The sequence below is a fragment of the Elaeis guineensis genome, chromosome 13 (assembly GCF_000442705.2).
Source record: "Elaeis guineensis isolate ETL-2024a chromosome 13, EG11, whole genome shotgun sequence".
Classification (NCBI taxonomy): domain Eukaryota; kingdom Viridiplantae; phylum Streptophyta; class Magnoliopsida; order Arecales; family Arecaceae; genus Elaeis; species Elaeis guineensis.
Genome location: NC_026005.2, coordinates 24,685,705 through 24,757,793, shown reverse-complemented (window position 1 = coordinate 24,757,793; position 72,089 = coordinate 24,685,705). Strand labels below are relative to the sequence as shown.

General features: G+C 39.7%; 1 protein-coding gene and 1 non-coding gene across 2 annotated transcripts; one reads left to right on the top strand and one right to left on the bottom strand.

The window, feature by feature from the left end:
- Positions 1-25,964: 25,964 nt before the first annotated feature.
- Positions 25,965-26,070, top strand: LOC114914752 (small nucleolar RNA R71). Its single transcript, XR_003802421.1, has one exon. It is a non-coding gene; the product is annotated as a small nucleolar RNA R71 (small nucleolar RNA).
- A 23,590-nt stretch (positions 26,071-49,660) lies between these two features.
- Positions 49,661-50,206, bottom strand: LOC105056216 (oleosin H2). Its single transcript, XM_010938327.3, has one exon. It carries the CDS (start codon positions 50,141-50,143, stop codon positions 49,763-49,765), a length of 381 nt encoding a protein of 126 aa, XP_010936629.1. The 5' UTR covers positions 50,144-50,206; the 3' UTR covers positions 49,661-49,762.
- Between the last annotated feature and the right edge of the window lie 21,883 nt (positions 50,207-72,089).

The window sequence follows — 72,089 nt, the reverse complement described above, 5'->3', positions numbered from 1 at the left end:
GTTAAATCCTAGGTCACCTTGAGTATTTGGGTCAAAAAGATAAATTATACGGTAATTATATTCAAGTAGGATCTTGAGTATTGCTTAGCATATATTCGGCCTATCCGAACGTCGGATACCATTACTAGATGGTTACTCCGATTGGTATAGGAATCAGATCCTGTGCTACCGGCTTATGTTTGAACCAATGGGGTCACACACATTAGAAGTTCTTCTCTGATCACTTGGCTAATTTGAAGAGTCCCAGTCAATGGAGACTTTGGTGAAGAGTCCCACTTGACGGAAACTCTACTGTAGAGTTCCATTAGATGGGGACTCTAGAGAAGAGTTCCACTAGACTTGTACTCTATCATTAATGAAAAATTAATTAGTGATCAGATTACTAATTAGCTCAATTTGATTGAGTATTAAAGTCTGGATTAAGTCTGATTAAATTTGATTCAATCAGGTCAAGTCTGATTAGGTTATGAGATGACCTAATCGATAAGGAAGAAATGATCCTGATTTGATCGGATCTATAGCTCAATTAATTTATTGATTTGATCAAATTTAATTGAAGTTATAAGAGCCTAATTAGATTAGGTTCACCATATTTTATTTAGGTCTAATTAGATTGGGTTTAAAAGAAATTCAATTGGTTAAACCTTAGAGTCCCAAATGAGTAGGACTCTATCCCTTACGCCACCTAAATTATCTCACATCTTTTCTCACTGCACAAAATTAGTTTGTACATGAGAAAATCAAAAAATAATCTTTCTTTTATTATTCATGAAGGATAGGAATTGGTTGGTTTTGATTTGAATTCAAATTAGTTTGAATTTCAACTTAAAACCTTATCCATATCCTTCCACACGTTGGCTACTTTTGAAGGGGTCTATTGTGTACGAGCAAAGGAGGTCTTTTCAATTGATTTTCATATCTAATTTTTTTTGATAAGTTTTTCTTTAAGTTAGATAAGGGTGAGAATGAGTTAGAGTCAAATTAAAATTCAAAAGAGTTTGAATTGCAATAAACTCCAGCCCTTATCCTATTTTATCTAGTTTGTGCGACAACCATAAAAAGGCCACAATTTTGTGTGCCAAAAGAAGAGAGCTCTTCACCACGAGATACTAGAAAGAAAGAAGGTCAAAAATACTTCTTTGAGGTATGAGGATTGGGTGGGTTTCCTTCCTCTTTGGCATGAACAAAAGAGGAGACCGTTCTCCTCTTGGGTGAGAGACCTAGAACTGTTCTAGGTTTTTGGGTGAGAAAAAAATCAAAGAGAAGAGAGTCTTCAGCTAAATTTTTTTCACCATCCAGCATCCTTCTTTGATCCATCTTCGACATCAGAAAGGTTCAAGATGATCGAAGAAGGAGATCAAGTCAGATCTGCCATCAGAAAGTCGACTGTGTGAGCTAGCACTTTCGAGGAGGGCTGATTGATCCAAAGGGCTTCGTGTGGACCATCTGTAGAGGTCGGATGCTTGTGCGACTGCTCGACATTAGCGAAAACTTCATACCATGCTTATTAGCAGTGAAGATCATCAATCTATGAAAAGGTGATGAGTTCTGAACTCTATCGATATAATCTAAAGGTTAGATCAAATTCAGAGTATCGATGTGATCGATATAGTTTTTTATTTTATTTCAGATTTTATATATAAATTTTTTATATCATAGGTCCTTAATAGTAATTTAGATCTAATCTAAGGCATATTTAGAAGATTAAAATATTTAATCTTTTATTGTTCCACTGTAAAATTTTAAAAATACATGCTTTGAACTATCCATTTTTTTTTAAAATGGTATCAGAGTCAGGTTTCTTATGACATAATTTTTTTTGCATATAATCTAATTTTAATTATTTAGATTAGATCTAAATAGTTAATTTTAAATCTAAGTAGTATAGTAATCTGATTGGATAGATTCTCGTAGCTGTCCGGTCATAAGAGAAATCAGAATTTCACTATCTTATTTATCCATTCGATGGGATCTCTTATGACGTGTAGGGGTACTGCGCGGTCTTTTTCATGATGATGAATAACGAAAAAAATTTTAAAATTTTATTTTAAATATGAAATAATGTATATTAGATTTAAAATTAAAATTTTGATCATTAGATGATTGATTGTAAAAATATTTTATAAAATTAAAAACTATTTTCAAACACCGAACCCAAACCCATATCAGCCCAAAATTTAATTGAGAATTAAGCAATCTAGATTTGAGAATCAAAGATCTAAGGTATTAATTTCATAACTCATGGGTTAATGGGTTAGCTCGAGTCAAGTCCATTTAACTGGGTTAGATCTAGGTTTAGAAATCATTGATAATGGATCATATTAGTAATTGATCAAATCTAATTAAAAGTTAATTCTGATTGGGTCAATTTTTTTTCTTGATCAATTTCAATAGCTGTAGTTGGTCAAGTCCATATCTTTGATTAGACCAATATGGACTTTGATCATAGCTCCGTAGTCGAATCCAAGTCTATAAGTTGATCAAATTGAAAATGGCTAACCAGTTGGTGTCTAAGATAAGTATGACAGCTTTGATCGATGGTCATTAATTGGGAGCTATTCACATAGATTGAGTCTATATCGAGTTAATGGTATATCCCTCCCATCGATCTTACTTACTTGGCCAACATGGTGAATCATGTTTTGATTAGATCACTTAAAGATTAGGTTTGAGCCATGTTAACTAGAAAATCAGTATGATTGATTTAGTATCCTTAGTTCAACTTGTCTTGAGTCCTCTTTATGACTTGATGAAGCCAGTAGGAGAATTCATGACTGGTTGGCTGGACCAGCTTATGCCCGATCTTCTTAAATTTGACTTGGTGAAGTCAGTGAGAGGATTAAGATTAACTGATCAAGTCTCATCTTATCTCTCAATTCAACTAATTAAATACTCTAAAATTATTAGGTCCCTAAAATAAAATAGTTATGATGATAACTAGATCATAGCCTCCCATTAAGTTAGGTGATAATGAGTCCAATGGTTTAGATGATCATTGGAGGTGCCATACATCTGGTGCTCATCTGGCTATCAGAATTATCATTCATAATATGTTGTTTTAGTTGTATCTTTCTGATGATGGTCAGGTTGGTCGAGCCACACTCGGGTTTGATCACTCGTTTGTTAGATACACTAAATTCTAGCATGTTAATGGTTGGACCTAATCAGAACCTTCAGTGGAGGCGTCACACGTCTGCTAAAGAGGTGTCTAAAGCAAAATTGAATACTAAAAATTATTTGATGAAATAATTAGTTATGAACCTACCCATGGGTACACAAAGGTTGGCTGAGCCACACTCGGGCCCATGTGCAGTCCACATGGATTTTAATACCCACAAAGGAATTAGTGTAATTCTTTGAATTGAAGGTAGAGGCTATCAATTCGAATAAAATAGTGGGAGAACCTTTAGACTAAAATTTATGTCTTTAGGCTTAATCAATTCATATACTAATTAGGTTTTGATTTTTCTTTTATAGTTATGGCCATGACCTTGTCGCTCCGATCACTATTAGATAGTGATAAATTGATGAGACCAAATTTTGATAGCTAGTATCGAAAGCTTAAAATAGTCCTGGAGCACGAATGGATCTGGTATGTATTGACAGATCCGGCATCCGAGGAGCCAGCTCTGAATGCGTGTAGCACGGTCAGAGACACTTATCAGAAATGACTTAACGACCAACTACGATTTGTTATATTATGCTGGTGGCGATGAATGATGAGTTTAGCCATCATTTCGAGAATGCTCAGCTACAGGATATATTGCAAATGTTGAACGAATCCTTTGGCACACCCGATGATGTTGAGAGGCACAAGACTAGTTGTGCCATCTTCAACACTCGAATGAGGATAGGAGCATCAATCACTGATCATGTATTGTACACGATCGAGATGATTGAGCACCTAAGTAAGCTTGACTTTCTCTTGCATTAGCAGTTGGGGATAGATGCTATTTTGAACTCTCTACCCAAATCCTACCTCTCTTTTCTTACTCATTTTTAAATGACAAAGTCTGCAGTTAACTACCATGGTTTGCTGGGGTTATTGCAAAACTTTGAGAAGGATCACTAGCTCCAAAAGGAGTCGGTGAATATTATGGGAGGGTCTTCTTCTGGACGTCAATCCTTTAAGAAAGATAAAAAGAACAAGAAGAACAAGAAAAGAGTGCGAAGTGCTGGGGCACCCAAACCCAGTCAGATCAAGAAACCCAAGTCTGACCAGAGTTAGGCGGAATGCTTCTATTGCAAGAAGCAGGGGCACTTGAAAAGGAACTGTCATCAATATATTACCTCCCTAGATCCGAATAGACTGAGAAAGAAGCAAGTTATTGCTGGATAAGATAATTATATGATTACACCTTATAATTTTTTAATTTATGATTCTACTATTTGGGTATTAGATATCAGAAGTCCTTTTAATATTTGTAATTCATTGCAGGGTCTGCAGGTCAGTAGGAGATTTGAAGAAGACGAAAGGTTCCTTAATGTTAGAGATGGAATATCAGTTCCAGTTTTAGTGTTAGAGACTATTAAGTTTGTATTCAAGTCTAATATAATTGTTCTAAGTGAATGTCACTTTTGTCCTTTCTTTTTATTGAATATTATTTCTGTAAGCTTTTTGGCCATGTACGGTTATAAAATTTTAATAAAAAAAATAATTTTAATATCATTATGAATGGTATTAATGTGATGAATGGACAACTGAATAATGGTATTTGCATATTATCATAACCTATTAGTGTAATGTATACATCCAACAAATGTCCTAGAATTAGCGATGTCTCCGATATCTACCTTTGACATTGTAGGTTAGGCCATGTTAACAAGAATAGAATAAACAGGTTGACATAAAAGGGAATCCTCGAAGTCAGTGATTGTGAATCACTCCCAACCTGAGTCCTGTCTTCTTAGAAAAATGATCAAATCACTTTTTATTGAAAAAGATGAGCGAGCCAGTGAAGTTCTAAGTCTGATACATACTAATGTATGTGGACCTATGAACACTAGTGCCAGAAGTAGATATTATTATTTCATTATATTTACAGATGACCTATCGAGGTATGGGCACGTCTACTTAATGATACATAAGTTAGAATCATTTAAAATATTCAAACAATTCCATAATGAAGTAGAAAAATAAACTGGAAAGAGTATTAAAACTCTTCGATCCGATCGAGAAAAATAATACCTCTTTAGTGAATTTCTAACATACTTAGAAGAGAATGAGATTCTCTCACAATGGACCCCTCCTGAAATACCACAGCATAATGGTGTATCGAAAAGAAAGAATCGAACCCTATTAGACATGGTTTGGTCTATGATGGACTTTGCAAGTGTCGAATTTTTTTTGAAGATACGCATTCGAGTCGACTTATTATATTTTAAATAAAATTTCGAGTAAGTTTGTAAGTAAAACACCACGTGAGATGTGGACAGGACATAAGCCAGCACTCTCTCACCTGAGGGTTTGGGGATGTCTGGCTTATGTCAAACAATTGAAAACTGACAAGCTTAGATCTAGGTCTGACAAATATCTATTTATAAGGTACCCAAAAGAGATCAAGGGATATTACTTCTACCTTACTAATGAACAGAAGGTATTCATCAGTAATAGGGCTATCTTTGTAGAAAATGAGTTTCTTAGTGAAGGAATTAATACCTCAAAGATTGAACTTGATGAAGTTCGATTGGTAGAACAACCGACACAATCTAGTAAACCCATAGAGTCAGACTTGATTAGATCAAATCCAAAAGCTATTGTAGAAATATCTTTAAAGAGATCCGGTAGAGTACCGCATGAACTAGATAGATACTATGGTTTCTTAATCTAGGATGGAGATCCAGTTGAACTTGATGAGAATAATGAGGATCCAATCACCTATATGGATGCGATGTAGAGGTCTAACTCCGATAAGTGACTGGAAGCCATGAAATCAAAAATGGAGTCTGTTGGGTATAAAATACCCCCCAGCCGAAGTTCGTGACAGGAATGACCCTCCGGGGATTCTACCGACTTCTGACCTTCAGCGACATCTCTCCGAACCTCTCTGGCGGCCGAGCCTCCGCAACACTCCCAGGTTCTACCGACGGATAAGCCCCCACCAGCGCCGACCGGATTCTCCACGACGGACGGACTCCACCCAAGTTTCCACGATGATCGACCACCTTCTAGACTCCGTCTGGACTCCTAAGGGAGCCAGACTTCATCCCCGACTTCAAATGCAGGAAGACTTCGTCTGGACTCCTACGGGAGCCGGACTTCATCCCTGACATCAAATGTAGGAAGACTTCGTCCGGACTCCTACGGGAGCCGGACTTCATCCCCGACTTCAACTGCAAGAAGACTTCATCCGGACTCCTACGGGAGCCGGACTCAGCCCCCGACTTTGATTACAGGTAGACTTCGCCCGGACTCCTACGGGAGCCGGACCTCATCCCCGACTCCGGCTGCAGGAGGACTCTGCCCGGACTCCTACGGGAGCCGGACTTCGCCCCTGACTTCAACTACAGGAAGACTCCGTCCGGACTCCTACGGGAGCCGGACTTCGTCCCCGACTCCGGCTGCAGGAGGACTTCGTCTGGGCTCCTACGGGAGCCGGATTCCGCCCCCGACTTTAATTGCAGGTAGACTTCGTCCGGACTCCTACGGGAGCCGGACTTCATCCCCGACTTCAAATAAAGGAAGACTTCGTCCAGACTCCTACGAGAGCCGGACTTCGCCCCCGACTTCAACTGCAAGAAGACTTCGTCCGGACTCCTACGGGAGTCAGACTCCACCCCCGACTTTAATTGCAGGTAGACTTCGCCCGGACTCCTACGGGAGCTGGACTTCATCCCCGACTTCAAATGCAGGAAGACTTCGTCAAGACTCCTACGGGAGCTGGACTTCGTCCCCGACTTCAACTGTAAGAAGACTTCATCCGGACTCCTACGGGAGCCGGACTTCGCCCCCGACTTTAATTGCAGGTAGACTTCGCTCGGACTCCTACGGGAGCCGGACCTCATCCCCGACTCCAGCTATAGGAGGACTCTGCCCGGGCTCCTACGGGAGTCGGACTCCGCCCCCGACTTCAATTGCAGGTAGACTTCACCCGGACTCCTACGGGAGCCGGACTTCGTCCCCGACATCAAATGCAGGAAGACTTCATCCAGACTCCTACGGGAGCCAGACTTCGCCTCCGACTTCAACTGCAAGAAGACTTCGTCCGGACTCCTGCGGGAGCCGGACTCCACCCCCGACTTTAATTACAGGTAGACTTCGCCCGGACTCCTACGGGAGCCGGACTTCGTCCCCGACTTCAAATGCAGGAAGACTTCATCCAGACTCCTATGGAAGCCGGACTTCGTCCCAAACTTCAACTGCAAGAAGACTTCGTCCGGACTCCTACGGGAGCCGGACTTCGCCCCCGACTTTAATTGCAGGTAGACTTCGCCCGAACTCCTACGGGAGCCGGACCTTATCTCCGACTCCGACTGCAGGAGGACTCCGCCCGAGCTCCTACAGGAGCTGGACTCCGCCCCCGACTTTAATTGCAGGTAGACTTCGCCCAGACTCCTACGGGAGCCGGACCTCATCCCCGACTCCGGCTGCAGGAGGACTCCGTCTGGACTCCTACGGGAGCCGGACTTCGCCCCCGACTTCAACTGCAGGAAGACTCCATCCGGACTCCTACGAGAGCCGGACTTCGTCTCCGACTTCGACTGCAAGAAGACTTCATCCGGACTCCTACGGGAGTCGGACTTCGCCTACAGAAAGCCTCTGACTGGGCTCCTACAGTGAATGGCCCTCGCCTATAGTACTAACGCTCAAGGCACCCAACGGTAGACGGCCCGCCAGCAACATCCGAGCTCCTTTCAGATGGATAACCACCTCTCTCCGTCGGGCGCTTCTACCGAACTTCGGTCGATAGGCCTAGACTCCCTGATAGGCCACAATAACGGCCACGACTCTGCTCCACTTCCTGCAACGGATTCCGTGCGGCTCCATCACCCCCTGGCAGACCACAATAATGGCCATGATTCTGCTCCACTTCTTGCGACGAATGCCGCGCGGTTCCTTCACCCTCTGGCAAGTCGCGACAACGGACGCCGCTCCACTCCCCGCAACAGACTCTACGTGGCATGTCCCGGTGATGGCCATGATTTCACTCCATTACTCTTCGCAACAAACTCCTCCTGACCCTGGACAGTCCACTGCCAGACGGTTACAAACATCGCTATCAATCTGTTGCCCCCTTGCCTATAAAAGGGAGACCTTAGATACGTTATTCTCTAAGCTCTCATTTTCTATCTAAAAACTCTGGTAAATTTTTTGTTTGAGCACTCCATTCTTGTTGAGGCAGAGAACTGATTTGAGCGTCGGAGGGTCTTGTCGGAGCAATCCCAACTCCGGTTTAGACTTCTTTTGCAGGTCCCGGCGGTGACCGTGACTCCCTCGACTCCAGCTTCTCCGACACAGGTAGATTTTTGCACCAATAAGATTGATGCTAGAGGAAGGGTCTGTGTCTTCGCAGTACCCTTGTTCTTAAAGGAGCGCTCAACGAGACCGCCTCCGGTCATCTTTTCCGACGTCCTCTCCTTCTTCCCCCGCTAGATCTTCGCCCGATGCCTCCCCGCAGAGCATCCACGCAGCGATCCACGACCTCCGCGGCTAGATCTCAGGCTCCAGCCTCGCCCCCAATTTCCTAGCCTCCTCCTTGTTGCCCAGCTATGCAACCCAAGAGGGGGGTGAATTGGGTTTTAAAAATTTTAGGCTTAACTAATTACTTGTAAAAATTATATATCAAAAGCTTGATGAATGAGGAGAGAGACTTTAGTTTGAGATTAATTACTTAAAACAAGAATGCAAGGATATAATGGAGAATTAAAGAGAAACAATAAAGCATGCCACAAACACAATGATTTATAGTGGTTCGGTGCCAACCTTGCACCTACATCCACTCCCCAAGCTCCTACTTGGGAATTCCAATCCACTATACTTTGTATTCAACCCGAATACAATCGTCGGAAACTCCGACACTAGCTATCCCAAGCTAGTCCACTTATTTCCCGGGTACAAGCCGACCCAATACACTCCGATTTCAGGTTCGGATCAACCTTTCCTTGTTTTGGAAACCCTCCAAAACAAAAATAATTACTCATAAGATAAAATCAGTTTAGAGCACAAATAAGTACAAGAATAGCTCCTTAAGTGAGCGAATATAACAATAAATACGCTTTACTCAAATGAAGAAGCTCCTCTTGGATTTCCTCAAAGTGGATGAGAGATGAAGTAAATGCTTGAGGAGTTGGTGAGCTTGATTGATGGCTTCTTGACGGCTTTTAAATGAGCTCTTGTATGATGTTGAGTAGTTGGCTTGAAAAACCTTCTCTTGAATGCACTTGAATGCCCTCTTGAATGCTCTTGATTTTCTCTTTTCAAATCACTTGAATGCCTCTTGGATATTTGGATCTCTCTCTTTTGTTTTCCACCTTTTGAAACCTTTTATAGCCTTAAGAGACAAAGGAAAACAAACTAGGCAGAAAAAGAGCCGTTAGAGCACAAAAAGCAGCATTAAAAAGCAACCAAATCTGGCCAAAAACTAGCTGTTACAGACAAATCCCGTCATATGAGTCGACTCATGAGTCGACTCATGCCTCAGGGGTCGACTCATGAGTCGACCTCTGTTGCAAAGTCCAGAGATTTGGTTTCTGGATTTTCTTGGCCCAAAACAGCAGAAGTCGACTCATGAGTCGACTCATGCCTTGTGGGTCGACTCATGAGTCGACTCACAGGTCGTGCCAAGCCAGAAAACCAGCGTGCCATGGCTAATCTTTGCGTGCCAATCAGCTCATAGTTTCATGAGTTGACTCATGAGTCGACTCATGAACTTCAAACCTTCATAACTCCAAAAATATAAGTCCAAAAACCATGAAACTTTCACCAATAGATTACATATCATTTGTTCTACACGATGATGCTATCAAATCAGAGTTTTGATGAAATTATGATTTTGCCCCTGTAGAGCATAAGGTCTTTTTCAAATAAAAAATATTTGTATCCCTTCAAACTGTTTTGTAGTCATCAAAATCAATCTAGGAGCAACACTCCTCCTCTGGCAACGGCGGTTGGCGCGGAGTAATTCAACCTATTGGTGTAGCAGGTCAGAGGCCTCACTGAAGCTGTGCAGGCCATGCAACAGTAGCAGCAGCCACAGGCATCAGTGCGACTGGAGAGAGTGTCACCGAAACACCAAAATCCGACAGTGGATGGGCCACTTGGGCCAGCCGCCCCATCTTTCCCAGAAAGATGAATCTGAGGGTGGAGAGCCCTCAGTCGGATTACGATTCCATCCCTAGAAGATTTCTACCCCCATTCTGTCAGAAAACCCTCGAGACCCGTAGTCGAGAGGATTTTCTGGACTGAAGGCTCCAGGAGATGAACCGACGGATCAAAGAACTCCGCCACGCTCCCCCCACTTATGGTGAGGATATTTGTACTGACCCTCCCTTTTCTCAAATGATCATGCAGGAACCAATCCCGCCAAACTTCAAGCTCCCTCAATTTGAAAGCTACGATGGGACTTCGGACCCAGTCGACCACCTGGAGGTCTTCCGACAATGATGCTGCTTCATGGCGCGTCCGACGCCATTCTATGCCGAGCCTTCCCATCCACCTTGAAGAGAGCAGTGAGAAACTGGTACTCGATGCTGAAGCCGGGTACCATCTTTTCCTTTGATCAGATGAGCCACCAGTTTGTGGCTCATTTTGTTAGCAGCCGGCGTCCCCGGAAGGGTTTGGAGTCCCTCATCAACATCAAGCAGAGGGAGGGAGAGTCCATTCGGGCCTACATCAACCGTTTCAATGTCACCGCATTGGAGGTCCGGAACTTGGACCAATCGGTAGCGATGGCCGCTCTGAAAGGCGGCCTTCAGAAGAATGACCTTTTGTTCTTCCTGGAAAAGAAGTACCCCAGGGATTTTGCTGATCTATTGGCTCGGGCCGAAGGGTATGCCCGAGCAGAAGAAGCCTTCAAAATGAAGGATGAGGAGATCGGGAGAGAACGACAGGCGAGAGACCCGAGTAAGCCCGCAATCGAGAAAGGGCCGAGAGAAGCTCGGCCACATTCCCAAACTCCTCCCGGGCACAAGCACGTCCAGTCTCCTCCCCGAGCACGCAGGCAGGGAAGCCCGGAGCGTCGGGCTCGGTGGGGCTCTCCCCCAGGATGATTCCGCAGCTATGCCCCCCTCAACGCATCAAAAACCCAGATGCTGATGGAGGTCAGAGAACAGCTCCCAAAGCCAGAGAGGATGCGCACGCACCCCAAAAAGTGCAATCCTAACAAGTTCTGTCTCTACTATCATGACCACGGCCACGACACGGAGGAATGCATCCAGCTCCGAGACGAGATCGAGGAGCTCATCTGACGAGGTCGACTCGATAGGTTCATTTGACGCCAGTCTGAGGGTAGAGAAGATCGGCCAAGGGCCCTGCCGCAGCCTGAGCCGCCAAGGAGGGAAGAGCAGCCCGAAGATCGGCCTCCAATTGGGATCATCAACTCCGTCTCTGGAGGACCTTGATGGGAAGCAAACCTTCCACAGCCCTGGGATTTGAAAACTTATAAATGTACAACGAACGACCCTACTTTAAATCAAGATTCCTTTCAGATCTGCACATCTTTTCCTTTTTGGCATGGACTTGTAACGACAGGGGATGACCCCGTCGGACAACAAAAACAAACCCCAATGTGGGCAACGTCGAAGGCCCGATTATCTGTAGACCGGATGGGGGGAGAGGCCATACAGCGCCCATTTGTGCCCCCACAGCCATGTTAGGGACAGGAGGAGAACCTCGCCCTAACATGAGCAAGGTCGAAGGTCCGGTTATTTATAGACCAGATGGGGGGAGAGGCCATACAGCGCCCATATGCGCCCCCACAGCCATGTTAGGGACAGGAGGAGAATCTCGTCCTAACATGAGCAAGGTCGAAGGCCCGGTTGTTTGTAGATCGGATGGGGGGAGAGGCCATACAGCGCCCATATGTGCCCCCACAGCCCCATTAGGAACAGAAGGAGAACCTCGTCCTAACCTGAGCTGAAACCGACCACATCAGAAATAGGAGAAGAACCTCATCGCGACATCGACTAAGGTCCGACCATTCGAGACCCGACAAGAAAAAAGAAAGCCTTCTCAGTGACCCCTCTACGCTACCGCGACCCCCTACCCCAACAAAAAATGGAGGCCGAACTATACTAAAAGCACAAAGGACCTCGTCTCTATGAAGAGGGAGAAAGAGAAAGTAAGATCTACGATCACGAACAAAAGGCAAATCGATACGACGATGACTAGGAACCTCCAAGCGGTGTCAACGTCGAACCCATCAAAAGCACAAGAAACTCGGTAATGACGACCTAGTGCAAAGATGAACAAGGAACCTTTGAACAACATCGACATCGCCTGGGACGAAAATGAAAGGAGTCCGGCACACGACAATCCAACACGACGTACGGATAAGGTAACAAAGTCCTTTTCATTTCATTAGCAAAATGTGTGTTACAGAGCCTGGAAGACTGAAAAAAAAAAGGAGAACAACAAAAATAACAATGACCACAACAACGGCGACAACAAATAGACAAGTGGCAAAAGGAGACACTTAGAGGGACGAAGGGCAAAAAGAGCTCTAAGGGGGCTCGGCTTCCTCCGACTTCGAACTTTTGGCTTCGACCCTCATTAGGGAGTCCCTTAAGCTCTCGACTTCTTCCAATTCCTTCTCTCTCATCAGTACTTCCATATATCTCTGATGAAGCCGTTGGCTTTCGTTCTCCACCTCTTGACGCCTTTTTCTCAGGACCTCGAATTCCGCCTTCGCATCCTTGACAGCCTGCTGCTCGCACACCAGCTGGATCTTTAGTTGCTGCAGTTCGGCCTTCCCCTCCCCAAGGGCGACAGATAGCTCTTCTACGGTTCTTCTCAGGGATTGGAGTTCGTCGAAATTCCAAACGGGAGCAAACTGAGCCCCTTCAACTAGCTGCCTTCGAAGGCGGGCAACCTCGTCAGTCACCATCCTGAGCTTCTCTCTGTATTCATCCACCTGCCTGCACCAGCCGGCCCGGTACGCGTCATAGCTCGCCTCGGCATCTTGGAGCTGTTGCTGAAGGTCAGAGAACTTCTTCGACCATTCCCGATCACAGTCGGCCTGGGTCAGAAGCTGGGATGGGCTCCCTTCCAACTGGCTAATCCTCTCCTGTGCAGCCGACAGCTCCACCCTGAGAGAACTGATCTTGGCAGCTTGAGCCCAAGATCGGTCGCTGGCGCACTTCTTGTGTTCCTCGAGCTCCTTCTCGAAGTTTGCTTTCCTCCGGCTGTACTCCATGATCCCCTTCACGTGGAGGTTTCGAAAGCGGGTGGCCTCTGCAGTGGCTTCAGAGTGGCTCTCCCTCAACCTGCAAAGTTCGCCATCCATCTCCTTCGACCTCTTTGTCAAATGATGAACTTTCATTTTCAGACGTTGGATCATGGACTTCAGTGGAATTCCCAGTGGCAGGGGAAGCGCTTCGGCAGGACACTGCCATCGGGAGATAAAAGCGTCAAGGTGCGTCTCATTGCAGAAAAAAAAAGAGGAAAAGAGAAAAGAAGGAGGAAGAAGGGAGGAGAAGCCCTCTATAAGGAGAAACCCAATTTTATTGAATAAATGTTTCTTAAAGACAAGAGAAAACAGAAAAATTACAATAAAAGAAAAATACAAGGTCAGAGGTCTCAAACCTCTGAGGTAGGGGTTGGGGAGCTCGGTGTTCCCGGAAGGGGGGCTGCAATGGCAGTGGGAGAGGGACCAGCTTCATCTTTAGATGCCTCGTCCAAGAAGCTGAGATTGAGCTCGAAAAATTTTTTGACCACCTTCTCCTGGCAGAGCTCGAATCCTTTGACGAATGCCTCTTGGCTGAACTTGACGTTCAGGTCCCTCATCTCTGCAGAGGCCTTGAACTCCTCCACCGTCAGAACCCTGGCCTCCGAGATCAGGATCGGGATCTGCTCTGCCAAATTTGCGACCTCGGCCTCCACCTTCCTCACCGTCTCCTCTGAGGTCTGCTTTTCTTTCTCCAGAGCCTGCTTTTCTTTCTCCAGGACCTCTTGGAGGGTGACTACCTTGGCTGCCTTCTCTTTGAGGCGAGCAGCTTCGGCCCAATGACTCTCCTCCGCCCGGATGGCGTCTCTCCTCACCCGATTCGTCACCTCGATATTGGCAAGGAGCTAGTGCCCGACCTACAGGGACGGCTAAGAGGTCAGAACGAGGGGGCGAGGGGAAAGAGGGAAGTGAATCTGTTTACCTCGAGAAAAGATCCTAGGGAGTCCCAAACCCGCTGTTCGGGATCGACGCGATCAATCCTCTGGATGACCTTGGGCAGGATGCAGCCATCAATCAGCCACTTTATCAAGTCCCTATCGTTGAAGGGATTCTCCCTCGGCTCTTCTTCGGAACCATGGGACTCTTCGATGGCGGCCCGACGACTGCTCGCCCTGCGGGCCACCGACTTCCTTCTCCTCCCCCTCTCGACCCCGGGCGCCTCCGCGAAACGGACCCCCGAAACGGGAACCTCAGTGGGGGGACTCCTTGAAGAGGCTCGGGGAGCTGGAGGTTCGGCGTCCGAAGGAACGTCGATTATGAAGGCCGCCTGGGCGGGCGTGGCCGAGCTCGTCTCCTCCGTTCTAGCCTTCTTTGCCGATCCGGAGGCCGCGGCACCTTTCCTTTTGTGGGCCTTGAGACCCCTGGCGAGCATCCGTGCTGCTTCGACGTCCATTTCTAAAAGAAAAAAAAATATTAGTGATGGGGTGAAAAAGGAAGAAGTGACATGCAAAAAAAAAAAAAGAAAAGAAAAGAAAAAAAAAAAAGAAGAGAAGAGCAGGAGAAAAGAAGAGGAAAGAAAAGATGAGATACTCGCAGGATCTAGAGGACTCAAACCGATGTTGAACAAAAACTGCTCCTTCAGAAGGTTGGGAAGGGAAGGAGCTGAGTAACCAAGAAGCCTCCGGATGGCCTGAAGGTCGTCCTCCCCCAGGCTAGGAGCCCGACGGACGGAGTCCCTTAGGGAGCTCCAAGGGGGCAACCCCAGCCTCAAGGTCGGGCAATGGACGAAGAGGTACTTTCCCTTCCAGTTATGGATCGAAGAGGGAGCACCTTTCAGCAACCCCTTCTTGCCAAACTGGAGGGAGAAATACCACCAGTCTTTTGCCGAAGGGTGACGCTTGAAGGTGTAGAAGTTCCTAAACAAAGAAAGGGATGGCTAAACTTCGACTACGTGGCAAAGGGAGAGGAACCCTATCAAAAACCTAAAGGAATTCGGCACAACTGAAGCTAAAGAAATATCTAAGAAATGGAAAAGGGCGACGATGAATGGCAGAAGCGGAAGCCGGAGTCCGGCACGGAAGGCCTCCTGATACAGGCAGAAACGATCAGGTGGGGGGGGTGCTAGCCCGGTCGGAGGGACTAGGAAGCTCCAGATCATACTCTTGAGGAACTCCATACTGAACCCTTATCAGTAGAAGTTCGTCCGAAGTCAGAGAACAGGCAATGGCACCCGGTGCAAAAATCGGGCGAGGCCCAGCCCTAGATGTGGGTTCGTCTACAGTGTGGGGGTTTCGGGGGGCTGAGGTGGACGAACTTCTGGAACCACTAGAGGCGGAGGCGTCGGAGGACATTTCGAATAAAGACCCTAAAGATCCTGGAGAAATCAGGCGGGATGAGAGATGAAAGGTTTGCGGGGGACCAAACCAGAGGAATGCGGCGGAAGAAAAATGGAGGAGAAAAGGCCCCTAGATGGCAAGAAGAGAAACAAAAGTTTCGAGACTAACGTAGATTACTCCGAAGGGTGCTGAGGGGCGAGGACAGGGATGACTCGAAGAACGCTTAGGGCCAAGGTGGATGCCAAACAGGATCAAAGCTCTCGGAGAGAAGGCAGACGCCAACAGAACTCTCGGGCGGAATGAGACTCCTGAAGGCGGAAAGGCAGGTTTACATAGACCCTGGGATCCGGCGCTATAATGATCGCGGATCTTCCGAGGCCGACCCACGCTCGCAATGTGTCCCACTCGCCACCGCAGGTGGCTAAAAGTGGTTGACAGCTGATAGAGCCATTACTGCACCATACCCGGGCCAACGCACCAGCGAAAATTTCGAAAGGTCCCTTCGGATCACCTCGATTTGAAAAGACTCCAGCACGCGCGCATTGAATGCCGAAATATCTGAGGGCGATCGTGCACAGGATTCAAGGGGACAACTTCGGCTGTGAAGATTTTTCTGTACTTCCTTCATTCGAAACTCGAACTTGGAAGTAGGGGGACTGGTGTTGGGTATAAAATACCCCCCAGTCGAAGTTCATGACAGGAATGACCCTCTGGGATTCTACCGACTTCCTACGTTCGGCAACATCTCTCCGAACCTCTCTGGCGATCGAGTCTCCGCAACACTCCCAAGTTCTGCCGACGGATAAGCCCCCACCAGCGCTGACCAGATTTTCCACGACAGACGGACTCCACCCAAGTTTCCATGATGATCGACCACCTTTTAGACTCCGTCCGGACTCCTACGGGAGCCAGACTTCGTCCCCAACTTCAAATGCAGGAAGACTTCGTCCGGACTCCTACGGGAGTCGGACTTCGTCCCCGACTTCAAATGCAGGAAGACTTCGTCCGGACTCCTACGGGAGTCGGACTTCATCCCCGACTTCAACTGCAAGAAGACTTTGTCTGGACTCCTATGGGAGCCGGACTCCGTCCCCGACTTTGATTGCAGGTAGACTTCGCCCGGACTCCTACGGGAGCCGGACCTCATCCCCGACTCCGGCTGCAGGAGGACTCCGCCCGACTCCTACGGGAGTCGGACTTCGCCCCCGACTTCAACTGCAGGAAGACTCCGTCCGGACTCCTACGGGAGCCGGATTTCATCTCCGACTTCGGCTGCAGGAGGACTTCGTCCGGGCTCCTACGAGAGCCGGACTGCACCCCCGACTTTAATTGTAGGTAGACTTCGCCCGGACTCCTACGGGAGCCGGACTTTGTCCCCAACTTCAAATGCAGGAAGACTTCGTCCAGCTCCTATGGGAGCCGGACTTCGCCCCCGACTTCAACTGCAAGAAGATTTTGTCCGGACTCCTACGGGAGCTGGACTCTGCCCCCGACTTTAATTGCAGGTAGACTTCGCCCGGACTCCTACGGGAGCCGAACTTCATCCCCGACTTCAAATGTAGGAAGGCTTCGTCCAGACTCCTACGGGAGCCGGACTTCGTCCCTGACTTCAACTGCAAGAAGACTTTATCCGGACTCCTACAGGAGCCGGACTTCGCCCCCGACTTTAATTGCAGGTAGACTTCGCCCGGACTCGTACGAGAGCCGGACCTCATCCCCGACTCTGACTGCAGGAGGACTCCGCTCGGGCTCCTACGGGAGCTGACTCCGCCCCCGACTTTAATTGCAAGTAGACTTCGCCCGGACTCCTACGGGAGCCGGACTTCATCCCCGACTTCAAATACAGGAAGACTTCGTCCAAACTTCTATGAGAGCCAGACTTTGCCTCCGACTTCAACTGCAAGAAGACTTCGTCCGGACTCCTACGGGAGCCGGACTCCGCCCCCGACTTTAATTGCAGGTAGACTTCGTCCGGACTCCTACGGGAGCCAGACTTCGTCCCCGACTTCAAATGCAGGAAGACTTCGTCCAGACTCCTACGGGAGCCAGACTTCGTCCCCGACTTCAACTGCAAGAAGACTTTGTCCAGACTCCTACGGGAGTCGGACTTCGCCCCCGACTTTAATTGCAGGTAGACTTCGCCCGGACTCCTATGGGAGCCGGACCTCATCCCCGACTCCGGCTGCAGGAGGACTCCGCCTGAGCTCCTACGGGAGCCGGACTCCGCCTCCGACTTTAATTGCAAGTAGACTTCGCTCGGACTCCTACGGGAGCCGGACCTCATCCCCGACTCCAGCTGCAGGAGGACTCCGCCCGGACTCCTACGGGAGCCGGACTTTGCCCCCGACTTCAACTGCAAGAAGACTCCGTCTGGACTCCTACGGGAGCCGGACTTCGTCCCCACTTTGACTGCAAGAAGACTTCATCCGGACTCCTGCGGGAGCCAGACTTCGCCTACAGAAAGCCTCTGACTGGGCTCCTACAGCGAATGGCCCTCGCCTATAGTACTAACGCTCAAGGCACCCAACAGTAGATGGCCCGCCAGCAACATCCGAGCTCCTTTCATATGGATAACCACCTCTCTCCGTCGGGCACTTCTACTGAACTTCGGTCGATAGGCCTAGACTCCCTGACAGGCCACAGTAACGGCCACGACTCTGCTCCACTTCCTGCGACGGATTCCGCGTAGCTCCATCACCCCCTGGCAGACCACAATAATGGCCATGATTCTGCTCCACTTCCTGCGACGGATACCGCACGGTTCCTCCACCCTCTGGCAAGTCGCGACAACGGACGCCGCTTCACTCCCCGCAACAGACTCCACGTGGCATGTCCCGGTCATGGCCATGATTCCACTCCACTACTCTTCGCAACAAATTCCTCCTGACCCTGGACAGTCCACTGCCAGACGGTTACAAACATCGCTATCAGTCTGTTGCCCCCTCCGCCTATAAAAGAGGGATCCTAGATACGTTATTCTCTAAGCTCTCATTTTTTATCTAGAAACTCTGCTAAATTTTCCGTTCGAGCACTCCATTCTTGTTGAGGCAGAGAACTGACTTGAGTATCGGAGGGTCTTGCCAGAGCAACCCCAACTCCGATTTAGACTTCTTTTGCAGGTCCCGGCGGCGATCGTGACTCCCTCGACTCCAGCTTCTCCAACGCAGGTGAATTTTTGCACCAACAGAGTCCATGAAAATCAATAATGTATGAATATTGGTTGACCCACCTGAAGGGATAAAACCCATAGGGTGTAAATAGATCTTCAAAAAGAAAAAAGGCACAAACGAAAAGATGGAGACCTATAAAGCCCGTCTGATTGTCAAGGGTTACCGTCAGCATTATGGTATTAACTATGATGAGATATTTTTTTCTGTGGCAATGCTCAAATCTATTCGGATTATGCTTGCAATGGCAGTACATGTAGACTATGAAATCTGACAAATGGATGTGAAAACAATCTTCCTAAATGGAGAGCTAGAAGAAGAGATATCTAATACAATCTGAAGATTTTATATCCACAGATGAGTCTAAGGTGTGCAAGTTTCAAAGGTCCATTTATGGACTTAAGCAAGCATCTCAGAGTTGGAACATGTATTTTGATAAAGTGATCAGAACGTATGGCTTCATTAAGAATGGAGAGAAACTCTACATATACAAATAGGTTAGTAACTCTGTGGTAGTATTTTTTATTTTGTATGTCGATGACATTCTCTTAATCGAAAATGATATCCCTGCATTATAGAGAATAAAAATTTGGTTGTCATCACAGTTCTCTATGAAAGACTTGAGAGAAGCATCCTTCATCCTTAATATGAAGATCTATAGAGATAGATCTAAAAGATTGCTTGGATTATCTTAGTCGACGTACATTGATACTGTGCTGAAAAGGTTCAACATGGAGAATTTCAAGAAAGGCTATCTTCCGATAGGCCAAAAAATTTCTCTCTTAAAGAGTGATTGTCCGATAACTCCTCAAGAGAGAAAGCATATGAGTAGAATTTTATATAGTTCGACAGCGTGATCTATTATGTATGCCATGATATGTACGCGATCGGATGTGACATACTCATTAGGAGTAGTGAGCAGATACCAGTCCGATCTAGATGAGAATCATTGAAAGGTCGTAAAGACCATCCTTAAGTATTTAAGAAATATTAAAGATCAGTGGCTTATCTATGGAGAATCCGACTTAAAACTTGTGAGATTTACAGACTCTAATTTTCAGTCGAATCATGACGACAGCAAGAGCATGTCAAGATATATTTATACCTTGAATGGTGGACAATCTGCTGAAAAAGTTTCAAGCAGTACACTGTGGCTGACTCTACTTGTGAAGCAGAATATATCGCCGCATCTGATGCTGTGAAGGAAGCTGTGTGGCTATGAAAGTTCATCAATGAGCTCAGAGTGGCACCCTCTCTTGATGGCCCCATCTTGTTGTACTATGACAGTACTGGTGCCATTGCTCAAGCGAAGAAATCGCAGTCATATCAGCAGACCAAGCATATTTTGCATCGCTACCATCTGGTTTGAGAGATCGTGGATCGAAGTGACGTTGAGCTTCAGAAGATCGATGGAAAAAAAAATCTGATCGATCTATTTACTAAAGCCCTCGGTATCAAAGAGTTCAAAGACTACAAATTAAAAATAGATATACGATACTGCACTGATTGGCTTTAGTCCAAATGGAAGTTGTTGAGAATTATGTTTCAAAATCAATCGTCAGCCTATTGACGGTTGTGCTTATCATTGTAATTGTATATAAATTATTAAATTAATAAATATTATTTAATTTTTCATCACTGTGTACATCTCATTTTCAACTCCTGTTATGTGATGAAGTCCTTAGGACTATTTGATTCGATATAGGAGGATATATCATTTAGTCCTTAAATGAGTTCGCGATCAAATAATATGCTATTACTAGGATGATAGACATATCAAGTGTAAGTCATTGTGTGCCATATAGGTTGGTTGTCCTTTTAATCAAAGAGCGTGGAGACGCTGATATGGCATGCAGGTGAAATATAGGAGTATATTTCACTAAATGTGACCAACTCTAGAGTACTCTGCTGTCAAGAGTCACTTCGAAGGGATATAGGTATAAGTGTCCCTCTGATCTGAGATCACCACGGTGACTTGTAAGCAACTCATTATGCTTTGGTGTCAGACTACTTGAATTTTTAATTCAGTGATGAAAGATTTCTGGACATAGTCAATTACTTGAGAAGTCGGTGTGTGAGTCAAGATGAAATTGACCCCTTCGAATAAGTAGAAGTTAATGTATTAGTGTGTTTCAATTCAGTAAAACCTTGGTCGGGATAATCCATGTGATGAATTTTAAAAATTAAAATATAATATGGATGATCATATCAGGGTTGGCAGTTAAATCCTAGGTCATCTTGAGCATTTAGGTCAAAGAGATAAATTATACGGTAACTATATTCAAATAGGTTCTTGAGTGTTGCTTAGCATACATTCGGTCTATCCAAACGTTGGGTACCATTGCTAGATGGTTACTTCGATTGGTACAAAAATTAGTTTCTATGCTACCGGCTTAAGTTCGAACCTATGGGGTCACACACGTTAAAAGTTTCTCTCCGATCACTTGGCTAATCTGAAGAGTTTCAGTCAATGGAGACTCTGGTGAAGAGTCCCACTTGATGGGGACTCTGCTGTAGAGTCCCACTGGATGGAAACTCTAGAGAAGAGTCCCACTAGACTTGAACTCTATCATTAATGGAGGATTAATTAGTGATTAGATTACTAATTAACTTAATTTGATTGAGCATTAAAGTCTGAATTAAGTCTGATTGAATTTGGTTCAATTAGGTCAAGTTTGATTAGGTTATGAGATGACCTATTCGGTAAGGAAGAAATGATTCTGATTTGATCAGATCTATGACTCAATTAATTTATTTATTTAATCAAATTTAATTAAGATTATAAGAGCCTAATTAGATTAGATTCATCATATTTTATTTGGGTCTAATTGGATTGGATTTGAAAAAAATTTAATTAGTTAAACCCTAGAGTCCCAAATGAGTAGGACTCTATTCCTTGCGCCACCTAAATTGTCTCATGCCTTTTCTCACCGCATAAAATTAGTTTGTACATAAGAAAACTAAAAAATAATCCTTCTTTTGTCACTCATTAAGGATAGAAAATGATTGGTTTTGATTTAAATTTAAATTAGTTTGAATTTCAACTTAAAACCTTATTCATATCCTTCCATACGTTGGCTGCTTTTGAAGGGGTCTATTGTGTACAAGAAAAAGAGATTTTCTCAACTAATTTTTATGCCCAATTTTTTTTGGTAAGTTTCTCTTTAAGTTAGATAAGGATGAAAAAAAGTTGAAGTCAAATTGAAATTCAAAAGAGTTTGAATTGTAACAAAATCCATCCCTTATCCTATTTTATCTGGTTTGTGCGACAACCATAAAAAGGCTACAATTTTGTATGACAAAAGAAGAGAGAGATCTTCACTATGAGATACCAAAGAGAAAGAGGGTCAAAAATACTTCTTTAAGATATAAGGATTGGGTGGGTTTCCTTTCTCTTTGGCATGAACAAAAGAGGAGACCGTTCTCCTTTTGGGTGAGAGACCTAGAACTGTTCTAGATTTTTGAGTGAAGAAAAAATCAAAGAGAAGAGAGTCTTCATCTAAATTTTTTTCACCATCCAGCATCCTTCTCTGATCCATCTTCAATATTAGAAATGTTTGAGATGATCAAAGAAATAGATCAAGTCAGATATGCCATCAGAAGCCGACTGTGGGAGCTAGCATTCCCGCGGAGGGCTGATCAGTCTGAGAGGCTTCGTGTGGACCATCTGTAGAGATCGAATACTTGTGTGACTGCTCGACATCAGTGAGAGCTTCATATCATGCTTACGAATAATGGAGATCATCAATCCACAGACCGACATAATCTAAAGGTTAGATCAAATTCAGGGCATCGATGTGATCGATGCAGTTTTTATTTTATTTCAGATTTTATATATAAATTTTTCATGTCATAGATCCTTAATGATAGTTTAGATCTGATATAAGATATGTTTAGAAGATTAAAATATTTAATCTTTTATTATTTCACTGTAAAATTTTAAAAATACATATTTTGAACTATCCATTTTTTCTTCAAATTTGTCTAGAGTAAAATAACTATGAGCAACTCTTTTTCAGTGATGATGTAATTCACTTGAGTATCTAAAAGAGTTTTGCTTATATAATAGATTACATGCAGTTTTCGATTAAACCTTTACCCTAGGACTGCCCCTACAGCATAATCAAAAGTATCAGACATAATTTCGAATGGTAGGATCCAATCCTTGGGTTTTATTATCGGTGCAGTGGTTAATCTGTTCTTAGTGTATTATAAGTAGCTAGGCAATCTTCATTAATATCGAAAGAATTTTTCTTGACAAGAAGGTTGCACAAGGGCCGCAAAATTTTGCTAAAATCCTTAATGAAGCACCTATAGAAATCTATGTGGCCTAGAAAGGATCGCACTTGTTTAATCGAGGTTAGGGGAGGCAATTTCGAGATTACTTCAACCTTTGCTTTATCTACTTCGATCTCCCACTCGGATATAATATGTCTGAGCACGATTCTCTCACGAATCATAAAATGGCTCTTCTCCCAACTTAAAATCAGATTTGTCTCCACACATCATTAAAAAATCTTGGTTAGGTTCTGAAGACCGTCATCAAAGGTAGGATCGAATACCAAAAAATCATCTATGAAGACCTCTAAAAATTTGTTGACCATATCAGAAAAGATAGCTAAAATGCATCGTTGAAAGGTGGCTGGTGCATTACAGGGATTGAATGGTATATGTCTGAATGCAAATGTTCCATATGGGCATGTGAAGGTGATTTTTTCTTGATCAGCAGGGAATACTAGGATCTAGTTATATCCTGAATATCCATCCAGGAAACAAAAGAAACTTTATCCTACTAGCCGTTCTAGGATTTGGTCAATAAAAGGCAAAGAAAAATGATCTTTCCTAATAACGACATTCAGCTTTTGGTAGTCTACACATACTCGCCAACCAGTTGTTATACGAGTAAGAATTAATTTACCCTCATCATTCTCTACTACAATAATATTTGACTTCTTAGGTACTACCTGGGTTGGACTAACCCATTGGCTATCCGAAATCAGATAAATAATACTAGCATCTACCCATTTTGCCACTTCTTTTTTTACTACTTCCCATATATTTGGATTCAATCTTCATTGCATGTTCCTATGTGGTTTGACCTCAGCCTCGCAGTGAATGTGATGCATGCAAACAGAAGGATCTATGCCCTTCAAATCAGCAATCATACACTCTATGGCCTCTTTCTGCTCTTTGAGCACCCCTACAAGTTGGTCTTCCTGATAAGCGGTTAAATCAGATGCAATGATCATTGGGAGGGCATCATTGGGTCTGAAAAATAAATATTTTAGCATGATAGGAAGAGGCTTTAGCTCTAGGATAGGTGATGCTTCTAAGGATGGTACTAGAGAGCTCGATTGAGTTGGTAATTGCTCATACTTTATAGTCCAAGGGGGGGTGGTGCTAAAATTGGATGCTTCTAGCAAAGTATGTACTTCTTCTGTGTATCTATCAATATCAAAGTTATCCACTTTGAAATATGTTAGGTCCTTGATATGCATTGAAAATATTCAACTTCAGCTTCTTATTCTCGAAAGATACATTCATAATCTTGGTCCTATAATTTATACAAGCATAAGCGATTGCTAAGAAGGGTCTACCTAGGATGATTGGTATTTGGCTGGGATTGCTGCCAGATTTCATATCCAACACAAGAAAGTCAACAAAAAAGTAGAATTTATCTACTTTCACCAACATGTCTTCCAACATTTCATGAGGTACCTTAATGGATCAGTTTGCTAGTTGTAAGGTCACAATCATGGGTTTTAACTTTTCAAATCCAAATAGATCATATACAGAGCTTGGGAGAAGGTTGACACTTGCACCCAAATCTAATAAAACTTTCTTAATCGTGAGGTCCCCTATTACACATAAGATGATTGGGGTTTCAGAATCCTTGAGTTTGGATGGGGCAACTTGCTAAAAAACTAAGCTAGCTTGCTCAGTCAGGTAGACTTTCCTTGGTATCTATGCCTTAGATTTTCATTTCTGTGTGCATAGGTCCTTTAGGAATTTGGCATAGGTTAGGACTTGCTTAATGGCATCAAGAAGGGGTAAGTTTATCTGGACCTGTTTAAATAATTCTACTATTTCATTCATCTTGATACCCTTCTTGTTGAGAAACAGAGGAGATTCTAAAGCACTGGAGAATGGAGCCTTTGGTGCAAGTGCTAGGTTAACAGGTTCTTCCCTCTCTTCAAATTTCTTCTTTTCTGATGTGGCTGGCATTAGTTGCTCTGGTTGTTGGGTTACTTCAAGTTGGTTTATGATTTTCCCACTTCTAAGGGTCATAATCAATTTGGCATGTTCAGACCAATGGAGCTCTCAATCCTTTTGGGTTACTAATGAGTTGACTAGGTAATTTGCCTTCCTCCCTCCTACTGAAAGCTGTTGCTAGCTGACTTACCTAGATCTCTAGCTTTGCTATTGATTGCGTATGGGTGTGAAGGAGTTGGATGTTCATTTCTAGTCCTTTAAGTGCTTGTAGCATCTTTTCTTCGAAAGCTGAGCTAGGGATACTCGAGGTGGGTTGAGGAGGATTCTGGTATTGTGACTAGGGTGGATGCCTATAAGTTACATCCAGATAACCTGATCTTTGTTGCACTGGAGGAACCACTGGTTGTGGTTTCCCTGAGAAATTCGGATGGTTCCTCCATCTTAGGATGTACGTACTAGAATAGAGATTGTTCATGCTAGAATAGAGGTTGTTCCCTAGTCTATGAGTAGTTTGGGCTTGATGGACTTACTCTTGTACATATTCAGAAAATTATAATGCAGCTGGACACACTCACAAAGTGAGTGGGGCTTGAACATAACGTACATATATCTTGCATTTGACTAGATGGCGAAGGAAAATGTCCTACACTTAATAATCGATCTAACTTTTGGGATAATTCATCTACCTTATGATGGATATCTATGGACTTTCCTACTTCATAGATTCCACCCCTCTTTGGGTTTAATATGGGTTTATCTCTGGTAAAGGCAGACATATGATGTAATAAATTTTTACTTAAAATTTTAAATAGTTGCCATGCCTCATTCTTACTTTTGAGCATGAATGTCCCACCGCATGATGCATCGACCATTTGTCGATGTCTTTCAGATAGCCCATCATAAAAATATTAGCTGCCATTTAGGTACAGCATGGTGGGGATATTTTCTAATAAGATCCTTTAACCTCTCCCATATTTCATAGAATATTTCTTCATCTAATTGAAAAAAATTAGTTATGGATTTTCTTATTTGATTAGTTTTTCCTATGAAAAAATATTTTTTGAGAACTCCCCTTGGAGCTAGTCCCAAGTTGATATAGTCATAGAATCTGTTGGTGCAGAATTCTGCCGAAATCGGAGAAGCTGAGTTGAGATGACCGCGGCCACCGTCGGGACCTGCAAGGAAAGTCTAAATCGGAGTTGGGGGTGCTCCGACAAGACCCTCCGACGCTCAAGTCAGTACTCTGCTTCAACAGAAATAGAGTGCTTAAGTGAAAATTTTAGCAGAGTTTCAAGATAGAGTTTAGAGCTTAGAGAAGAACGTATCTGGGGGTCCCTTTTTATAGACGGAGAGCATAACTGATTGACAGCGACGTCTGTAACTGCCTAGTAGTGGGCCATTCAGGGCCACGCAGAGTTTGTTACAGAGAGTAGTGGTGTCAGGGGTCGTTCAGAGTCACGTGGAGTTTGTTACGGAAAGTGGAGTGGTGTCCGTTGTCGTGACTTGCCAGAGAGTGGTGGAGCCATGTGAAATCCATTACAGAGAGTGGAGTAGGGTAGCAGCCATTGTCGTGACTTGTCAGAGAGTTCGAATCTGTCAGCTGAAGCTCGGTTGGGATGTCTGATGGAGCAGAATGGCTCTCTATCTCATCGATCTAGGAGAAGCTCGGATATTTCTGAGGTTGTGACGGGTCTACTACTGTTGGGTGCCTAGAGCACTGATGCTGCAGGCGGAAACCATCTGCTGTAGAAGCTCGGATGGGGACTTTCTGTTGGAGAAGTCAGGTTTCATGAAGAATCTGGAAGAGGGTCTGCCGGTGGTGGACTTTGGATGGCGTTGGGGAGGTTCGTCCGCTGGAGGAGTTTGGAGATCCTGTGGAAGTCTGGATGGCGTTGTGAAGTCCGGCTGACAATATTGAAGGTTGATGGCTGGGGAGGTTCGGCAGACACCGGAGGCGATCAACCATTGTAGAAATCCAGCTGCTGGAGCCCGTCTGTTGTAGAAGTTCGTTCGGAATCCATCCGCTATGAAAGTTCAGACGGAGTCCGATTCTTGTAGAAGGCCGAAAGGAGGCCGCTTATTGCAGAAGCTCGGTCGAAGATCGGTTGTCGTAGAAGCTCGGAGTAGTGATCCGACTGGTGGAGCCTGTCCCGTTGTAGAAGTTCGTCTGGGATCCGGCTTTGAAGAAGCTCGACTGAAGTCTATCTGTAATAGAAGTTCGGAAGAAATTTGTTTACAGTAGAGGCTCGAATGGAATTTGCTTACAGTAGAGATCTGGAGTAGGCCGTCTGCAGTAGGAGTTCAGAGTAGACTACTTGCGGTAGAAGTTCAGAGTAGAGATCCGACTGGTGGAGCCCTTCCGTTATCGAAATTCATCTGGGATCCATCCACTGTAGGAGTTCGACTGAAATCCGATTCTCGTAGGAGTTCGGATGGAATCCGGAAGGTAGTCGACCACCGTAGAAACTTGGATGGAGTCTGGTTACTGTAGAAATCTTATTGTCGGAGAAGCTCGGATATTGACGAAGTCTGAAAGAAGTTCGGAGTAGAGTCATCCGTGGCCGGAAGAAGTCTGGAAGGAATTTAGAGAATAGTTGATCACTGTAGAAAATCGACTGATGGCGGAGTTCAGAGGGCATTTGGAGCAGTCCGATAAATGAATGGAGAAGCTCATTTTTGGAGAAGTCCGGATGGTATTATGGAAGCTCAGACGGTCAAGGGGGTTCAGAAAGACGTCATACAAGGTCGGAAGCCGGAAAAGTCCTGGAAGAGTCGGTCTTTTACAAACTTCGGCTGGGGGTATTTTATACCCAACAGAATCCAAAGTATGTAGCCAGTATTTGGCTTTGTCCTTGAGTAAGAAAAAAATAAGTTCAATCTAAGGACATCATCGGAGAAGTTGTGAATCTTGACAGTTGAGTATATCTCAAAAAATTCATCAAGATATTTATAAGGGTCCTCATTACTAAGTCCATAAAATGAGGGTAACATTTGAATTATACTGGACTTAATTTCATATTAGGTCACTTCTACGCGAGGTGCTTGTATACATAGAGAGTAAGTATATGTTGGAGGAGTAAAGTACTCCTTCAATTATCCAGGTCGATCATTCTCCTAATTTCGATCATTTGTCTATATCTGTTGGCTCTAAAGGTTCTTTCTATTTTTGGATCAAAAAGTTAAATTTCTGATCATAGAGATCTACGATCAAGCATATACCTTACAATTTTATCTTAGAGCAAACACTAAAAGTTTCAGTTTTTATAGATTTAAAAAAAAAATGAGAGAAGAGTGAGAGAAGTCTACAGAGAAGAGTCTAAGAGTCCTTAATCTAAGAAGAGAAAAGAGTTAATTTTTTTTCTTTTTCTTTTGTCAAACACTTAATCAAATTTCTATCCTAAGTTGTCCTAAATCTAAACAGCTCCTAACTGCAAAGGCCATCTTGGAGCTCTCCAAGTCAGAAACCAACTAGCTAACTAGCCAGGTAAGGATAAAATTAGTTGGAGGTTCTCCGTAATTTCACAACAGACCTAATTAAGTAACCACTTTTTTTCAGGATATAATCCCTGAACTTCTTTCCTAGACACCAGTCAACTAGCCAATCTTGACCTGGTCTAACTCTTCTCTATGCCTTGCCCTAGTGAGCTTAAACACCTTAGTGGTCAACGTCTAATTAATTTTAAATTAGAAGTCTAGATTATGCAAGATGAAGAATATGATTTTTGAGCTAAGAAAGGATGATTAAATCCCTACCTTATCAGATTAATGGATTAAATACCCTTAAAGTTAATTATAGAGATGAGATGTAACAAACCAAGATGTTTAAGCTTTGTGATCAGCACACAGTCAAGTCTAAATTAAATTTATTTTTTTTTAGATTTTATGATTGTCTCTGATTTTCTAAATAATTTATGAGGTGTTAGTGTAAAATTTTTTATTTTGCAGGAATGTAAATTTAACTAAATAAATTAAGCAAGTTAGGAAGCACTAAAACTAAAAATATACTAAGAATAAAAGTAAGCAAATACAGTAAATATTTTTTTTATTTTTTTCTTTTTTTTTTGAACTCAAAAGCAACTATGCCACGATCTCCGACAATGACGTCAAAATTTAATCGCTTGTCGCGAGGTAGTCAAAAATAAATCACTAACTTACTACTATATAGATAGTGCAAGTCAAGTTCGAATTCACAGGGATCATGGGGCTAAGTTACATTTAGACACTAGAATTAAAGAAGAACAAAAATTGATTGATCGACTATAATAATGCTAACAAAAGCAAAGTAAATCGAATGCTAATAGAAAAGTAGTTCAAGAATTAGAGAGATATCTCGGGATTTCACTTGGTTACCTCACAATAGTTAATACCCTCCTTCTATGCTATGAATCTATATGCCATTTATTAAGATATATCTATTTGGCAAGAATACGGTCCATACCGTTAGATCAGGACCCATTCATCTGGAGTATAGGCTAGTTAAGATGAGATGCATACAAGGTAAATAAAAATGAATCATATTTAAAGGTAACCTAGCTCAAGAGTACGAACCGTATCTATAGATCATGGCTCATCCCAAGAATATAGACTATTCTAAATATGATTTCAAATAAAAGCCATATATAAAAAATAAAAAAGTAACAGTAAATCTGTTATTTCATAGAAAGGAGAAGTACAAAAAGTAAAGCAAGAATAACACTCTTGTATAAGTACTTCAGAAATTTTTCAAGACAGAGAAGCTTAGCCGCCCATGAAATTTTTGCTAGATGACATTCTGAGGCTGAGGAGACTCTTGGGCAGCAATTGAAAGCTGGTTGACAGGAGCAGAGGGTGGGATGATAGATTGATAACGGTGGTGGCAGGATGGTGGGATATGGTTTCTAGATGGAGAAAGATGTATGGAGGTGTGGAAACGGATGGATGGATGAAATATTCCGTCCTCCTCTCATTCCCCATGGCCTTTTTTTTATAGTCTTCGTATCATGCGATTAATACGCATTTGCTTCGTGTCCCAACAGCCTATCGCGCTCTTATCCTTTTCCACGTGCGTTGGCGTCGTTCTGTTCCACTTCCGCATGCGTATCAAGCTCTGTGCGTGGAAGCCACTTCCGTGTCCCTTGTTTCCGCACCCACTCACCAGCTCAAACCGCATAAAAAAAAACGCATCACTTCTGAATTGCTGTAAGCCGCGCTGCGTCCAAGGCCCACCTGAATTTGAATCTTGCTCCCGCTTGCATTCTCAGCTAGCCGAGGCATCCACTTGTCAGCGTCGTGCCCCTTCGTTCATGTGCTCGCGAAAGCCCACATGAGCCCAGCATCCATGTTTGAATTTAGCGTGCAAGCCCACGTGAAAACCCACATCACGTGAAAACCCATTGCTGTAAGCTCCCTGGTGCCCAATCCAGTTTATTCTTTGAATGCTTTCACTGTACATGGGTCCCACACTTTTTTGGCCTTTTAAAACATCTCCATGCTCTTTTGGAAAGCCGCTGAACCCTTCATTCCTCCTTCACATGTGCATTCTTTTTGTGCCCTACATGTCTGTGCGCCCGTCCTCGGTATCTAGCTCATAAGCTACGTTGTTTCAGTTCAAAAAGCTATAAAAAAAATTAAAGAACATAAAATTTATAATAAATAAAAAATAATTAAATAAAATTATATGCTTCTAGTGACTTATTTAAATATTAATCATCTATTTTGACCGTTGGAATGTGTATGACTTCTCCATCACCATTTTATGAGCTGACTGGCACAGTTGGAAATTAAATTTTTGATTAAATTAGTGATGAAGAAAAATAGTAGTTTAGATTTCTCTTCACTATCATCAACTTAGATAATACCTATTGGCATCTGGTTGAAGTTGACATGGAAATGAATGCATTGGTGCACCTAAATTCAATAAAGTGCAATACTAAATACAAAACCAGTGCCACAAAGTGGCAAAAAATTATCAGTTCAATATTTTATATCTTCTGTGATAATGAAGAAGTGAAGAAGTGGGATATGATGGAAAATATTGAATGCCCTTCTCAGCCAGCCGGATCACTAGATTGTGGCCTGTATTATTTAATGTACGTGGATTATCTTGCTTGCAAGGATAAGCCAGACCATTGGGACTTCACACAAGATGATATCAGTCAATACCGATGACAGCTTGAAGCAAGTGACAGTTTGGAGCAAGAATCTTGAAAGAGGGCCTCAATCAAAAGATTGAAGGAGTTTTTAAAAATTAAGATAAAAAGACTAAATATCTATAATGACATTTTCCTTTCAGCTCTTTGACTTTTGTAATTGGATCAGAAATTTATAATTCAATGGATATTACCCCTTCAATATACTCTTTATTTATTTCAATTCGTATAGTTTTTTGAAAATATGATGATGTTATGTTGTGTGCCTGGATGCCATAAATTTCTAAATGGATGTCATAATATTATACATGTTGGGAATAGTGTCCCAAAGCCAATCGTCAGCTTGTTGACGGTTGTGCTCATTTTTGTATTTGTACATGAATTATGAATTAATAAAAATTATTTTGACATTTTTCATCACAAAATGTTTCATCTTCTAATGAACTCCTATGTTGTGGTGAAGTCCTTAGGACTATTTAGACTCAACAAAGGAGGATTTATCGTTTAGTCCTTAAATCTGTTCGCGACCAAATGATACGTTGTTACCAAGGACGACAACGTTATCAAGCATAGGTCGTTGTGTGCCATATAGGTTGGTTGTCCTCTTAACCAATGAGTGTGGAGACACTGGTACGGCATACAGGTGAGATGTAAGGGTACATCTGCACTGAACGTGACCGACTCCGGAGCTATTTTTGCTGTCAAGATTTGCTCTGATGGAATATGAGTATAAATATTTCTCCGACCTGAGACCGCCACGGTGACTTACAAGCAACTCATTGTACTTAAGCACTGGACTACCTGAATTTTTAATTCAGTGACGGAAGGCTGCTGGGTGTAGTCAAGTACTTGACTTGTCGGTGCGTGTGTCAAGATGGGATTGACCACTCCAGTTTAGGAGCTGTGTACAGTCGTGTTTCAATTTAGCAAAACCTTGACCAGGGTAGTCCTTGTGAGGAGTCACAGGACTATTTGAGTTGAGCACGATTCGGATGATCTGATCAGCGTTGACAGTTTAATCCTGAGTCATCCTAAATACAGGGGTCAAAAGGATGAATCATACAGTAACCATATTTATATAGGTTCTGAGTGTTGTGATTGTGACTCTTCGACCTATCCGGACGTCGGGTACCATTGCTAGATGGTCACTTCGATTAGTACAGGAATTGGTTCCTGTGCTACCGGCTTAGGTTCGAACCTGCGAGGTCACACACATTAGAGGTTCCTATCTGATCTGATTGTTGATGTAGAATCCTATATGTTTGGGACCAGTGATCGAGAATCAGGATTCTCTGATCACGAGTTTCACACATTATGGGTACCGGGGTCAAGAGTCCCACTGGTTGGAATTTTTTGATCAGGGTTACATATCGATGAATTCTGATGCCTGATTGCCCATCGGATTTGGATTCAGTATTTATGAGAGGTTTAATTAGTGATTTGATCACTAATTAACTCAATTTGATTGAGTAATTATTTTTGGATCAAGTCCAATTGAATTGGATTCAGTTGGGTTGGACCCGATTAGGTTAAGAGTTGACCTAATCGTCAAAATGGTTTGATCCCTAATTTGATCAGAGATTGGGCTTAGTCAATTCCTGATTTGATTAAGATTTTATTGAGCCTAATTAAGCTTAATTAAGTTGGGTTTAAATTAGTCTAATTGGACCTAACTTATTTGGTTCAATTAGGTTGGTTTAAATAATTAAACCACCTTGACCCAATCTTCATGCCCCACCTCACTTCCATTGCATCCATTTGAATTCATGAGAAGGAACTTCTCATAAATTTTTTTCTCATGCCAAGCCCTCTCCACGCCCCACTTTAATGTGCCAAATGAATGGATAAGGATGATTGGTTGGCCATACAAATTCAAAATAAAGTTTGAATTTGAATGGGCAATCAATCTTTGCACCTTATCCCTTTTTTTACGCTCCATTTTTTACATGAGAAAAGGTTTCTCATGAAATCACTCCATGCACAATTTAAGCCATGCCTCACGCCTTTAGTGGATAAGGGATGAGTTGGTGTCCATTTGAATTCAAAATTTGATTTGAATTCAAATGTGCAATTACTCATCTTTATCCTTTCTTTTGGATAAGACGTTTGACGTTGTTATAAAAGAAGGAGAAGAGTGGGGCGTGCAAGAAGAAGATTTTTGAAGAAAAATTTTGGGGCATGAGAAGTCTTGTGCGTAAGAAGGAAGTCCATATCCTTCCAAAAGAAAAAGAAAGAAAATGGGTGCAAGGTTTCTGGTGAGTTCCCTAGAGTTTTAGCCTAGGGTTCGGGAAGTGAGAAAGTGAGCTACGAGTGTCGTGAGCCCATAAAATCTCAGGAAGATCTTCAACATCCTCTCAAGCATATCTGTTGATGATCCAAAGCATCTAAAAAATCGACGGACATCGATCGAAAGAGTTCGATCAGCATCGGCCGTCAAAAGGGCTCTACAACGAGCTAGCACTCGTGAGGAGTCGATCAGACCGGGAGCTTCGTGTGGACGATCCACAGAGATCAGACACGCTGTGTGGCTACGTCGTGATGATCAGACTCTCCCAACGGTGATCAGATTACGGCGATCTACTATCCGCACAAAGGTATTGTGTTCTGAACACATTACAGTAAAGTGTTTACTGTTTGAATTTGAATTTCAAATTTAAATGCATGCATGCTATATATTATTTTTAGATCCTAGTGTAGGATAAATTTATGTTAATTAATTAGATTAATTAATATTTTTTTGCTATAAAATCATAATTTTGAAAAAATTTTAAAATTATCATTTTACCCCTGCACTGAATTTTTCCTCTCAAATGGCATCAGAGCGGGTTCTTAGATATGATATATATATTTGCATGCGTAGATTAAGTTGTAATCTAAAAGTTTAAATTTAAAATTCAAAATTTAAAATTTGAATTTTGAAAGTTGTTCGAAATTCAAAATTCAAAAATTTGAAATTTAAAATTTGAAATTTGAATTTTGAAATTTGAAATTTGAAATTCAAAAATTTGAAATTCAAAATTTGAAATTTGAAATTTAAAATTCAAGATTTGAAATTCAAAATTTGAAATTTAAAATTCAAGATTTAAAATTCAAGATTTGAAATTCAAAATTTGAAATTCAAAAATTTGAAATTTGAAATTTGTTTGAAATTTGAAATTCAAAATTTAAAATTTGAAATTTAAAATTTAAAATTTAAATTTTAAAATTGGTATATTTAGATATACTTGATCCAAGTAGCAAGTAATCGAATTGGGTTGGTTGCCATGGCCGTCCGGTCATAGGAGAAAAGCAGGGTTTAAAGGCCCTCTCCTCCCATTCGATGGGGTCTCCTATGGCGATAGGGGTGCCGCTGCAATTATATCCCATGCAGATGAAGCGGTGAAAGAAATTAATTGTAAAGGTTCAATTGTAAAATTTATCATGAATGTGTTAGATTAGATCTAAAAGAATATTCATGATTTATTTTGATTGAGTTATTTTCTGTTATGTAATTAGCAATAGGATTGCTATTTATGAAATATGCTGATCTATTTGTGAAATGAGTCCACATATTTGGTGAACAAAAAATAAAACTTTTCAAATTTAAAAATTATTTTCGAAATACCAAATCCTGATCCATCAGCCCAAATACTTAATTAAAAGAATTAAGTGTTGTCTAGTAGGTCTAGAATTGTGAATTAAGACCTAAGACAATTGTATAAACTTGTGGGTCAATGGGTTAGATGGATTAGGTCCATAATTGGGTTAGACCTAAGGTTAGCTTAAAGAAATGGACTAAATTAGAGTAATTGGTCAAATCTAATCAAAAGTTGAATTAGATTAGGTCAAAGATACTCTAGACTCAACTCCAATAGATGTAGTTGAATGGGTCCATATCTTTAACTAGACCAAGATGGACTTAATTCATGGCTATGCGGTGGAATCCTATTTAATAAGTTGATCAAATTAAAACTAATGAACCGGTTGGTGTCTAAGGTAAGTTTGGCATTTTGACCAGTGGTTTTTAAGCGGAAGCTACTCGCAGTGATTCGATCTCTGACGAGTTAATGGCTTATCCCCACCACTGATCTCACTTACCTGGTCAACCTGGTGAATTAGGTTTTGATTAGATCACTTGGTGATTAGGGCTCACCCATATCATTAGGTAAATCAGTTTGACTGATTTAGGTGCTCCTAATGCCAGCTTTAATTAAATTCTTTTTTAATCTGACTTGGTGAAGTCAGTGGGAGGATTGAAATTGGCTGGATATTTTCTTCTCATCTATCCTTTAATAAAATCCTCAAAAATTATTAGGTTCCTAAAAATGATTAAGTTATATTGATAACTAAGTCATAGCCTCCCATTAAGTGAGTGATAATGAGTCCATTAGTTTAATAATCTTTGGAGGCCCAAAGGCCTGATGCTTATTGACTAATGGAATTATCATTCATAATATGATAATTTGGTTTGAGTCTTTCTGATGGTGGTCAGATTGGTCGGCCAAAGTCGGGCCTGATTATTTATTGATCCAATTCACCAAATCAAATTATGTTAATGGTTGGACCTAACCAGATCTTTTCAATGGAGGCCAAAGCCTGCTGATTAGGTTCTGGGGCAAAATCAATTACTAGAAGTTGTTTAGAGAAACAACTGGTTATGAACCTACCCATAGATACACATGGGTTAACCAACCAAAGTTGGGCTCGTGTGTAGTCTGTGTGGATTCTAGTACCCACTAAGGAATTAAAGTAATTTCTCGAATTAAAGGTTGAGGCTACCAGTTCGTAAAAATACTGGAAGAAACTTTAGACTAAAGTCCAAGTCTTTAGTATTAATAATTTATGTACTAAATGAGGTCTGGTTTTCTTTTATGCAGCTATGGCCACTACCCTGTCCCTCCGGTCATTATTAAATAATGACAAGCTCATGGGACCTAATTTCGATAGCTGGTATCGAAAATTAAAAATCATCCTTGAGCATGAGCGGATCCTTTATGTAGTAATGGATCCGGCACCTGAGGAGCCAGCCCTGAATGTTAGAGGGATGGTTTGAGACACTTATCAGAAGTGGCTCAACGACTGCACCACTGTTCGGTGCATTATGTTGGTGGCAATGAATGATGAGTTCAGCCGCAGGTTCGAGAACGTCCAGCCACAGGAGATGCTTCAAATGTTGAACGACTCCTTTGGCATGCCTGACGATGTTGAAAGGCACAAAACTAGTTGTGCCATTTTCAATGCTCGGATGAGGGATGGAGCCTTAGTCACTGATCATGTACTGTACATGATCGAAATGATTGAGCGCCTAACTAAACTGGGCTTTTCCTTGCACGAGCAGCTCGGTAAGGATGCGATCCTCAATTCATTGCTCAAGTCCTTCCTCCCCTTCCTTACTCATTTTCGGATGACAAAGCCTGCAGTGAACTACCACGGTTTGTTGGAGTTGCTGCAGAACTTTGAGAAGGATCACCAGCTCCATAAAGAGTCGGTGAATATTGTGGGAGGGTCTTCTTCTGGTCGTCGACCCTTTAAGAAAGGGAAGAAGAAGAACAAGAAGAAGAAGAATAAGAAGGTGCAACTGCATGCTGGGACGTCTGCACAGGGTCAGACCAAGAAGCGCAAGCCCGACCAGAGCCAGGCAGAGTACTTCTTTTGCAAGAAGCAGGGACACTGGAAAAGGAACTGTCCTCTATACATTGCCTCCCTGGACCCGAACAGACCGAAGAAGAAGCAAGGTACTTATATGATAACACCTTGCAACTTTTTCATTTGTGATACTACTGCCTGGGTATTGGATACAGAAAGCCCTTATCATATTTGCAATTCGATGCAGGATCTGCAGGTCAGTAGGAGATTTGATGAAGATGAGAGATTTCTGAACGTTGGAGATGGAAGCAAAGTTCCAGTTCTAGCATTAGGAATCATGAACCTTATAATCAATTCTCGAAATATAATTCTGAGTGAATGTCACTATTGTCCAAATTTTTTATTAAATATTATTTCTGTAGGCCTTTTGGCCATGAACGGTTATCAATTTTTAATAAAAGAAAATGTTTGTAATATCATTTTGAATGGTGTTACAATGTTTGTTGGACAACTTAATAATAAAATTTTCTTTCTATCACAACCTGTTAATGTGGTTCAAACCTTCGGTAAACGTCCTAGAATAGATAATGTGTAAGAAGTCTACCTTTGGCACTGTAGGCTAGGTCATATCAATAATAACAGGATAAACAGGTTGGCTCAAGAAGGAATTCTTGAAGTAGGTGATTGTGAATCACTTTCAGCCTGTGAGTCCTGTCTTCTTGGTAAAATGACCAAATCACCTTTTACTGAAAAAGATGAGCGAGCCAGCGAACTCTTGAGTCTGGTACATTCTGATGTATGTGGACCCATGAGCTCAAGTGTAAGAGGTGGATATTTCTACTTCATAACCTTCATAGACGATCTATCGAGGTATGGGTATGTCTATTTAATGAAGCATAAGTCAGAGTCATTTGAAATATTCAAACTATTCCGAAATGAGGTAGAAAAATAAATTGAAAAGTGTATTAAAACTCTTCGATCTGATCGAGGAGGTGAATACCTTTCCAATGATTTTCTGATATATCTTAGAGAGAATGAGATTCTCTCTCAGTGGACACCTCTTGGAACACCACAGCATAATGGTGTGTCTGAAAGGAGGAATCGGACCTTGTTGGATATGGTTCGATCCATGATGGGGTTTGCTGATCTGCCGATCTTCCTTTGGAGATATGTGCTCGAATCGGCTTGTTACCTTCTAAATAGAGTTTCAAGTAAGTCTGTAACCAAAACGTCATATGAGATATGGATAGGACGTAAGCCAGTACTCTCGCACCTTAGGGTTTGGGGGTGTCCAGCTTATGTTAAACATTTAATTACGGGCAAGCTAGGACCTAGGTCTGACAAGTGTAATTTTATAGGGTACCCAAAAGAGACCAAAGGATATTACTTCTACCTAGCTGATGAGCAAAAAGTGTTTGTCAGCCTTAAGGCTATCTTTTTAGAAAAGAAGTTCCTTGGTGAAGGGACTGTTGCCTCTAAGGACGAACTTGATGAAGTTCGACAGGTAGAAAAATCGACATAAGTTGCTGAACCTGAACCGGATTTGATTAGATCAGATCCGGAGCCCATTGTTCAAGCACCCTTAAGGCGATCTGGTAGAGTACCATGTCAACCAGACAGATACTATGGTTTCTTGGTCCGGAACGATGATCCTATCGAACTTGATGAAAATGATGAGGATCAGATCACCTACATGGATGCAATGCAGAGACTCGACTCTGAGAAATGGCTAGAAGCCATGAAATCCAAAATGGAGTCCATGAAGGTCAACGATGTATGGACATTGGTTGACCCACCCGAAGGAGTAAAACTCATAGGGTGTAAGTGGGTCTTCAAGAGGAAGAGGGGCGCAGACAGAAAGGTGAAAACCTATAAAGCCCGTTTGGTTGCTAAGGGATATCGTCAACATTATGGTATAGACTATGACGAGATATTTTCTCCTGTGGCAATGCTCAAATCCATTCGGATTATGCTTGCGATAGCTGCCCATCTGGACTATGAAATCTGACAGATGGATGTGAAGATAGCTTTCCTAAACGGAGAGCTAGGCGAAGAGGTGTATATGATACAACCTAAAGGATTCACATCCACAGATGAGTCTAAGGTGTGCAGACTACAGAGGTCCATTTATGGACTTAAGCAGGCATCCCGGAGTTGGAACATACGTTTTGATAGGACGATCAAGACGTATGGCTTCGTTAAGAATGAAGAAGAACCCTACATTTATAAGTGGGCTAATGGTCTAGTAGTAGTATTTCTTGTATTGTATGTGGATGATATTCTCTTAATCGAAAATGATGTCCCTGCATTACAGGGAATAAAGATTTGGCTGTCGTCATAGTTCTCCATGAAGGATCTGGGAGAATCTTCCTACATCCTAGGGATGAGGATCTATAGGGATAGATCTAAAAGGTTGCTTGGTTTATCTCAGTCCATATACATTGATACTGTGCTGAAGAGATTCAGCATGGAGAATTTCAAAAAAGGCTATCTTCCGATAGGCCATAGAATTTCTCTCTCAAAGAGGGATTGTCCGACAACACCTCAAGAGAGAGAGTGTATGGGTGGGATTCCATATGCTTCGGCAGTGGGATCTATCATGTACGCCATGACATGTACACGACCAGATATGGCATGCTCGCTCGGGGTAGTGAGTAGATACCAATCTGATCCAGGGGAGAATCACTGGAAGGTTGTTAAAACCATCCTGAAGTATTTAAGAAATACTAAGGACCAGTGGCTTGTTTATGGTGAATAGGACTTGAGACTTATAGGGTTTACAGACTCTAATTTTCAGTCTGATCACGATGACAGTAAAAGTGTGTCGAGATTTATTTTTACCCTTAATGGTGGGGCTATCTGCTGGAAAAGTTTCAAGCAGCACACAGTGGCTGATTCAGTTTGCGAGGCGGAGTATGTCACAGCATCAGATGCTGCCAAAGAAGCGGTGTGGCTGAGAAAATTCATCACCGAGCTCGGAGTAGCACCCTCCCTTGTTGGTCCAGTTCTGCTCTACTATGACAGCTCTGGAGCCATTGCTCAGGCGAAGGAACCAAAGGCACACCAGTGGACGAAGCATATTCTGCACCGCTACCATCTCATCCGAGAAATTATGGATCGAGATGACGTCGATCTTCAGAAGATCGACGGGAAGGAGAACCTGGCTGACCCATTCACTAAAGCCATTGCAGTGAAGGAGTTCGACAACTACAAGTCAAAGATGGGTATTAGATACTGCACCGATTGGCTTTAGGCCAAGTGGGAGATTGTTGAAAATAGTGTCCCAAAGTCAATCGTCAGTCTGTTGATGGTTGTGCTCATTTTTATATTTGTACATGAATTATGAATTAATAAAAATTATTTTGATATTTTTCATCACAAAATATTTCATCTTCTAATGAACTCCTATGTTGTGGTGAAGTTCTTAGGACTATTTAGACTCGACAAAGGAGGATTTATCGTTTAGTCCTTAAATCTTTTTACGACCAAATGATACGTTGTTACTAAGGACGACAACGTTTATCAAGCATAGGTCATTGTGTGCCATATAGGTTGGTTGTCCTCTTAACCAATGAGTGTGGAGACACTGGTATGGTATACAAGTGAGATGTAAGGGTGCATCTGCACTGAACGTAACCGACTTCGGAGCTATTTCTGCTGTCAAGATTTGCTCTGATGGAATATGGGTATAAATATCCCTTCGACCTAAGACCGCCACGGTGACTTGCAAGCAACTCACTGCACTTAGGCACTGAACTACCTGAATTTTTAATTCAGTGACGGAAGGCTGCTGGGTGTAGTCAAGTACTTGACTTGTCGGTGCGTGTGTCAAGATGGAATTGACCACTCCAGTTTAGGAGCTGTGTACAGTCGTGTTTCAATTTAGTAAAACCTTGGCCAGGGTAGTCCTTGTGAGGAGTCACAGGATTGTTTGAGTTGAGCACGATTCGGATGATCTGATCAGGGTTGACAGTTTAACCCAGAGTCATCCTAAACACAGGGGTCAAAAAGATGAATTATACAGTAACCATATTCATGTAGGTTCTGAGTGTTGCGATTGTGACTCTTTGACCTATCCGGACGTCGGGTACCATTGCTAGATGATCACTTCGATTAGTACAGGAATTGGTTCCTGTGCTACCAGCTTAGGTTCGAACCTGCAGGGTCACACACATTAGAGGTTCCTATCTGATCTGATGGCTAATGTAGAATCCTACATGTTTGAGACTCAGTGATCGAGAATCAGGATTCTTTGATCATGAGTTCCACACATTATGGGTACCGGGGTCAAGAGTCCCACTGGTTGGGATTTTTTGATCAGGGTTACATATCGATGAATTCTGATGCCTGATTATCCATCGAATTTGAACTTAGTATTTATGAGAGATTTAATTAATAATTTGATCGCTAATTAACTCAATTTGATTGAGTAATTATTTTTGGATCAAGTCTAATTGAATTGGATTCAGTTGGGTTTGACCCGATTAGGTTAAGAGTTGACCTAATCGTCGAGATGGTTTGGTCCCTGATTTGATCAGGAGTTGGGCCTAGTCAATTTCTGATTTGATTAAGATTTTATTGAGCCTAATTAAGCCTAATTAAGTTGGGTTTAAATTAATCTAATTGGACCTAACTTATTTGGTTCAATTAGGTTGGTTTAAATAATTAAACCACCTTGACCCAATCTCCATGCGCTACCTCACTTCCATTGCACCCATATGAATTCATGAGAAGGAACTTCTCATAAATTTTTTTCTCATGCCAAGCCCTCTCCACACCCCACTTTAATGTGTCAAATGAATGGATAAGGATAATTGGTTGGCCATTCAAATTCAAAATAAAGTTTGAATTTGAATGGGCAATCAATCTTTGCACCTTATCCTTTTTTTTATGCCCCATTTATTACATGAGAAATGATTTCTCATGAAATCACTCCATGCACAATTTAAGCCATGCCTCACGTCTTTAGTAGATAAGGGATGAGTTGGTGTCCATTTGAATTTAAAATTTGATTTGAATTCAAATGTACAATTACTTATCTTTATCCTTTCTTTTGGATAAGATGTTTGATGTTGTTATAAAAGGAGGAGAAGAGTGGGGTGTGCAAGAAGAAGATTTTTGAAGAAAAATTTTGGGGTGGGAGAAGTCTTGTGCGTAAGAAGGAAGTCCATATCCTTCCAAGAGAAAAAGAAAGAAAAGAAAGAAAAGTGGGTGCAAATTTTCCGATGAGTTCCCTAGAGTTTTAGCCTGGGGTTCGGGAAGTGAGAAAGAGAGCTACGAGTGTCGTGAGCCCACAAAATCTCAAAGAGATCTTCAACATCCTCTCAAGCACATCTATTGATGATCCAGAGCATCCAAAGAATCGACAGACATCGATCGAAGGAGTTCGATCAGCATCGGCCGTCAAAAGAGCTCTACAATGAGCTAGCACTCATGAGGAGTCGATCAGATCGAGAGCTTCATATGGACAATCCACAGAGGCCAGACACACTGTGTGGCTACGTCATGATGATTAGACTCTTCCAACGATGATCAGATTGTGGCGATCTACTACCCGCACAAAGGTATTGTGTTCTGAACACATTACAGTAAAGTGTTTACTGTTCGAATTTGAATTTCAAATTTAAATGCATGCATGCTATATATCATATTTAGATCCTAATATAGGGTAAATTTATCTTAATTAATTAGATTAATTAATATTTTTTCGCAGTAAAATCATAATTTTGAAAAAATTTTAAAATTATCATTTTACCCCTGCACTGAATTTCGCCCATAATACAGGGATATCATAATATCATAAATTTCTTAATGGATGATAGGAAGACCTGGAAAGAGGAGTTAACAACTTCAATTTAGCATTTTCTGCAAAGGTGTCATAATTTCTATGAAAGGGTGTCCTAATTTCAAAGAAGAAGTGTCATAATTATGTTTCAGCATATATTCATCATCTTTTTTTCTCCATGCCATATTATGACATTCTGAGAGTCATGACATATGCAAAGGATGATAGAAAGATTTGGAAGGAGGGGTTAAGAACTTCAGTTTAGTATTTTCTGCAGAGATGTTATAATTTCTGTAAAGGGGTGTGATAATTTCAATGAAGGGATATCATAATTCTGTTTCTATATATATTCATCATCTTTTTTTTTCTATGCTATATTATGATATCTTGAGAGTCATGATATAGACAAAAGATAATAGGAAGATTTGGAAGGAGGGGTTAACAACTTCAGTTTAATATTTTCTATAGGGGTGTCATAATTTCTGTGAAGGGGTGTTGTAATTTTTAAGAAGGGATGTCATTATTCTGTTTTCACATATATTTATCATCTTTTTTTCTTCGTACCATATTATAACATTCTGGGAGTCATGATATAGACAAAAGATGATAGAAAGATCTGGAAGGAGGGGTTAATAATTTCAGTTTAATATTTTCTGTAGGGATATCATAATTTCTATGAAGGGGTGTCATAATTTCTAAAAAGAGATGTTATAATTCTCTTTTTCCATATATTCATCACTTTTTTATCTCCATGCCGTATTATAACATCCTGAGAATCATGATATAGGTAAAGGATGATAGAAAGATCTAGAAGGAGGGGTTAACAACTTTAGTTTAGCACTTTCTATAGGAATATCATAATTTATGTGAAGGAATATCATAATTTCTAAGAAAGGATATCATAATTCTGTTTCCCTATATATTTATCATCTTTTTTGCTCTGTACCATATTATGATATCTTAAAATTTATGATATAGATAAAGGATAATAGGAAGATCTGGAAGAAGGGATGAACAACTTCAGTTTAGTACTTTCTGCAAGGGTATCATAATTTCTGTGAAGGGATATCATAATTTCTAAGAAGGGGTGTCATAATTTTATTTCTACATATATTCATGTTTATTCTTCTGTGCCATATTATAATATCCTAGAAGTCATGATATAGGCAAAGGATGATAGTAAGATCTAGAAAGAAGGGTTAATAATTTCAGTTTAGTACTTTCTACAGAGGTATCATAATTTCTATGAAGGAGTGTTATAATTTTTAAGAAGATATGCCATAATTCTGTTTTCCCATATATTCATCATCTTTTTTTCTTCGTACTGTATTATGACATCCTGAAAGTCATAATATAAGCAAAGGATAATAAAAAGATCTGAAAGGAGGGGTTAACAACTTCAGTTTAGCATTTTCTGCAGGTATGTCATAATTTTTACGAAGGAAAAAAGGTATCATAATTCTATTTTTTCATATATTCATCATCTTTTTTCCTCCGTGCTGTATTATGATATCTTGAAAGTCATGATATAGGCAAAGGATGATAGGAAGATTTGAAAGGAGAGATTAACAACTTCAATTTAGCAATTTCTGTAGGGATGTCATAATTTTTATAAAGGAGTGTTATAATTTTTAAGGAGTGTCATAATTCTGTTTTCATATATATTCATCATCTTTTTTTCTCCGTACCGTATTATGACATCCTGAAAGTCATGATATAGGTAAAGGATGATAGGGAGATCTGAAAGGAGAGATTAACAACTTTAGTTTAGTATTTTCTACAGAGGTGTCATAATTTCTATAAAAGAATGTCATAATTTCTAAGAAGAAGTGTCATAATTCTATTTCCATATATATTCATCATCTTTTTTTCTCTATACTGTATTATGACATTCTAAAAGTCATGATATGGCAAAGGATGATAGAAAGATCTGGAATGAGGCGTTAAGAACTTCAGTTTAGTATTTTCTATAGGGGTGTCATAATTTCAGTGAAGGAATGTCATAATTCTATTTTCACATATATTCATCATCTTTTTTCCTCCATACTATATTATGATATTCTAAGAGTTATAATGTAGGTAAAGGATGATAGGAAGATCTGAAAGGAGGGGTTAACAACTTTAGTTTAGCATTTTCTATAGGAGTGTCATAATTTCTAAGAAAGAGTGTCATAATTCTGTTTCTATATATATTCATCATCTTTTTTCTTTGGTGCCATATTATAATATCCTAAGAGTCATGATATAGACAAAAGATGATAGGAAGATCTGAAAAAAAGGGTTAACAACTTCAGTTTAGCAATTTCTGCAGGGATGTCATAATTTTTGTGAAAGGATATCATAATTTCTAAGAAGAAATATCGTAATTCTATTTTCACATATATTCATCATCTTTATTTTTCTGTTAGTCTTGGATGCCATAACTTAATTTCTGAAATCACATGTTAAAACAACATATCATAATTTTACCACAGTAAATCATATGTCGAATACATGATGTTATAAATTTCTGCAGACATCATAAAATTATACAATATTATAAAAAATTAGGAGAAATTATGCTCTCTCTTGTGTTAGTTGACTGCATACATAAGCATCAAACTCATCCAAAAATGAATCGATAGATGGTATAGTACTTTCAATTATTTGTTGGACTATTTCTGCTACTTGATGGAAAGTATTTTTTTATCTTTTTACGGATCTTTTTGGTTTTGTTCAGAAAATTGTCAGTAGAATTCTTGTTCATATTTTTCTTTGACTTCTTTAACTTTTTCTCCAATCTATTCTTAATTCTATTCTCTTGTGGGTGATCTTTCGTGGTGATTTGGTCAGGTTCTTAGATAAGAAGTTGTATACTTGATTGTGTATATTTGATTAAGCTACACAATTGGCATCCACTGCTCTTCTGAATAATGGTGTTAGATCATCCATCACTAAATTAAATGCGTCTTCGGACATGGAGGCTACCTCTGCAAGCTTCATCATCCGATAACTCTTCAAAACATATCTACCATCAATAGGATGTTATATTTATAATAAAATTTTATGACATATAACAAAATTTCATAAAAATAAATTAGGACATCTTAATCTATATAATGTGAGTGCATACCATGATTTTCTGATGCTTTTATCAGAAAATTGAATATTGCAGTTGAAATCATCAAATTGGTATTTCATGTCCTTGCACCATCTCTTCAAGAAGTACTTATCTAGAATATGAAACACTTCGCTTTGATAAAGGACTAATAAGGCATGCCTACATAAGTATCTATTGAACTGAAAGGATCAGTACTGGCATTTGACCTCCTCCAAATGGTTGTCATATGAAACGACATAATTTTTTATAATCTCTTTGCTTATTCCATCAACTTCAATCCTCTCAAATGATTTTACGGAATATATAGCACAGTTGTCAACTTCTTCAATTAATTTTGCATTTGATGCAGCCATTTCAAGGATCTTATTCTAAAATTTTTTAAATATATGTCTTGTATATTTGGCTGCTGCTTGCCTCTCAAAAAGTAAGGATGTCTTTAAAAAAGCATTTGTTTGCAACGATTTATTATCTAGCTTATTTTTTGCTTCATGTCTTTTCTCCAAGACATCTTCGTGCCTATCAATGAATTTCTTGAGTGTAGTTTTCGAATTTACGAACCCATCAAAGAAGTGATTGAAGCTCTCACTCCTCTATGAAGATGACATGCCTATATAGGATTATAAAAAAAAGAGATTCATTAAATATTCTCATATATTAGAAATTTATAAATATGCACGTAAATCAAACATAATGTCATAGAAATCAGTGAAGAATATATCCTTAAGATAAACTGAAACCCATTTATCCCGACATTTATAAAGATCATTTAACCAATCTATAGCCTTGCATTCTTCATATTTCTTCATGAGTTGTGGCCATCTTTCCTTGAAAGCTTGTGTCATAACTGTGTCATATATCGCCTCATTAAATTCAAATATAAATTTGGGATTGGTAGTACATATATGGCTGATCTTTTTAGGGATCTTCTTCAATATATGCCAAAAACAAAATTAGTGCCATGCAGTGGGGAAAACCTCCATGACAGCGGCCTCGATTGCCTTATCTTGATCGGTTATGATGGCATTGAGTGGTTGAACCCAATTTTCATCCAGCCATGATTGGAATATCCACTTAAATATCTCAGTCCTCTCATCTGACAATAATGCATAATCAAGCAAGGTGGACTGTCCATGATGGTTAACTCCAACAAATGGACAGAATGACATTTGATATGTGTTTGTCAAATAAGTTGTGTCAAAGGTCAATACATCACCAAAAGAGGAGGAGGATATTTTTTTACCTTGGATGGATCCAAAAGATAGTCCTGAGCTATCCATTGTCATTCAGATCCCAAGTATAAAAAAAATTTACATTTTAAACTTGTATCTGTGTGAAGTGCATTACCATTGACTATGCATCTCCTTCTTTTAGCTGACTCTGATGTTCCTGATAGATGAAATTATGAGTATCATTCTCTGTGAAATTCAATTGCCTTCTATCCCCTTTCTTTCTTGCTATGATAGAGTATATTTGAGTTGTGGGTATATTCACGACATATATATTGCTAATCTCTGTTTTTTTTGGTGTGTTGATCCTTCGATGGGACCATAGATAACCGACAGTTGATATGCACAGCTCATGGTTATGTTTTAGCAAACATCATCCAATGTCTACTTACCATTCTTAGAACTTAGTCTTGCTTTTATTGATGCCTTACAATCAATTTTTTTTAGTGTCCTTAGGATTCATAGAATTACCTATTTTCCTAGATTTTTCTTCCCTCTAACATGCTAGGTGCTTGAAGTATATTTTTTTCTTGTCATTGGACCTACTGCACATGATTGTGATTCCAAAACCAACTCTTCTTGCATATCCATTGTAGAAATTGTACACATCATTTGTTGAATTAAACTCTATTCCAATGTGAGGATCAACATAATCATTATCTGCATTTGGGTAGTAGGAGAAGGTGCATTCTTTTGAACAACATCGGCAACCCCATCCAACTGATCATGTTGGCTATTTTTCAGATCTATAATTTTAACATCATCTATAGAAATCTCTATACAAGATCAATAACATCGATGTTAATAGTGTTAAGTGACGTTTTCTCTAGAGGATATTAATAATTGTACAAAGCATTGGCTAAAATATGATATCTAGAGAGTAATAATATGGTCAGGAGATAAAAAATTTTTAAAAATATGATATTTCAACTTATGACACCTCTTCACCAAAAATAAGACACAACTTCAGAAAGTTATGATACCCTAGCACAAAAAGAAAAACTGAAGATTTTGGTTCTTTTATCAGGACTTTTCATCATCTGTTGGCTAGAATATAACTCCCAAAATATCATAATACGGCATAGCAATAATTTGATCTAAAAATATGAAAAGTGGACTTATGACACTTCTTTACAAAATTTATGACACTCCTTTAGAAAATTATGACATCCAAGAGCAAAACCAAAAACTACCGGTTTTGATCCTCCATACCAAGACTTTTTCACTGTCCATATGACACTGAAAATGTAATAATACGGCTCTGAGACAACTTAAGCTGAAAATATGAGAAATATGAATATCTCAATATAAAACAGAAAAATAAATATTTTGATCCTGCACTATTCAACTGTCCATTGTCATAAATATGACACACAGAAAGCAATAATACAGCCAGGAGATAAAAATTTTCTGAAAATACAAGATTTAGACTTATGCACCCCTTCACAAAATTATAATATCTCTTCAGAAATTTATGACACTCCAACATAAAAAGAAAAACTAAAGATTTTCACTCCTATCAGGACTTCCCAACATCCGTTGGCTAAAATATAATTTTCAAAATATTATAATATGGCAAAGCGACAATTTGACTAAAAAATATGAGAATTGAATTTATGACACCCCTTCACATAATTATGATATCCAAATTATGATATCTAGACATAAAATCGAAAACCGAATGTTTTGATCCTCCGTATCAAAATTTTTTCACTATCCATTGCCTAAAATATGATTAACTGAGCTCAAGTTAACATTTCTGATATTCAAGAAGTGACTAGGTTAAGTAATTTATGACATCCTGACATAGTATATGGTTTCCTAATATATTAAATTTTTCTAAATACCAAAATAGTTGATGTAATAAAGAATTTATGAACAAAATTGTAAAAAACAATCTACGAAGAATTATTTACTTTCTGTTGGGGATGATATTTTGTTTCGAAATAATAAAAAAAAAATTTAATTACTTACTTCAACCTCGGATCAAAACAGATCGTATACCCGACACTCAGATCACTTTTCAGAGCGAGGTTGGAGTAAATACCCGACACTCAGATCACTTTTCAGAGCTAGGTTGGAGTAAATACCCGACACTCAGATCACTTTTCAGAGCGAGGAAGAATTTTCCTCCAACCTTGGATGCTATCTGCTTCTTTAGACCCGACATCTAGAACATTTTTCAGAGCAAAAAAGAATTTTGCCATAAATAGCTTTCGAATGTCTTTAGGTATCTTGGTGGGGATGGCATTTTCGTCTGCTCAAAATTAAAAAAAAAAAATTGATGGAATATTAACATACGTCACGTTGACAACACACGCCACTCCCCCACTTTTCAAACGGACATTCAAGAAGGATCATGTCCCATCTTTATATGCCAGCTCCGATCTGCACGGACCAATAAGAAATCATGAAGGATCATGTCCCATCTTTATATGCCAGCTCCGATCTGCATGGACCAATAAGAAATCACGATGGGGGCCAGCTCGGATTTTCTACACCGCAAGCGGTGTACAAAGGATTACTCAACCATGTTAACAATCAACAAAAAAAAAAAAAAAAAAAAAAAAAAAGGGAAAAAACTTTTCCGTACAATGACCTTTTCTTCTTCTGAAATTAATATTCTACCTTATGATTTTAATCCAAACCACCTGCCAGGCGAAAGAGTGGCAACTACTACCAAAAAAAAAAAAAGAGTGGCAACGGCTGCACAGAATCCTCTTAATCGTACGGGCGGACATGTTTAGGGTGCATGTAGCAAATTAAAACCACGGCATTAATTTATAATACAAAGCTAGAAATTTTTAACTTGTACATAGATGACAAAAACCACGGCATTAATTTATAATACAAAGCTAGAAATTTTTTACTTGTACATGGAAGACAAGGTCTATCTGGAAGACTTGGATCCCAAATCCACTTAACAGGCAGCTGAACCCCTCGGAGGCCTGCGCTTCGGCCCTCGGCGACCCTTGACGTAGCTCACCACCCACGAGAGCGACATCAGCGCCGTTAGTCCGGACGCCCCCGACGCAAGGAAACCCATCACCGCCAGTCCAATCGCCAACGCCGCCGGTACCAGCACCGGGCTGAAGATCACGAACAGCGGCGTCACGACGGCGAACCCGATGACGGTGCCGGTGAGGATGATGCCAGAGAGGGCGAGGAGGATGCCGCCGATGGGGAGGAGAGTGACCACCGCCAGTACATGAGAGGCCGAAGGACCCTTCTGAGGGAGGAGGCCTTTGATGCGCTCCTCCATCGCCGCTGGTGGCGGCGCCTGGTGATGCCGCTCCGCCATCGGTGATCAAATTGGCTGCAACCGGAGGAGACTAAGTTACTGCCCACGGAGGAGGCGAGGAAGTGGTGGAGTTTATAAAGGAATTTAGAGGTAGGAGGGACGGCGCATATACGTGTCTGTAGGGCTGACACGTGTGGCGCGGCGGGGGTGGCATTACTTGGCGAGCTCGCATGCACCATGCCACCTCTCATCTTGCATATATGTTGCTTGGAGGGTCTGGGTCTGTGAGATGGCCCAAAACACAAAAAGGAACGGGTGACACGAACTAGCAGAAGATGATTCATGGAAGAAGCACTTTAATGCTTGGATTGGGTCGAAAGCGTTGTGTCCACCAGGCAGAAGATCCAGAAACACCCGATCTTTGTTGGACCATTTGATGGTTCGGCAAGGCATATATCTTATCTATCATGCATGCTGGCACGTGGCTTCTTATCTCTACATCCACTGCACCCTATAGATGAAACGAAAAGAATTCGCACCACAGATCCAACACATATTAAGCCTACTGTTGCTGCAAAGCTTCGAAGGAAAAATAGTGAAGTCGGTTTAGAACCGAGCTGGAGTATTAAAGAGAATCAAATTGATAAACTCTATAGATGATTCTGCAAAAGAAGTCATAAAATTAGTAGGTACCCTTTGGTCCAAGATCTTCTGATGTTTAAATCAGTCGGAGTCTTGAAAGCAAATAATGAAAAATAAAAAAGTAGAGAGAAAGGAGTGTAAAGTGAAATGGGGAGAACTCAAATTGTTTTTAGTGGGAGAATTGGAAAGAGTTCGGTAGAGTTTGGGCTCTATGAGTTCTGACTTATACTTACCTTCGGAGAGTACCCTATCTCCTTTATATAAGAAAGATTAGTTAGCTGTTAAGCCATGGAGAGAGTTTGTTAAGCTGTTGGTAACTGTTTCATATGAAGAATCTATTTATTATGCCGTTAATTTATTATAACAGAATGACCAGTTATAAGGAGAACGTTTGTTATCATTCACCTACATGGAGTATAGCTATAACATAGCTGTAGCACAACTGCAATATAGCTAGAAGATAACTGACTTGAGCTAAGTCTAATGAGATCGGTCAAATCTGATGTCCCCTTGTTTGGAATCGAATAATATATCGATAGGTCGATACTAATCTGATATGACTTAGAGCAGTTTCAATAAACTTTCAGATCAGCTGATGTGATACGAAGATATTTCTCCCGTAGGTTGGTAAAATGCTAATCTTAGCTGATGCAAGTCAGCAACATATTAATCTCAATTGAAACTGCCACATGGCCAAAGGTCGATTAGGTGTACCAATATATTACCCCTCATTTTTCAGACACGAAATGACATTTCTCATATCGGGTGTGGGAAGTAGAACAAGAGATATTTTTCGACTTTGGGTGCCAACAATAAATGTATTGTACAGTGATTTTGACTATATTTATTATTTAATGATTTGAAGCGACATGACGCTCTTCGAAAATGACTCATCGGATCCTCCAGCAATTATGAGGGCTTTAGAAAATTGGGAAGCCATCATTTACTAAGAGATTATGATTGGGTTTATCAAATGCCTGCCCACCATTTGTCAATTCACCATTGGTTATCACAGTTCTCACATAGGTTAATCCCCGTGGCTTAATTTGGGCATAGGTGCATCGAACAGTCCTTTTTTAGAGTCGTTAGATTATTGCCGAGTGTCACCAATCTGACGATGGCTGATGTTGATCTGAGCCATCAATCATTTCTGCAAATAGAGCAATCTTTATCCTAATAGTTATTTTATTGTTTACTATGCAAAAGTGCTGCTGAAGTTTTTCCAAAAATCTCTTCACCTCTTTGCAACCACTAGCACCACCAGAGCTGGAGAAGAGAGGTTTTTCAAAGTTGCTGGAGCCGGAGGAAGAGATTTTTCAAAGTCTCATCTGAAAGGAGTATGCCCTACAAGCCAATCGAAATTTATATTTTGATGAATTTTTTTTTTATAATTTTTCAGACTTATGTAATTGATATTTTATAAATATAAGATATTTATTTTTCATCATATGCCGCATCTTACTTTTGTAATGATTATGATAAACTTCATAAATCAGGATAATAGCTTTAGGGTTATAATGAGATCATATCTATGAGATCTAAAATTTTAAAAATCTTGATTTAGAATATTTTTAATTATAGAAATATTGAGTAGGAGATCAATATTTCGGACAGACTAGCACTTCCTATATATGCTCGATGGAGAGGATGGCTGATTTCATAAGCTACTTGTGTGAGACACTAATACAAGAATATGGGTGCTCATTAGAAAATGAGTTCACTGAATTGATTCAATTTAAGAAACATCTTATGGAATCTACTTACCCATCAAAAGATATTTTCTTATAGTGGGAGTTGTGTATATAATTCTTTGATCTGAGACTACCATAGAACCTTGTATATATAAATTCATATTTTGTTTCATACTCATTCATGACTTAGTCATGTATGGGATGATCTGGATATGGTGGAATGTGTATGAAGGTTGTGACTAGGTCAATATGGAATCGATCACTCCTGGTAAGAAGAGATCGCATCCTACTTGCTCTAATCGATTGATGATTCAGGAAGCCTTTGATCAAAGCAGGATAAAAATTAGAAAGATTTTTTAATATTTTATTAATTTAATCATCATTAAAGATTAAGAAAAATATGAATATGATATTGGATTTGACATAATTTCATACCCAGAGTCATATTCGGGATGCAGGATGATCGCAAGATCGAATTGCATGGTAACTTTCTATTAAGAGATATTTTTGGTATTTCTATCAAAATTTTATATTTTTCAGGTAGACATGATACATTGCTAGATGTCAATCTTGTCTTGTAGATTTGATCGAATTAAAGAGTTTCATTTGATCACAAATTAGAAAGGATTCTACTTGCTGAAATCGGGATAGCTCGATTGGATCTAGATCGATTAGATTAAATTTTAATCAAATCAAATTGACTTGCACTTGGACCCATTGCTGGCTAGATGTGGAACCCAATGGGTTATACACAAAGAAAATTAATCAAAGGTCTAATTGGATTAGATCATATTTGCAAAATAGATATGCTAACACATGTTGCAAATTCTAGCTCTTTGTTTCGAATCGGGTTCAAAATTGATTCCAGATTGGGCTAATTAAATCCAAATTGAGTTAAACCAATTTTGGATTTGTATTGGGTCAACCCATGGCTGGATGAACCAGAGATTAGGCACCATATAATCAGCTCCCTATGCGCCAAGAATTTTTTTTTGCACGTGGGATTTGTTTTTGTGCACAAAAGATGAGTTGGCATCCCATGAGATGGGACGCCCCTTCCATAATCTTATCTTTTTTGTTCCATGCTAAAATAATTCATGAAGAATCATGATTTAATTCTAGGCATAGAGGAGTTTTTCTGTGGCTAAATCACTTCATGATTTATTTGTGAAAATTTGATAATGTTTGAAAACCTAGCTAAATCTATCCAGGTGCCACCTAGAGTCCAATCTATTAAGGACTCTTAAAATTGATTCACGTCACCTTAATTTATCAATTTTTCTCCACCCCATCTTCAGATTAGCACCTCAATTGTGGTCCTTTGGATGGCCAAAAAGTGCTGATCAGTGGTGGAGAAAAATGCCGCCCAGTGAAGCCTCGCGATGCAATAGAGAAACATCGAGAATTTTTTTTTGAAGTGACTTTCTATGCGAAATATCTCTCGGATTCGTTTTTCGATGTTTGCCATATGTCAAATGCTTCCAGATGGGTGTGAAAATTTGACTTGGAGTGTGAGATAATCTGGATGGGTGCGAGTTGTCACGTGGAGAGGGCGCGAGTCAATTATGAATGTATCCCATCGCTAACTATATAAAGGGGGCTGCGTTGAGGATTTGTTCACTCAGATTTCTAATTCCATCTCTTCTTTTTTACACTCTCTCTTTATTATCCAATTAGTCTCTTCTTTTTTTTTGTTAGAATAAATCCAAAAATAGTAAGGACAAATCCAATTTTAGGACAAGGGCCTAGAAAGAGATTTAAGGAAGACAAGGAGACAAGAAAGGTAGAGATAGGAAGGCTAGGAGGAGAGGAAGAAGATCCTGAGATTCTGCTGCCTAAAAAAATTCTCAGAGTAAAAATTTTAGAGGAGAAATCATCTTAAAGAGTTGGTGTCCTGATCATAGCCCTACGTGGATCACCGTTGGAGGGCAAATATTTAGGCGCTTGGTAGAGGTTTTGTCGAAGTTTTGGAATAAACATTGTAGGTATTCTTCTATAGCTTGAATTTTATTATAAATATATTATATATATTTGTTAATCATCAAAAAGATGTTGGTTTAAAGAATTTAATATTTAAGATTTTATAGTTTAAATTTTTAAAATTCATTATGCTTCCACTGTGCATGTTCTCCCTGAAACCCTATAGTAGTATCAGAGCCGATCTTGTTTGGTTTAATCATATATATACAATATTTATGTGATGCATATTATGATTTATGCTATAAAATTAATTATACTATGAATTATGCTTTCATATGATGATATGAATTGATGCATATCTGATCCACCACTTCATCATTCTGAAATAAGATTGTCCTAGCATAACGGGGTTATGCTGCAAGGTTGTCCTAAGATGATGAATGTTCATATATTATACTGAACATATAAAATATTTAATACTGATATATATTAGTGTGAATTAGCATTATATAGTTACAATGTGCTTGAGACCAAAGAAGCCCTCATGAAAAAGTTATATTAAGTGGTAGTGATAAACAACTATGGGTTAACCAATTTTTGATCAATTGATCAATTGGTGTCTAGAAAAGTACTAAAGATGGTTCTTTAATTAGTTTCGTTGACTGATCTGATTAATTTATTGGTGTTTAAGGGAAGCAACAGGGAGACCCCCACCTACTTATCTGGCCAATTTGGTTAAGCGACCTTAAAATTGAAAAAACCTTAATATTGAAAATACTACTAGGGGCCTTCCTTCATGCTAGGTTAATATTACATCATGAACTATGGTAAGCTTGTTGTATTATGATAAGGCTTGTCATAAGGACTAATATAATATAATCCTGGTGTATAAAAGATGCTTAAGGCAATTTGAACATACTGCTTTGTTGTGTCACCACAAGGACAGTTATATTTGAATTTGATTGTATTGAAATAAAGGATCTTACTTAACTAAAATATTATAGCTTGTTGTATTACCACAAGATTAATAATATTTTAGAGATCAAGATATAATATTAAAAATTACATGGGATACAATTGGAAAGAGTTTCCTACCTATAAACTCATAAGGGTTTGTTGTGTTAAACACAAGATCGTTATGAGGAATTAAGATCTCAATCCTATTAAGATAAATATAGAATATATCTCATTCGTCATAGTAGAGGGTTATAATGTTCGATAAAATAATGGAAGGTATAATTAAATCTAAAGATCTTATTTAATTGTATAAGTCAACATAAGTTGTTTGCTTATGTAATGTTCTTTATTTATTGTAGATTAAATTTTACAAATGGCATCTTCATTATCATTGTGAGAAATTTTAGATTCCAACAAGTTGATCGATCTCAATTTTATAGACTGGTTGAGAAATTTAAAAATTATACTCACTCAGGAGAAGCTCTCTTATATTCTTGATGTCCCTAAAATACAAGAGGTTGGGGATGATGCCACTGAAGAGGAGGTATCCACATACAGGATGTGGAAGAATGATAGTTCAACTATCAAATGCATCATACTGGTCTCTATGAGCAATGAATTATAGAGACAGCATGAGAGCATGAATACTCAATCCATACACCTCAATCTTAAAGAGTTGTATGGAGAACACTGTAGGACTGCTAGGTATGAGATATCTAAGCAGTTATTCCATGTTAGAATGACTGAGGGATCATCTATACAAGATCATGTCCTGAAGGTCATTGACTTGATCACTAGATTGGGTCAATTAAATTTTGTGATGGATGAAGAATTAAGTCAGAATTTGATCCTACAATCTCTCCCCGAATTATTCGCTCAGTTTGTCATGAATTATCACATGAACAAACTGAATATCTCTTTGTCTGAGCTATTAAACATACTTAAAACAGCTGAGAGCCACATAAAAAAGGAAAAGACTTCACTTCTTCTTGTAGGTCAAATTTATAAGAAGAAATCAAGCTTTAAGGGTTCAAAAAAAGTATTGAACCCTAAGGGTGGCAAGATGAAGAAGAAGGAGAAGAAAGTCTTCAAACAAGGTACCTGCTTTCACTGTGGCAAGGCAAGACACTGAAAAAAGAATTATAAGTCTTATCTTGCAACTGTAAAGGTTGGTGCAAGTGACGCATCGAAAAGTATGTATGAGATACATACAATTTTATCATTAAGTTCTTTCAATTCAAACTCTTAAGTATTGGATATCACCTGTGATTTTGATATATGCAAGTCATTGCAAGAGCTGCAGAATATTAGAGTGTTGAAGAAGGGTGACTTTGAGCTCTATAGTGCTGGAGGAGAGTCCATCCAAGTAGAAGCTGTAGGGACATATATGTTGAAGTTACCTTCTGAAAATATCTTAGAGCTAAAAAACTGTTATTATATGCCTAAGATCATTAAGAATATTATTTCTGTACTGTTGCTATTGCAACTAGATTTTGAAATAAATGTAAAGAGTAATAGTTGCTCAATTTTTTTTCTAATAAAATTTTTTGTTATGGCATTATTAATAATGATCTTCTGATTCTATCTAATGATAATAATTTTCATATTGATGAAAGTAAAAAGTGAAAGAGAGAAGAAATAAATAATACTTTACTTTGACATTATCGACTTGATCATATAAATGAGATGAGAATTTATAAGTTATACAAAGAAGAATTCTTTGATCCTTATGATTATGAATCATTAGGAACTTGTAAATCTTATCTTATGGATAAAATGACTAAGACTCCATTTAGTAAACATGGAGAAATGACAAGTGAGTTATTAGGACTTGTACATATTGATGTATATGGTCCTATGACAACAGAAGTCAGAGGAGGATACTCTTATTTTATTACGTTCACTGATGATTTATTTAGATTTGGATATATGTATCTTATAAAATATAAATCTGAAGTCTTTGATAAATTTAAAGAGTATCAAAGTATGATCGAGAAATAAACTAAAAAAAATATTAAAATCCTTCGATCTGATCAAGGAGGAGAATACTTATCCAATAAATTTCTAGATCATCTTAAAAAAAATAAAATTCTCTTAGAGTGGATCCTCAATTATACATCACAGCTAAATGGTGTAGTAGAGCGAAAAAATCATACTTTATTAGATATGATGCGGTCCATGATGTGCTTTACAGACTTGCCTATTTTCTTCTAGGGATATGCCCTAGAAACTGCTATCTATATCCTCAATAGAGTACCTTCAAAATTTGTGTCAATTACTCTATATGAGATATGGAGAGAAAAGAAGCCTAATCTTAAGTATCTTAAGATATGCGGCTGTCCAGCTTATGTTAAAAGAAACTTTGGACATAAGCTGAGTGCTAGGATAGATAAATGCTTATTTGTAGGTTATCCTAAAGAGAGTATAGGATACCTCTTTTACCATCCCACTGAATAAAAGATGTTTGTCAGTAAACATGCCACTTTTATGAAAAAAAATTTATCCTAAAAAGAGGCAGTGGAAAGAAAATTGAACTTAGAGAAGTTCAAGACCTACAAATAGAAGTACAAGATACTTCTCAATCAGAAGTACCCATTGATGAGGTACAACCACAAAATATACCTCCTCTTCGAAGGTCAGGTAGAGTGCGAAATGCACCTCTAAGGTATGGGTTCATTGTTGAGAATAATGAATTTCACATCATTGAGAATGATGAACTTTTGATCTATATGAAAGCTGTCATGACTAGGGACTCAGACAAATGGCTAGAGGCTATGAAATTCAAAATGGACTCTATGTACTCCAACCAAGTGTGGACATTGGTTGATGTACTAGAGGGTGTGATTCTTATCGGATGTAAATGGGTCTATAAGAAAAGATTGGAGTAGATGGTCAAGTTGAAACCTATAAAGCCAGATTGGTGGCTAAAGATTTCAGACAAAAATAAGGTATTGATTATGATGAAATATTTTCACCTGTTTTCATGCTCAAATCTATACAGATTATGCTTGCAATAGCAGTATACCATGATTATGAGATTTGACAAATGGATGTGAAGACCGTCTTCCTTAATGGTTATCTTGAGGAAGAGATTTACATGTCTCAGTCAAAAAGATTTATCTCAAAAGAAAGGACAAATCGGGTATGCAAGCTTAAGAAATCTATTTATGGATTAAAGCAAGCATTGAGGAGTTGGAACATCCGCTTTGATGTTACAGTCAAAGAGTTTGACTTTATCAAAAAATATGGATGAACCATGTGTATACAAGAAGACTAGTGGGAGTACCATTGTCTTCTTAGTTTTATATATGGATGACATATGTCTCATTGAGAATGATATTCCAATATTACAATCGGTCAAGACATGGCTATTAAGTAAGTTTTTCATGAAAGATTTAGATGAAGCATCCTATATACTAGGTATAAAGATCTATAGAAATAAATCTAAGAGGATGTTAGGCTTGTCCCAATCTAGGTATATAGATTTAGTACTAAAAAGGTTTAGCATGAGTGGGAGTAAAAGAAGTTACTTATCCATGAGTCAAGATATATATCTCTCTAAAAAAATATTTTTTTAAATACCAGAAGAGAGAAATAGAATGAGTTCTATTCCCTATGCTTTGATAGTAGGGTCGATTATGTATGCTATGCTATGTACCAGGCCTGATGTTGTCTATGCCTTAGGCATAGTTAGTAAATTTCCGGCTGATCCAGAAGAGGATCATTAAAAATTAGTAAAAAATATTCTTAAGTACTTGAGAAGGACTAAAGATATTTTTCTGATATATGGAGGATCTGATCTAAAACTAGAAGGTTATTCTGACTCTAGTTTCCAATCAGACCCTGATGATAGCAAATCCACTTCAGGGTATGTCTTTACTCTAATTGGTGGAGCAATTAGTTAGAAAAATTCTAAGTAGCAAACTGTAGCTAACTCAACCACTGAGATAAAGTACATAGCTGCAAGTGAAGCTGCTAAGAAAGCTGTCTGGATGAAGAAGTTTATTACTGAGTTGGGTGTCATTCCTAAGATTGAGAATCCAATACCACTTTACTGTGATAATACTGGAATAGTTGCTCATGCAAAGGAACCGAGGTCTCATCATAAATTTAAGCATATTCTAAGGCACTTCCATCTCATTCGTGAAATAGTCGAAAAATAAGATGTAGTTATTGAACAAGTAGAAACAAAAAATAACATAGCAGATCGTTCACTGAGGCTCTACCACAGCAGCAGTTCGATCACCACCTCGATTGTATGGGGATAAAATATAAAGGTGATTGACTTTAGTGCAACTGGGAGATTGAAAGGAGTATACCCTACAAGCCAATCGAAATTTGTATTTTGATAAATTTTTTTTGTAATCTTTTAAACTTATATAATTGATATTTTATAAATATAAGGTATTTATTTTTCATTATATGCTGCATCTTACTTTTGTAATGATTATGATGAACTCCATAAATCAAGGTAATGGCTTTAGGGTTATGATGAGATCATACCTATGAGATCTAAAATCTTAAAAATTCTGATTTAGAATATTCTTAGTCATAGAAATATTGAGTAAGAGATCAATATTTTGGATAGAGTAGCACTTTCTATGTATGCTTGATGGAGAGGATGACTGATCTCATAAGCTACTTGTATGAGACACTAATACAAGGATATGGGTGCTCATTAGAGAATGAGTTCACTGAATTGATCCAATTTAAGAAACATCTTATGGAATTTACTTACCCATCAAAAGATATTTTCTTATAGTGGGAGTTATGTATATAATTCTTTGACCTAAGACTATCATAGAACCTTGTATACATGAATCCATATTTTGGTTCATACTCATTCATGACTTAGTCATGTACGGGATGATCTGGATATGGTGGAATATGTATGGAGGTTGTGACTAAGTCAATATGGAATCGATCGCTCCTAGTAAGAGGAGATTGCATCCTACTTACTTTAATCGATTGATGATTCAGGAAGCTTTTGATCAAAGAAGGATAAAAATTAGAAAGAATTTCTAATATTTTATTAATAAAATTATCATTAAATATTAAAAAAAATATGAATATGATATTAGATTTGACATCATTCTATATCGAAAGTCATATTCGGGATGCAGGATGATCGTAGGATCGAATTGCACGATAACTTTCCACTAAAGAATATTTTTGATATTTTTATTAAAATTTTATATCTTTTAGGTAGACATGATATGTTTCTAGATATCAATCTTATCTTGTAAGTTTAATCATATTAAAGAATTTAATTCATTTATAAATTAGAAAGGATTCTAATTGCTGAAATTGGCTTAGCTCGATTGAACCTAGATCGGTTAGATTAAATTCTAATCAAATCAGATCAACTTATACTCAAACCCACTATTGGCTAGATGTGAAATCTAATAGGTCACATATAAAGAGAATTGATCAGAGGTCTAATTGGATTAGATCATATTTATAAAATAGACATGCTAGCACATGTTGCGAATCCTAGCTCCTTGTTTCGAATCGGGTTCGAAATTGATTTTAGATTGAGCTAATTAAATCCAAATTGAGTCAAACCAATTTTGAGTTTATATTAGGTCGATCTATGGCTGGATAAACTAGGGATTAGGCACCATATAATCAACTCCCTACTCACCAAGAATTTGTTTTGCATGTGGGATTTGTTTTTGTGCGCAAAAGATGAGTTGGCATCCCATGAGATGGGATGCCCCTTCCTTAATCTTATCCTTTTTGTTCCACACTGAATAATTCATAGAGAATCATGATTTAATTCTAGGCACAGAGGAGTCCTTCTGTGGCTAAATCACTTCATGGTTTATTTGTGAAAATTTGATAATGTTTGGAAACCTAGCCAAATCTATCTAGGTGCCACCTAGAGTCCAATTTGTTAAGGACTCTTAAAATTGATTCACGCCACCTTAATTCATCAATTTTTCTCCATGCCATCTTCAGATTAGTGCCTCAATTTTGATCCCTTGGATGGCCAAAAAGTGCTGATCAATGGTAGAGAAAATGCCACCCAGTGAAGCCTCGCGATGCATCGGAGAAAAATCAAAAAAAAAAATTGAAGAGACTTTCTGCATGAAGCATCTCTCAGATTCCTTTCCCGATATTTGCCATGTGTCCAATGCTTCCAGATGGGCATGGAAATTTAACTTGAGGCATGAGATAATCTGGATGGGCATGAGTTGTCGTGTGGAGAGGGCGCGAGTCAATTCTGAATGCATCCCTTCGCTAACTATATAAAGGGGGCTGCACCAGGGATTTGTTCATTCAGATTTCTAATTCTATCTCTTCTTTCTTATGCTCTCTCCCTATTATCTAATTAATTTCTTCATTTCCTTATTAGGATAAGTTCAAACATAGCAAGGACAAGTCTGATTTTAGGACAAGGGCCTAGGAAGAGATTTAAGAAAGACAAGGAGACAAGAAATATAGAGATAGGAAGGCTAGGGGGAGAGGAAGAAGTTTCTGAGCTTTTATTATCCAAAAAAATTCTCAGAGTGAGAATTTTGGAGGAGGAGTCATCCTAAGGAGTTAGTGTCCTAATTATAGCTCTGTGTGGATCATCATTGGAGGGCAAACATTTGGGTGCTTGGCAGAGGTTTTGCCGGAGTTTTGGAATAAGCATTGTGGGTATTCTTCTATTGCTTGAATTTTATTATGAATATATTATATATGATTGTTAATCATCAAGGAGGTGCTAGTTTAAAGGGTTTAATATTTAAAATTTCATAGTTTAAATTTTTAAAATCCATTATGCTTTCGTTGTGCATGTTCTCTCTGAAACCCTACATCATCCCCATCCATTAGGTAGATTTCACTGTCTTTGCTCCTTCTTCCCTTGTGTTTTAGGTTTTTTTTTAGGTATGGTGCCCCCTACTTTTTGATAAACTTCTTCTCTTTTTTTATCTTTTTTCATCAGTTTCTGCCTTCTATTCGATTTGTTTCACTCCTCCCATAAAAATATTTTTCGATGGTGATAATATTAGGGAGAAAAAGAATCTGGATGATCAAGTATCTTGGTCAACTTAGCCCCAAATCAAGCTCGAAGCATCATCTCCACCTCGAGCAATCATCGATGTCAATACTTTAGGTCGAGAGGATCTAGGATCTTCAATACGGAGATTTTTGGATTACTTCGGTCCTGGTACTGAATAATCTATCCTATCTGAGTCTGTCTTGAAGAACATAGGGAGAGATATCATATTCTTAAAGATTTTCAATTAATAGCTCTAGGTTGAGATGATCAGGTTATTAAAACTCCAAAATATAGTGTCGCATTTTATGATGAGGTACTTCGATTTGGACTTCGATTTTTTTTTCATCTATTTTTTTATAATATCTTAGACTTTTATAAGCTTCATCCTGCTCAAAAAACTCCAAATACTATTAGGATGATTATAGTTTTCATTATTTGTTGTAAATTTGTTGGCACAGAACATAGGATCTCCCTCTTCAGGGCGTTGTTTGTCTTGAAGAAACACCAATACAAAAAAGGTTGGTGGTATTTCTCACCTCGACCAAAATATAAATTTGTTCTAAGTCTTCCTTCATCCATAATTGGAAAAATTATTTTTCTTTATTTCTTCCAGTATTTCCTGGGATAGCTGGGATAAGCCCGAGCTCAAATGGAACTCCAATAATGAGTTTTTTTTTGAAAATAAGGAGGCTTTTGCATTACTGCTAGGTATGAAGGTACCCAAGCTAAGTGAACTGATAAACGATCAGTCATTATATGATACCGGCATAAGCCATATCTCTCCTCGAGATAAATATGATATCATATCTTTCTCTCACTTTTTTAATAGAATTCTCTCTTTATTGCAATAGCAATAATGAAGTTCAATTGGAAAAAGTTGATAGATATGAAGAAGAGAAAGCAAGAATTAGCTAATGAACCTGCAGCTAAAAGGAGCAAAGATGCGGTAGGCTCAAAATCAACTGCTTTAAATTCTCAAACTTCTATACCCCTTACCTCAATAACAATTAGGTTGTCTCCTGCCCCACTCCTATAGTAGAGCTGATGTCGAAGATATCACATTGGTAGAGCACCAAGGTGGCCCTATTGATGTAGCCCGTCTACCAACCAAGGAGGCCAGCGCACACCCATGATCCAGCTCTTCATCTGTGCCTCCGACTTCAGGAAAATCAATTTTGTCAACTAAACACAATCGAAGCTTTCAGAGGCTGCTCCACCTTCCTCTTCTATAGAGACAGTGGATGTGGCTGATATATCCCTTTTTGAAACATTACATCTTGACAAAGATTTGTTGACTGTAGTTCTGCCTCAAAGGGATTTGGAAGCTCAAAGGAGAGACTTCTCCATCAACCAGCTATTGAATCATGGCTACGCCAGTTTGATGGATGTAGGTTCTTTTCTTTTTGTCTATTCTTTCATTTATATTGGTCTTTTATCGATGCCATATTATCTTTTTTTTTTCAGACAGCATTAGATATCAAGTTGCTCCATAAGCACTTGATATAATTCCATGGGAATAAAAAGTCCTTAGGAGAAGGACTCAAGGCCAAGCAAGATTGCAAGAAAGTGGCCAAAAGAAAGGTGGCAACAGAGGCCAAAACCATCAAGTAGTTGAAGAAGCAACTCCAAAATAAGATGGCCTCAATAAGATGGCCTCAATAAGGGAGAAGAATCAGACCTTGTTGGATCAACAGTGCTAGATTAATGACTATGAGAAGAAACTTGATGACCTGTGTACTAAAGTGGAGAGGATACCTTAGTTGGAGTCTAAGCTAAAGGAGGTCGAATAGATCCTGAAAAAATATGAAAAGAGCCTCCTAATGTTGTAAAGGCAAGCTAGGAGAGAGAAAGAAAAAGCTACAAAGATTGTCGAAGACTTCAAGACATCGGAGGTGTTTCAGGATGAAGTCATCGAAGCTTCTGAAGGCACCTTCAATTATGGCTTCAAGATTTGCAAGACTTGGTCAAGAAGTTCTTTCCTAACCTTAACATTAATAGGTTGAACCTTGAAGTAGCTATAAGTGCACCAACCAAGATGGTTCCCGAACCTATCACTTGTTAGATGTACGTCCTAGAAGCCAATTATTGGCTGACATATTGTTCATTCTATGACATAAATTTATACTTTAAATTATTGATTTAATCAATGAAGGACAAGTTCTCTTTTTTTATTCAAATGTTATGTGTCCTTGAATCATCCTTTGAATTGATGTTACGATATATATTCTCAAGAGTTAAAAATTAGAGGCACGTATAATCAATTCCTATTACTCTTGATCATAGAATAATCATGAGGATAGTGATCGACTAGATAGATCTATGTATGGTTCGATTTTTTTGAGATAGATGAGTCTCAGTTTATAGTATAGAGATACTGAGCGGCAAATGCGAATAGTTGTTAGAGAATAACTAGTACTGAGTATGACCATACGAGAGATCATATAGATTTTTATCTAATCGTTAGTGATCATCTCGATGCTGTAGTTGTGTAACTGACTCTTTGACATGCGGTGTCATAGTTGCTCAAAGTAAGATTGCTGTAGTTTGACTACACATAAATATTGACTCAATGATAAATTTTTGTAGTAGATGTTGGCTTTAGTTAGTTGAGCTGTAAGAGCAAGATATGCATCTAGATGGGATCTATTGATCTTGATAGAGAAAAATAGTCTTATGAGATTTGAGAACCTGATTTTCACAAGTCTATGGCCATAGCAGTGTGATTGATGAAAAAAATTTCTATTTAAAATTACTATTGGGCTTGAGCTGATTGGATCTATTATATGACTGATGATGAAGTTTGACGATTTATCCATGACCTGCTATCTAGTCGGGACTCATGATAGAGAGACTGTATCATACATTAAGTACACCTAGAGATTTTATTTTAGTTCTGCTGGATTATCACTACATATTGCTAGATGTCACAATAGATTATGAGAGCTCAATAGGATCATTCTGGATCAATGATCCTTATCGAGTTAGAGTAAAACTATTCTGACCTATTAAAAGGAATTTCAGTAATATCTATGATAGAGACCATGGTATGTCTCACTATCAGACAGAATTAAACCTATGGGATCACACATAAAGGAAGAAGATCTGGATTAGTTATAATTGAGATTATGAAGTATCAATTAATATAGATTTAAAAAAATTCTATTGGATTCATGTCAACCTTGCTAGCATCTGGATAAACCCAATTTTTTTTGTAGTTGGTTTGCTTATATGATAAGCATTAGCTAATTCCTATACTTGATTTGAACCTAATTGAATTTGATTTAATGGGCTCCAATGGTTAGATGCTTTATCACTTGGATTAAATCAAGAAAGAATTTCTTGATTTTATTCATCTTGATTTGATCAAGAACCCTTGAAGTGAACTCACGGAACCATGTGGGCTGATTTAAAAATTTTTAATTAGATCCCATATGATGGGATGCCTAGCACTGGGTGTGGGTATGGGTGAATTATAGGAGGTGCCTTATTTACTTGGTCTAAATATATTAAGGCTAGGACTTCTAATATGATTAGGAGGAAGGATTCTAATTTGATTAGGACACCCTTATGTTGTCTATTTAAAAGATCCGAGCCCTACCTCTTATGATATCACTCATCTCCTCATCCTTGCCGCCACCGTTATGTGCCCAATGCCTCCCCTCCTCTTTCTCTCTCTAACCCACACCCTCTCTCTCTAGGCATCCCTCTTAGAGATATAAGAGAGGTGGGCGGCATCCCTTCCTTGGTGTCAAGGGTTGGCGCCAAGTTGTTAGTGATTTCATCTTCTTTTTCTCAAAGTTTGTTGGGAGTTAGTTACAACCACTTCTTGTTTGTTATTCTTCTTGATTAGTTTAGGGATCAAAAAAGATTCTTGACTTCTTCAAGAATCAAGAAAGAAAGATCAAAAAGATTCAAAAAATTGATTCCTATCCAGACTTAATTCAAGCCTATTCAGACCTTTAGTTCAAGCAAGCAGAATTCAAGAGAAAATAATTGAGGTGAGCCCTATGGATACTTGTAGAGATGGAATGCTTGTGCTACTGATTTAGAGTCTGCTAAACTCTAAATCTAGGGATAGTTCATCAACCGCGCTAATAAAATTTTTTTTTGATTTTCTTTTAAAGCACAAAGGCTTATCGAGCCTCTATTTATAGAGAGTAGAGTAATCCCGCCATGTAGCATGAATTATTGAATTGGATGCAGCCTCAGTTAGGTTTGAAGCAAAAAAAAAGTGATTCAGGTATGTAAATTGATCACAGACTTTTTTTTATTCATTCTAAAATCAGTTTATATTAATTTTAGTATATAAACTAGATCCATAGGTACTTTCATATAATGAATGTATGCTTAGATTAAAAATATTTTAATCTAATTTTTTTGCTATATTTTAGATTTAGAAAAAAAAATTAAAATCCACATATACTGGCACCTATAGAAAATCCAACAGCGATATCAGAGCCACATATTCATATATATGAAAGTAGCATAAAAGTTTTGAAAATTATTTTTAAAATTTTGATTTTGCCTCATACATGCAATGTATGTATTTATGTTCAGATCTGAAAAATATTTTAATTTTAATTTTTATTCATATATGCGATATATAAAAATATGCGTAGGTTAGAAATTAAATTTCTGTAATCTAAATTTTTTTAATATATGCAATATATGATGGTATGTTTAGATTTGAAATTGATTTCTAAAAAATCTAAAAATTTTTATATATGATTGCATGCATATTTTGAAAATATTTTAAGAATCAAAAACTTACTTTTTATGCAATGAATTTAGATTTGAAAATTATTTTTATGATCTGAAATTAGTATGTGCATGAATCATTGGGCATAGGTAGTTTTGCATTAGGTCATATAATTAGATTGCATCTTAAATTATGATCAAATCATATTGGATCAAAATTGATGTAGCTATTGATTAAACTAAGTCAAGTATTGATTTGGGTTAAATTAATTGAGCTTATAATTCAACAAGTGTTGTAGATTGAGTCGATTAAACCCTATATATAGAATCTGTTGGGCCTCATGTGGTGCTCTTAAGACTCAAGGGACCAAGGTCCAAAGTTCATGAGGTACTCATAAGGTTTCTAGAACTAATTTGGGTCCTAGGACGAAAGGCTGTCAGTCTTTCGGATCTTGAGGTTCAGGAGATTTGAGTCTCAAGGGGATAACTTATTTTGGGCTATATTTGAGTCCTAGGTAGATGAGATTTGTTCAAATCATGGGTGTACATGGGTTTGGGTTAGCACAAATCTCATATCACGTTAACCAAGGAAGTTTTGTGGTTAGGTCACATTGACTTTGTATAAATACCTTTGTATTTAGGATTTGTATGAATGGTTCAATCAATCAAATTATTTTTTTTTCTGAACTTTCTCTCTCTTTCTCTCTCTCTTTCTCTTTGGTTGCCGCCCCCTAGGGTGAAGAAACCCTAGCCGCCATCATCAAGGAGCAAGGAGAATCCCTAGTCTAGCCGCCCAAGGTTTCCTAGTCCTGCTAGGATTACTTGCTGTCCTATTTCTATTTGCTGATGCCTCTCCTTTGAGTCTTAAGACTTGGTTGCTGGTTCCAAACCTTTTTCAAGACCCCAAGATGTGGTGTTTCTAGTTTGAAGCCCAGACGAAGGATCAGCGAAGAGTTGAAGAAGTTTGAAGACTTCTTAGTGCCAGCAAAATTCAACAGCAGCATCCTGTTCTTCTTCAACGTGTTTCATCCGCTTCCAGTCTTCATTGATCTCCTAGTGGGAGCTACTTCACATATCTAAAAATGTGTCACAATAGTTAGTATCAGAGCCCGTGTTGTATGGAGGGAGAACGAGATGCCAGAAGGTGAAGATCTTAAAAGGCTAAAATTTCAGCAAGATCCCTGTCAAGGTATTTCTCAAATCTCTTGGAGTTTCTATTGTGATTTGGTTTAGATTCAGCCATGGAAAGCAATATGAAGGTTGATTTTGAGAAATTTGACAGGAAAAAAAATTTTTTCTATGTGAAAAGTTAGGGTTGAAGATCTTTTGATTCAGGCAGGTCTAGATCAGGTGTTGGAGGAGAAGTCTGAAGGGATGTCGGATCGTCAATAGATATCCCTAGAGAAGAAGGCTTGTTCGGTGATTAAAAGATGTTTGGCAGATGCGGCTCTCTATTTGGTATTAGAGGAGAAGACCTTGAAGGATTTATGATCGAAGTTGCACACCATGTATATGAAAAAAAATATGTGCAACAAGCTAATGTTGATGAAGAGACTGTACAGCATTTGGATGCAGGAAGGTGGAGATATCTTGGGTCACATCCAGAGGTTCGACCAGATGTGCAATGAGTTGCTGAACATCAGGGTGAAGATGGAGGAGGAAGACAGATCTATATTATTGCTATGCTCTCTTCCCCCTTCCTATGATCCATTGATGACGATGCTGTTGTATGGCAAGGAGACTCTGGAGTATGAAGATATGGTCTCGGTGCTGCGCTCCAATGAACAGTGGGAAAAGATGACCAAGGATGGAGCTCCCTAGGAGGGCTTGATCATGGGGGAGAGGTCAGGAAGAGAAAAGAAAGAGGCAAGTCAAGGGGACGATCAAAATCCTGAAAGAGCAAAAGCAAGAAAGAGGCTCAGTGCTATAAGTGCACTGAGATTGGACACTTCAAGCGAGATTGCCCGCAATGGAAGAGCAAGAAGGGAGACAAGGGAGGATTTGATGCACTGAGTATGGTGGCTGATCAAGAGGTGGAGAATGACCTCTTGGTGGTATTTGATGGTCACAAGCGATACATAGATGTATAGACTCTGGATTCAGTCTGTTCGCATCACTACACCCCAAACCTGTCTTGGTTCGTGACATACACCAAGATTGATGAAGGGACCGTGACACTCGGAGATGATCACCCATGCAAGGTTACTAATATAGGGAGCATTCGGATGAGGATGTTTGATGGGATGGTGCAGACTCTCACAAATATGAAGTACGTCTCAGAATTGAAGAAAAATCTGATGTCACTGGGCTATTTGGAGCGAAGCGGTTTCAGCTTCAGCAGTCATGCCAGAAGTAGAGTCTTAAACATCTCAAATGGAGCCATGGTGGTGATGAGAGAAAGAAGGATGGAGAATAACCTCTACAGATTAGAAGGATCTGTGGTGATCGAAGAATCTGATGCAGCAGCTGTAGTGTAGGATCAGCAGGGGGCTCATCGGTTGTGGCACTACCGCCTAGGCCACGTGGGTGATTATGGGATGAAGGAGCTGAGCAAGCATGGTCTGATTCCAGATCTAGATGGAGGTATTTCAGAGATTTGTGAGTCATGTCAGATGAAAAAATAGAGGAGAGTGCAGTTCACTACTAGTTCAGCCTGCAGTGCAGCTCCACTGGAACTAGTCCACACTGATGTGTGGGGACCAGCCCCAGTTTCAGCGAGAAACGGGATGAGATATTTCTTGACCTTTATAGATAATTTCTGGAGGAAAGTATGGGTCTACTTTATGAAGGATAAATCAGAAGTCTTCACCAAATTCAAGGTGTGGAAAGCTGAGGTAGAGAAGGAGACAGGTCGGAGCTTAAAGTGTCTGCGATCCGACAATGGTGGAGAGTACACCAGCAGGGAGTTTCATATTTTTTGTGAGGAGTGCATCATCAAAAGGTATTTCTTGGTGAGAGAAACTCCTTAGTGAAATGAGGTGGCCGAGAGGATCAATAGAATCCTTTTGGAAAAGGCACGGTGTATGAGGCTGCAGGCAGGGCTTCCTAAGGCATTTTGGGTTGATACAGTGGATGCAGCCTGCTATTTGGTGAATCGATCACCTCACACAAAATTAGATGGTGGTATTCCAGAGATGAAATGGTCTAGAAGGAGGATTGGGCTGAGCCATCTAAGGATGATTGGGTGCACGGCATATGTGCACATCGGTGCTGGTGAGCGGACCAAGTTGGATGTCAAGTCACGAAAGATGGTGTTCTTAGGGTATCTGTGAAGAATTAAGAGATACTGACTATGGGATCTCTTGGAGAAGAAGATCATCATTAGTAGAGATATCACTTTCGATGAAAATTTAGTTCTCCAAAGGTGAGATGGCATGGAGGAGCAGCAGGAGCAGTAGGAGGTTCAGCAGGACAGTGCTGGACAACTTACATCTTATTCTCTTTTACCTCTTGCAGGTGCATCAAGAGGACTTGATATTCAGGTGGAGCACTCTTCGAATGTGTCTCCACTAGTAGAGAGAGCTCAGACAGGTGATAGAAGCCAAAAGATCCAGCAGGAGCAAGCTGGACCTAGGATGGACATCGGGGTTACACTGCACAAGCCCAAAAGGAACATCAGGCAACCGAAACGATATGGCTTTGAGAAGATATTGTCATATGCTCTGATGATAGTGAATGGGGACCCCTACACCTACGAGGAGGTCATGGAGTACTAGGATAGAAAGAGGTGGATTCAAGTAATGTCTGAGGAGATGTAGTCTCTCTACAAGAACGAGACGTGGCGATTGGTGCAGTTGCCATAGGAGAAAAAACCCATTGGTTGCAAATGGGTTTACCAATACAAGAAGGGGCCTTCGGAGTAGGAAGGTATCAGGTACAAGGTAAGGCTAGTGGTCAAAGGATACTTTCAAAAGAAAGGCATCAACTTCAATGAGGTTTTCTCTCCTGTTGTCAGACATACTTCCATCAGGATGTTGCTGAGCATCGTAGCAGCTCAGAACTTGGAGCTGGAGCAGATAGATGTCAAGATGGCATTCCTCCATAGGTATCTAGAGGAGAGCATCTATACGGAGCAGCCATCGGGGTTCCAAGAGTCAGGAGCAGAAGGAAAGGTCTGTTTGCTGTAGAAATCATTGTACGGGCTGAAGCAATCGTCAAGGTAATGGTACAAATGATTTGATTCGTATGGGAGGAGCATCAGGCTTTTCAAGTGCTAGTATGACTCTTGTGTTTATGTTCGATCTTTGGAGGATGGGTCTAGGATGTTTCTACTCTTGTATGTGATGACATGTTTATAGCATGCAAAAGTAGGAAGGTTGTGCAGGAACTGAAGGCAACCTTATCTCGAGAGTTTGGGATGAAGGATTTGGAGCCTACGAGAAAGATCTTAGGCATGAAAATTTTTAAAGATTGAACCAAAAAGATGCTGCATTTATCTCAGGGAGGCTACATCAAGAAGGTCTTGGAGAGGTTCGGGATGAAGGAAGTAAAACCGACGGAGCTGCCACTTGCTGGGCATTTCAGACTCTCGAAGATGATGTCACCACAGACTGAGGTGGAGGCTTAGGAGATGGAGAGAGTGCCATATGCCTTTGGTGTGGGAAGCCTTATGTATGTCATGGTGTGTTGTAGGTCGGATATCGCCCACGAATGAGCCAGGTCAGCAGGTTCATGGTGCAGCTTGGCAGGGAGCACTGGCAAGCACTAAAGGAGATCTTTAAGTACTTGATGGGTACTGTTGGAGTCGGTATCTGCTACGGATTGCGAGGGGCTGATAGGAGGATTTGTAGATGCTGATTTTTATGGAGATGTGGATACTCGACGATCGATGATAGATTTTGTATTCAGCCTGTTTGGAGGTCTAGTTTCATGGAGATCACGCTTGTAGCCCATCATGGCCTTATCGACCATTGAGGTGGAGTATATTGGCATTACGGAGGCAGCGAAGGAGGCCCTATGGCTGAAGGGTTTGACATCGGAGATGGGCCTTGTACAAGAGACCGTCAGGGTGCACTGTGACAGTCAGAGTATATAGTTACTTGCATAGAATTCTATCTACTATGTGAGGATGAAGCACATCGACATTAGATATCATCAGATCAGAGAG

Bases quoted from the DNA above. Each gene is read 5' to 3' on its own strand.
- LOC105056216 (XM_010938327.3), bottom strand. From the start codon at position 50,143: ATGGCGGAGCGGCATCACCAGGCGCCGCCACCAGCGGCGATGGAGGAG.